The 72,089-nt window shown below is 35.2% G+C and overlaps 1 protein-coding gene, 1 long non-coding RNA gene and 1 pseudogene across 3 annotated transcripts; 2 read left to right on the forward strand and 1 right to left on the reverse strand.

The window, feature by feature from the left end:
* The first annotated feature begins 24,236 nt into the window (after positions 1-24,236).
* On the forward strand, positions 24,237-32,788 carry LOC139844033 (uncharacterized). Of its 2 annotated transcripts, none has more exons than XR_011757796.1 (3): positions 24,237-24,456; positions 32,142-32,249; positions 32,518-32,788. It is a non-coding gene; the product is annotated as an uncharacterized lncRNA (long non-coding RNA). The 2 variants fall into 2 exon arrangements; XR_011757797.1 differs by having other exon boundaries at positions 24,237-24,444.
* Positions 32,789-37,743: 4,955 nt separating this feature from the next.
* On the forward strand, positions 37,744-39,204 carry LOC139839992 (UDP-glucose 6-dehydrogenase 5-like). Its single transcript, XM_071830213.1, has one exon. The coding sequence runs from the start codon at positions 37,751-37,753 to the stop codon at positions 39,158-39,160; it is 1,410 nt and encodes a 469-aa protein (XP_071686314.1). The 5' UTR covers positions 37,744-37,750; the 3' UTR covers positions 39,161-39,204.
* A 10,671-nt stretch (positions 39,205-49,875) lies between these two features.
* Positions 49,876-52,816, reverse strand: LOC139840577 (zinc finger CCCH domain-containing protein 17-like; annotated as a pseudogene).
* Positions 52,817-72,089: the final 19,273 nt, after the last annotated feature.

Raw genomic sequence — 72,089 nt, forward strand, 5'->3', positions numbered from 1 at the left:
TAGGAAAAGCAAAACAACCCCCATTAATCAAACTTAACAATTATCCAAACTTCCAAAAACCCACAAGACTTTGCTATCATCTTCTATTTCTACTATCATTAGAACAACTTCGCTACTACAACTACATCTATCAAATTCCGAGTTAAAAACTTGAACCCTTATTAATCTATTTACTTCTGTTCGATCGAGATCACTAAACCAACACTTTTCGGCTTAGTTTAATGGCCGCTATTAACAAACGAGATGTACACCACCATCTCTATCTCTCTTCCTCTCTCACTTCTGGTTCCTGTTTCTATTTTCGTTCGAAGAGCAAACCTTACAGCTGCTATTACTCGAGCTCGTTGCTATTTATACTTTCTGTGTCCGTTTTAATGTCGACTACAACTGCTATGACGCTATTTATTTTTGATGCTGTTAACCGTCGCTAACCACCACCAAATAACCATCATCTTCAACCATAAAACCACCTCAACCGCCACCATCATTGCGTTCGTCGTTGCTGCTACCATTACTGTTTCTGTGCAGCTGCAAAACCACCAAGAAACATCATCTTCCACCTGCTTCATACTCATTAAAGTAGTGTTGTTGTTACTGTTTTGATTTAAAACGCGAAGTAAAGAAGATGATGGTGATATACGATGAATATGATGATGATACTTGATGGTGACGATGGAAAATAATGATGATGATACAATCATTCATTCGTTGTTTTCTGTTTCTAATCTAATTATGATAATACGTGAAAATATACAGCGATGATGATGATTACGGTTAGGGTGTGTGATGATGATGGGGGTTGTGAGGAAAGATGATGATGAATTACAAATGATAATGATGATGATTATGATGTCCATGATAAGTAGATGATATGTTTATGATGATGATGTGATGTTAAAAGGATAACGATGATGTTGGTGTGGATGCAGCTCAATTCCAAGAACCCCACATTTTTTCCTTTTAGGTACAATTTATATTATAATTATTATCAATTATTATTATTAATTATTATTATATATTTACTAGTATTTATCAATATTATTATTAATTATTAATTGATTATGATTATGATCAGATTAGATTAATGATAATAATTAGCTTAAGATGATGAAAATGATTCTTAGTATGTTAATGGTTTAATAATAATGATAATTGGGTTTGGAAGAAGAGGAAGAAATAGCAAAAACATAAATTCGAATTATATAGATTTAAGTTAAGACTAATTTTAGAAAAACATGTTAGCTCATATGGTTAGGTGTGCTTGGGTGTAACGAGAGGTCAAAGGTTCAATCCCTACCTGCAACATTTTTTATTTGAACTTCAACAACTTGGGGCTGATAAAAGGGTTTTGGGCTTGTGGTGAACTAGAGTCTGGGCCGTACATATTCGAGGGTTAAAAGAATTTTCGTAAGATGTAAAATTAAGAAAACAGTAAGCAGATTGATGGTTAGAAGTGTTTGTCATGAACGTGAGGTCGCGGGTTCGAGTCTCTTCCGAGACAATTCTTTTTTAGACAAAGTTTCTAAAGGGTATACACATTTACTTCTAGTTCTATTATCATTATTATTATTAATTATTATGATTATTATTATTGTTATTATCTATTGATAGTATTACTTGTAATTATAATTATCATTGTTATTATACTTACTAACATAAGATTTAGTTATCAATTATTATTAATATCATCACAATTATGATTATTATTATTATTATTGTTACTACAAATATTGTATCATTAATAGTATTATTAGTAATTAGTATTATTATTAAAATCATCATTAGTAATAAGATTATTATTATTATTATTATTATTATTATTATTATTATTATTAAGTATTAAGTAGTATTATCATTATCACTATTATCACTAGTAGTAAAATTATTAAAGTTATTATTATTATTATTATTATTATTATTATTATTATTATTATTATTATTATTATTATTATTATTATTATTACCCTTATTACTAAAAATAACATTATTTTCAAACCTGTCGTTTTTGCTAAAATTAATAGTATCATTAAAAGTAACATTTTTACTATCATTATTAGTATTGTTATTATTAAAATTACTACTATCATTACTAACATTTTTGCTAAAATTATTATTTAGATATCACTAAAACTATTATTGTTATTGTTATCAATATCATTAGGTAGTTACTAAAATCATTATCATAACTATCATTTACGGTAAAATTAATTTTTACAAGTATAATTATTAATAATATCATGGTTATTACCAAAAATTGGAATTTTTATTAAACATAAGTGTATCATTAATGTTATTATCATTATTTTTACTAATATTAAATTAGTGTAATTAGAACTACTGTTTCGATAAATAAATGAAGTACATACATAAACATATATATATTTTACACACATAACATAACAAAATTAATACTTTATGTACGAAATGAACATATAAAACATATATATATTATTAACCTAAAAATGATATAACTAATACATTTATTTATATATATATATATATATATATATATATATATATATATATATATATATATATATATATATATATATATATATATATATATATATATATATATATATATATATGTGATCAATTACAACTATGAATATTAATAAATATACAAATGATATAGGTTCGTGAATCCGAGGCCAACCCTATACTTGTTCAATGTCGTTCTATGTATTTTTACTACAAAATACATTAGGTGAGTTTCATTTGTCTTTTTACCCTTTATATTTTTTTTGGGCTGAGAATACATGCGCAATTTTTATAAATGCTTTACGAAATAGACACAAGTGATCGAAACTACATTCTATGGTTGGATTATTAAACCGAATGTGCCCCTTTTTAGTCTGGTAATCTAAGAATTAGGGAACAGACACCCTAATTAACGCGAATCCTAAAGATAGATCTATCAGACCCAACAAGCCCCATCCAAAGTACCGGATGCTTTAGTACTTCGAAATTTATATCATGTCCGAAGGAGGATCCCGGAATGATGGGGATATTCTTATATGTATATTGTGAATGTCGGTTACCAGGTGTTCAATCCATATGAATGATATTTTTGTCTCTATGCATGGGACGTATGTTTATGAGAAATGGAAATATGAAATCTTGTGGTCTATTAAAATTATGAAATGATTATTTATGTTAAACTAATGAACTCACCAACCTTTTGGTTGACACTTTAAAGCATGTTTATTCTCAGGTACGAAAGAAATCTTCCGCTGTGCTTTTGCTCATCTTAGAGATATTAATTGGAGTCATTCATGACATATTTCAAAAGACGTTGCATTCGAGTCGTTGAGTTCATCAAGATTATTATTAAATTAATTATAGTAAGATATGTTATGAAATGGTATGCATGTCGTCAACTTTAGATGTAATGAAAGATTGTCTTTTCAAAACGAATGCAATATTTGTAAAATGTATCATATAGAGGTCAAGTACCTCGCGATGTAATTAACTATTGTGAATTGTTTATAATCGATATGGACTTCGTCCGGATGGATTAGGACGGGTCTTTACAAATGAGGCTTGAAGAGCCTTGGATCAGTTTTGATGATCCCAAACCGACCCCAAAGTGAAAAGACCAAAACACCCCAAAAATATACCCTTTAAAAACATTAAAATATCACAGCTGGCCCGTCAGGCCATTTGGACGGCGTCCAAAATGGCCGGACGGCGTCCAAACCAACTGAGACTGAAACTTGTTTTGGTCGTAACTTTCAAACCGTAACTCCGTTTTCGATGAATCAAATATCGTTGGAAACGTAGTGAGATTTACTATCCAATGGTAAGGTTTTGGAACATCAACTCAAACTTTATTTGGGATCCAAATATACGCTTACACGCTTCGTAATTCGAATGACGTCCAAAATAACGCGTAACTGAAAAACGGGGTGTTACAACTCTCCCCCACTTAAATTGGATCACGTCCTCGTGATCCACACCAACACTAGAAGTTAAGCACTTCTCCCTCGGACATTTTCGCTTCCAACGCAGAGTCACACTACACGCATCCGAATTCTCACTTCGTACACTAACTCAACATTTAACAACATCTGTAACCGTTGTTCCTACGCCGAGTATCCAAACTCGTACTATACATTTCACAATCGTCCTAAAAGTAGAACAATTCACCGACAATCATCGTCGTCGCACCTCACGATCCTATGAAACACAACCAAGCCCGACATCCATAACATCTTCCGTGAATTTTAAGAATCTCACCACACGCTAATAATCACTAGCGTGCACTACCGCAACAAGCGATATCTCATACACTCGACATCCAGAATTCCCATTTAAGAAATACGAAAAACACCACATACCCCTTCAAGTTCTCTCGGCTACAACTCGCAAAAAGCTACATCCATAACCATAACATCCAACGCGATCTACTAAAACCACTACGTCGTGAACCATGTCTTGCATTAATCCGAATCAAGAATGATTCATGCTTCCTTAAACTCCGTACTCCATCAGTTAACAAACGTACTACTCAACCGGTCATTCATAAACATTCTCTGGACCGAGAACCAACTTCCTCCAGCTCCACAACTGGGTCATTCATTTAACGAAGAAATTTCGGTAACCCCAAAATAATCACTTAGGAGCACCACTTTCCCATCAATCGAGCCGCACACGACCATCCGTCACTGGATTAATCCAGGACGACAGTAATACACCACGAGTTAGACGAAACATCAACACTTTGTCACAGGGTTTCTCTCCTAAACCTTACAACACATTCATACAATACGGCTTCCTAGTACTAGCATGAAGACTATTCGTATACTAGAATCCCGTCAACGGCGAATTATCATGACAAAATTCCGCAATTCGCCACACGACCTACAAAAATATTCACCAACGCCGGGTGAACCTTCCTACCTAGACCATCCGTTAAGGATGGTCTCGACTTTTCAATGCAACTAACGGTCGCATCACTAGGGATCACACTCTCGTAAACAAACAACATCCGCGTACCTCGATGTGAGACAATCAGAATCGACACTCCCCGCTTCACAATCATCCGTAAAGTGGAATAATCCACTGACAATTTCCAAGATCATATTTCCCGACAGAGAAAATACAGTATTCACCATGATATCGAACTCGTTCCCATTCAATAATCCTATCCGGGGTTCACGACAACCCAAATTTTCACTACGAGAGCACCCGCAACGACAGCTTCATTTTCTCACTTTCGTGGTCTCAAACTGCATACTTGGTCTCATATCGCACTTTGGTACCACCCGACCACCTTACATAAAAAGACTTACACTTCCTTTCACCCCATCATCAGAATCTTCACGGATAACATTCCGGAATTGCAACTCACAATCGTAATGAACGATCTTGAGTCGACATCAATGACCCGTCACTCTTCCTCGTTAGGAACTCTGAATACCTATCGAGGCTTAGCACGGTATACTCCGACATTTCACTATACATAACACCACCGGAGTTTTTCTCGGGCGGCAGTAAAAACTCCCCCGCTTAGGATTTAGCTCCACATTCTCACCTCTAAGATGATAACATCCCGCGGAATTACCATTCCACAACACACATGATCATTCTCATCATTGATCTTAAACACCAATTCACCGTAATTCGCTATAGGCTCTCAAAGCCTTCATACACAATCACTAGAGATGTCGTACACGCGAAGACATCACACCTTCATACCACAAATCACAACTAACAGCCCTTCATCGTTTGCAAAGCAAACCCCACCAAATCCTACGTACGCCTCTAAGCCTAGGCATATGCCACTCCGCTTGATCAGTCGTGCATCACAAACGAGATCGCCCGACCTTTCACCCAACGAACCTTTATCAACAATTGCTCACTCTCATGGAGAAGAGTGATCAATCCGACACAATAATAGCGTCAAATGCAATATCAACACTTCATCATGACCTTCGGCCTAACCGACCATTAAGTACATCACCGGCTCGTCGGTCATCATTACCCAGCCATCACTTAAGAGCAACGAGGTTTGCTCATTCATTAATTCATAAGAAGTATTCACCGCAATGCTCTTAAACTTCGACTTTCGCAACCATCGAATTACTATCACCCGTTGATCAATATTGCAATCGACGCTACTTTCAAGGATATCTCACGGACACCTTAAGCACAAAGTGATCACACCATCACTGGAGTTGAACATTACACTAGCAGGTATAAGAAGGCACCTGTCGCAGTATCATGCATACTCCCGCCACAACCTACCGAATTTGGAAACTCGATCTTTGGGTTCCATACACCCGATGTCACCCATCTCTCAACAATAATGACCCGAAGTCATACCTACCCGACAAATCTTACGATTTATTGTCTTATCGAAAGTTCCTAGCGATCACACGCTATCCACAATTTCCACAAGGCCCAACGATATAGCCTCACGAAACCTTTCATCTAACACTAAAGAGATGCTTGGAAACACCAACTCTTACACCCTTCCGCTCATCGACACAACCACATCAACATGAGGTATTCCGTTAGGAATGTTACCCTATAATCCACAACACACTAACGCAACCATTGTCATATGGGTCCCACTCTCATGAGTTTAATGACCCAAAGACTCCTCAGTTCGCCAATTCTAAGACTACTCATAACTAGAATCCTTATGCGATTCTCTAACCACACTCGACAGAGTGTAACTCAATTCTACAATCATTAGACTTGCTACGTCCCATTACGGGATTCAAGTGCTCGTCGTACATACATACACACTAATCGGTTATTCTAGTTACGATGGGTAACTTTAACCAAATGACAATCTCAATAGTGCACCTACTACCTAGGGTGACTAAGTACACGCCGAACTCGTGAGTTTGCTCACTCGTCTTAGCTAACCGAATCCAACGTAACAATTTCCGACTCACAACAAATCCAATGTGACAACAAGCACATCACCCGAAACCACTATATCCTAGGAACCAATAAAAGATTCCTACTCGTCCCGATTCTACCCCAACCATGCCACGTTTTCTCCACTCGGTACTCGTCATGTCATGCTTGGTGCCAAGATACACGTGTAACGACCCGGAAATTTCCGACCAAATTTAAACCTTATTCTTTATATGTTTCCGACACGATAAGCAAAATCTTTAATGTTGAGTCTAGAAAGTTTGAAACTATATTTATGTAACCAGTTACCCTTTGACCAAGCCTGACGATTCACGCACCATTATATAAACAGATATGTATATATGTATATGTATATATCTAAATATAAATGTATGTGTATAAATAATGTTATGAAATAATAAAATACAATTTAATCATTGGAATTAAATATGTAAAAATAATATATAGAATAAATAAGTTGTATTTTAAAATAAATATATATATATATGAGTTCAATATATAATTATTATTATATTGTAAGGTATGAAGATTAAATAATCAGTATATGTTATTATATATTACGTAACAGATAACATGTAATATTAATATGATAAGTTGGTTTATAAGTTAAAATATAATTATTATGCTAATAACGTTATTATTACTTTAATTAAAATAAGTATTAATATTTTTATCAAAATCTATTGTAATATTATTTTGTTAGATACAAAAATTTAATATATATAATTTGTTGTATTAATGATATTACTATTATCATTATTAAAAAGAAATAATAATACAATTATTATCATTAATAATATTATTATTTTTATAAATATCATTATCATTAAGTATTATTACATTTTTATCATTTACAATATCATTTTTTTTATATTGATTATTATTATTATTATAATAGTTGTTAATATTATTATTAATCATTATTACTATTATTATTTATATAACTATTATTAATATATTTACCTATTTGTTAATACTGATTTTTTTATAATGGAGAGAATCAGTTAAATGAATGGAATCAATTTACGTAGCTATCAAACTGTGTTGGAATTTGTTTGTGTCCTTAAATCCATCTTTATATCTAGATCATTGGTACCATTCTGTTGAAAATCACAATCCCACTTTTATTTTATGTGTTGGGCGAATATCATCCTGTCTCAAATCCTTTTATTTTTATTTTATCTGCAAGTGTCGATCAATGGTTTTATAAAACAGGCGAATTATTCTGTGTATCAGTAAACACTCTCGGATCACTCTTTATCCTTATCAATTATCAGTAAAATCGTTTTTTTTATCAATTTCATCTTAAACAGACACTAGCAAGGACTCGATGATCTGTTCTTTACCTATTTTACAAAAACCTTGATTTCTAATGAATTTGCAAAAACTATTAATATAGATGTGATAGGATTAATACGTTAAAACTATCTGCAAAACTTCAAACATCAATTCTTTTTATCTTGTTCGAATTTTGAAGTTAAAGATTGAATTTTAAAAAGTCAAAAGGTGTGTTCATCAGAAAATTTGAAATTTGTTTTAATGTTTCTTGGTCAATTGACGATTCAGAAAGATTTTATGGTGGATTTACAACATATTTCATGTTGAATTCGTAGTCTAAAACGTTCCCAAAATCAAGATTGAGGTTTGAGTTCACGTTATTAAATAAAACGCTGTAAGTTTTTTTTTTTTTTTTTTTTTTTAATAATAATACCTTCAGTGTTTTGATTCAAACATAGTTACGAGAGTTCGGTTTCATCTTAGGACCTAAGTTAAATGGATGTTAGTTGTTTGGGATTAAGATTGATCTATTCGATTCTGTTGGAAGAAGAAGAAGGTTAATGATAACAGACAGTTACAGTATAAATAAATAATAGACAGCTATAATTCCAGAAAAGTATGGTAGAGGGATTGGTTGGGTGTTAGTCTGCTAAACGTGAGGTCGGGGGTTCGAGCCCCGGCCTGGGTATTTTTTTTAAAAGGCCTGTTTATATGAGGTAGCTATTTACTTATTATTATTACTTTTAATTTTATTATTAGAATTATTATTAGTATTGTTATTATTAAATATCACATTTAAAAAAAAAAAACTATCAATATTATTATTATAATTAACAATATTAATATTATTAAAATAAACCATGACTATGAAAATGAAAGTTTTATTAATATTGTTAAAATTATAAGTATAAGTATTAGTATCATTATTAGTAGTATTATTATCATTAAAATTATTAACAAAAATATTAGTATTATTATCTTTATTAAAATTTTCATTCTTAAAGTTAACATATTTATATTAATATCACTATTATTACTATTATTATTATTATTATTATTATTATTATTATCCTTAGTCTAGTATTATTACAATTATTAATTTAATAAATAAATAATCTTTATATAAAATATATATAACTTAATTATATTACTATTTTTATTTATTTAAAATATTTAAAATGAACATATTTAATTAAATAATGCAACCTATAAGTTATTAATATAAAAATGTTAACACTAATATATATATATATATATATATGAATTTGTTCGATTATGAATATATGTGTTAATATATATATGAATAATATAGGTTCGTGAATCCGAGGCCAACCCTACACTTGTTCAATGATGTTATATGTATTTTTACTACAAAATACATTAGGTGAGTATATAGTCCCTTTTTGAACTTTAAATATTTTGGGCTGAGAATACATGCGCCGTTTTTATAAATGATTTACGTTATGGACACAAGTGATCAAAAATATAAATTCTACGTTGAGTTGTACCATGGCATATCTCTTTATACTTGGTAGCTAATATTTACGTGAGGAGCGTAAACGCGAATCCTGTTGATAGATCTATCGGGCCTGACAACCCCAACCGGGCTGGACGACCAGTTTTAAACGGTTGCACAGTACTTCGTTTCGTTATTACACTTGGTACGGTGTAGGGTTTATTTAAGAATATGCTGCTGTGATTTAAATGTTAAGTATGGTTACCAAGTGCTCAACGACTTTTCATACACGAGGAGTGTATTATGTATAAACATGAAATCTTGTGGTCCATAGTTATAACGCTGCTAGCATCAAACCTATATATCTCACCAACTTTATGTTGACGTTTTTAAGCATGTTATTCTCAGGTACGAATTAAGTCTTCCACTGTGCATTTGCTCATGTTAAGGACATTACTTGGAGTCGATCATCGCAATGGGACCAAATGTTGATGACTTCGTCCAGGGGGTCTTGGACGGGGTTTGACAACACGGTTGTAATAATGGTGATCGGTCACTATTATAATAGCGTACCTTACCATTTTCGCATGGTCACGTAAAGTACTTTACCCGGACTGACGCGACATTCACACAAAATAATACGCGATAACTCCTAGTACCCGAATGACCAAAGTCTTTACCGTAAACTTGATCACCCAAACCGTCAAACATGCGAATCTCTCCAATAGATTCGTCTCTAGGACACCGCACCAATAGATATCTGTATATATATACACACCAATATACAATATAATAATAAACGTACACGAGTACACCACAACAACAAGTCAACCTACAACCTAGGTGACTATCACTAAAACAACGTCCAAGTTTGCCTACCTACGTTAGGCACTAGCTATCTAAGGCACTAATTTACATGCGAAATAAGGCCCCACATAATCACAATTTGGACAATAAGCAAGTCCTAGTTAGTCACCTACTCTAAGGCACTAATAAATCTCAATCCGACCCGTATTCCTACAAGTCCCGCAAATCATGCATAACCGCAAATAAGTCTAAGACTAGGCACCCATTCCAAGGTCACCTAATTCCCTTAGACTATGATCTGATACCACTTGTAACAACCCAACCTCGTTTTACCAAGAACACGCCTTTAAAAAAAATCTTTTAATAGTTCAGTTCATTTGGACGACTTCTAGTTATCTGGACGGCGTCCAGTTTCAAAGGCCAGGATGGCGTCCCAAATATTGGACGGCGTCCAGTTGTTCTAAAAAGCTCTGTGACAAAAACTCACCCAGCCCGGTTGAAATGTCCCGTTCTTATTGATTAAAAACGTTCCATATTAATTGATTTCGTTGCGAGATTTTGACCTCTATATGAGACGTTTTTCAAAGACTGCATTCATTTTTAAAACAAACCATAACCTTTATTTCATAAATAAAGGTTTAAAAAGCTTTACGTAGATTATCAAATAATGATAATCTAAAATATCCTGTTTACACACGACCATTACATAATGGTTTACAATACAAATATGTTACATCGAAATCAGTTTCTTGAATGCAGTTTTTACACAATATCATACAAACATGGACTCCAAATCTTGTCCTTATTTTAGTATGCAACAGCGGAAGCTCTTAATATTCACCTGAGAATAAACATGCTTTAAACGTCAACAAAAATGTTGGTGAGTTATAGGTTTAACCTATATATATCAAATCGTAACAATAGACCACAAGATTTCATATTTCAATACACATCCCATACATAGAGATAAAAATCATTCATATGGTGAACACCTGGTAACCGACATTAACAAGATGCATATATAAGAATATCCCCATCATTCCGGGACACCCTTCGGATATGATATAAATTTCGAAGTACTAAAGCATCCGGTACTTTGGATGGGGTTTGTTAGGCCCAATAGATCTATCTTTAGGATTCGCGTCAATTAGGGTGTCTGTTCCTTAATTCTTATATTACCAGACTTAATAAAAAGGGGCATATTCGATTTCGATAATTCAACCATAGAATGTAGTTTCACGTACTTGTGTCTATTTTGTAAATCATTTATAAAACCTGCATGTATTCTCATCCCAAAAATATTAGATTTTAAAAGTGGGACTATAACTCACTTTCACAGATTTTTACTTCGTCGAGAAGTAAGACTTGGCCACTGTTGATTCACGAACCTATAACAATATATACATATATATTAAAGTATGTTCAAAATATATTTACAACACTTTTAATATATTTTGATGTTTTAAGTTTATTAAGTCAGCTGTCCTCGTTAGTAACCTACAACTAGTTGTCCACAGTTAGATGTACAGAAATAAATCGATAAATATTATCTTGAATCAATCCACGACCCAGTGTATACGTATCTCAGTATTGATCACAACTCAAACTATATATATTTTGGAATCAACCTCAACCCTGTATAGCTAACTCCAACATTCACATATAGAGTGTCTATGGTTGTTCCGAAATATATATAGATGTGTCGAAATGATAGGTCGAAACATTGTATACGTGTCTATGGTATCTCAAGATTACATAATATACAATACAAGTTGATTAAGTTATGGTTGGAATAGATTTGTTACCAATTTTCACGTAGCTAAAATGAGAAAAATTATCCAATCTTGTTTTACCCATAACTTCTTCATTTTAAATCCGTTTTGAGTGAATCAAATTGCTATGGTTTCATATTGAACTCTATTTTATGAATCTAAACAGAAAAAGTATAGGTTTATAGTCGGAAAAATAAGTTACAAGTTGTTTTTGTAAAGGTAGTCATTTCAGTCGAAAGAACGACGTCTAGATGACCATTTTAGAAAACATACTTCCACTTTGAGTTTAACCATAATTTTTGGATATAGTTTCATGTTCGTAATAAAAATCATTTTCTCAGAATAACAACTTTTAAATCAAAGTTTATCATAGTTTTTAATTAACTAACCCAAAACAGCCCGCGGTGTTACTACGACGGCGTAAATCCGGTTTTACGGTGTTTTTCGTGTTTCCAGGTTTTAAATCATTAAGTTAGCATATCATATAGATATAGAACATGTGTTTAGTTAATTTTAAAAGTCAAGTTAGAAGGATTAACTTTTGTTTGCGAACAAGTTTAGAATTAACTAAACTATGTTCTAGTGATTACGAGTTTAAACCTCCGAATAAGATAGTTTTATATATATGAATCGAATGATGTTATGAACATCATTACTACCTCAAGTTTAGTAGGTAAACCTACTGGAAGTGACAATAAATGATCTAGCTTCAAAGGATCTTGGATGGCTTGAAAGTTCTTGAAGTAGGATCATGACACAAAAACAAGTTCAAGTAAGATTTTTACTCGAATTAAGATAGTTTATAGTTATAGAAATTGAATCAAAGTTTGAATATGAATATTACCTTGAATAAGAAAGATAACCTACTGTATATAACAAAGGTTTCTTGATCTTAGATGATTACTTGGAATGGATTAGAAAGCTTGGAAGTAAATTAGTAAACTTGAAGGAATTTTTGAAGTGTTCTTGAAGTGTTCTTCCTATGATGATTATAGCTTGATTCTTGAAGTGATTTTTGATGAAGATGATGATTAACTACTGGAAAAATACGTTCATAATAGTGTGTGTGTGTTGAGAGAGAATTAGAAAGAGAATTGGAAGTGAAATGGAGTGAATGATGAGTGGTAATTGGTGAGTGGTGAGTGGGGTTAAAAGGAGTTCTAGTTAGTTGAATAGCTCATGGTAGAAGTTAAAATTGATTAGTCATACATGACATAATCAAGAGTGGAATCCCATGCTAGTTCCTATTGGTATATACCCATAGTAAGTACGTTTTGAAGCTGTGTATAATACGGGTAAGAATACGACTAGAATTCTTGATGAAAGAAAAGAATGGGAAAGTAACTGTAACCATTTTCGTTAAGTATGAGTGTTTTGATATATGTCTTGAAGTCTTCCAAAATTATTTTAATACATCTAAATACACTACATGTATATACATTTTAACTGAGTCGTTAAGTCATCGTTAGTCGTTACATGTAAGTGTTGTTTTGAAACCTTTAAGTTAACGATCTCAATTAATGTTGTTAACCCATTGTTTATTATATCTAATGAGATGTTAAATTATTATATTATCATGATATTATGATATATTAATATATCTTAATATGATATATATTAAATGTCGTTACAACGATAATCGTTACATATATGTCTCGTTTCGAAATCCTTAAGTTAGTAGTCTTGTTTATATGTATATAACTCATTCTTAATATACTTATGGAGATACTTACTTATCATAATCTCATGTTAACCATATGTATATCCATATATATATCGTCATGTCGTTTTTATAAGTTTTAACGTTCGTGAATCGCCGGTCAACTTGGGTGGTCAATTGTCTATATGAAACATATTTCAATTAATCAAGTCTTAACAAGTTTGATTGCTTAACATGTTGGAAACATTTAATCATGTAAATATCAATCTCAATTAATATATATAAACATGGAAAAGTTCGGGTCACTACACCGGTTATACTGGACGGCGTCCAAGAAGCTTGGACGGCGTCCAACACACCTAATTAGTCCCCTTTCATTTCAAAACATGTTTTAACACTTCAAATCCACACCCGAACGCTTTGTAACATCCAAATCAAGTTTTACATCACAAACGTTAAATAAAAGTGTTTACATCACAATATACGGGTTGAGACTCAATAACCCAACCCTATACCAAGAGCATAATCCTGAGGATCTACCAAATCCCCAATCCACGTCCAATATCCAATAGCTACCCCATCGAGTCCAAGTGCTCCTACGCATCTAGTCTAACAACTAGATAGCTTCATAACACAATACCTGTAAAAAAGGTAAACAAAGAGAGGGGTAAGCTTACGCTTAGTGAGTGCAATAAGTATACACATGCATATATAATATACCTACTTGCAACCACCTACTCACATACCTCAAACATGCTAGCAATATAATATTAGCATACGAACTCCAAGTATAAAGCTAATAACCTCCATTACCGCAACTAGCATAAACAATAGCATATACTCCAAAATATAATATGCTACACAACAATACATACACAAACTATATGGTTAACCATACACACGTCATGGTGCTACCGGCTCCGTGGTTCACACCATACGTAATGTTATGGCGCTACCGGCTCCGTGGTTCACGTCACTACGCATTCGAGTCATACTCTTTTATAGTGCTACCGGCTCCGTGGTTCACACTTCGGTGCTACCGGCTTCGTGGTTCACACCTAATTTTATAGTGCTACCGGCTCCGTGGTTCATACTTTGATGCTACCGGCTCCGTGGTTCACATCACAACACGTGCACCATGATCCTACCGGCTCCATGGTTCACATCATAGCACACTCGCACACACTATGGCACTCCCGGCTCCATGGGTCATACCATAGCATACAAATAAATATACTATATACATACATGCATAAATATTCCACTCACCTTGGAAAGCCCGCACAAGTCACGTATGTAAATCGCCTCCAAACGCCACCGAGCAAACCTTTACCTATTGTACGCATATAGGTATACACATAATCAACATACATTCTCTACAAGAGAATTCGACGCCAACACCCTTAATCAATGGTTTATACCTACCTCCACAATCCGCTCATTTAGACACCTAAAGTGGACTTCACCAATTACCACTACGGGTGGTAATTCCGACCCATTCCAATGAGTACAACTAACTGATGTTTATGCGAGGTGTATATAAAATAGCTTAAATTTTACTAGGAAATACTATTAAATACGATACAATTTTACACAAGATATTTATTTATTTAGAGAATGGATATACTTAAACCTTGCTACAATACTTATAGGCAGTGTACCTAATCGTACAGTAGTGTAGTTTTTAGTAAGTCCGGTTCGTTCCACAGGGAAAATCTTTTAATCAAAGCTTAACGCTATATTAGTTTAATTTATAAAAATACAAATATATATTTAAGTAATATTATTATTATAAAGGGGGGTTTTTACCGTTTAATGACCGGTTTGTCGATTTTGAAACTTTAGTCGCAGTTAAAACCAAATGTAAAATATTAAATAAATAAAAGACTTAATTTAAAGCGTAAAGTAAATAACGATAATGAAATTGCGAATAATAAAAGTGCGATAAAATAAATTTGCGATAATTAAAATGTACGATAATTAAAAGTGCAATTAAATACAATAACAATAAATAAAAATGTGATAATTAGAAGTGCAATTAAATATAAAATAAAGGAAATTAAATATGAAATAAAAGAATTATGCTTATTTAAACTTCCGTAATCATGATGTTTGACGTGTTGATTTTAGTTTTATGCCCATGGGTTAATTGTCCTTTGTCCTGGATTATTTAATATGTCCATACGGATTTATCCATAATAGTCCATCAGTCATAAATATAAAGAGCGAAAGCCTTCTTCAAATTATTCTTATTCCCGAAGTCAAATATTCCAACTAATTGGGGATTCGAATTGTAACAAGGTTTTAATACTTGGTTTAATGAATACACCAGGTTATCGACTGCGTGTAAACCAAGGTTTTATTACTTTGTTAACAATTACACCAATTACCCTTGAATGTAATTCACCCCTGTTTCAACAAGTCTATTAACTATTAATCCAGTTCCGTGTCCGGTAAAATGAATAATTATTGGTATTTATAGATATCCCGCCCACCGTACCCAGTCAAGCGTATGTGGTTATATATAAATACGTCGAATTATAAGTTTGTATATTAAATTAACAAGGTATTGTTTAGTTAATATAAAACCCATTAATAGCCCATAGTCTAATTCCACAAGTGTCGTTCTTTTATCCAAACCCCAATTATGGTACAAAGCCCAATTACCCAATTTTAGTAATTAGCCCAACATCATGATTACTTCGGATTAAATAAGCATAATAATAACTTAGCTACGAGACATTAAATTAAAAAGGTTGAACATAACTTACAATGATTAAAAATAGCGTAGCGTTACACGGACAGAATTTCGACTTACACCCTTACAACATTCGCTAACATACCCTTATTATTAGAATTAAAATTAAAATTAAAATTAAAATATAAATATAAATATATACTACGTATATAGATAGAGAGATTGATATATTATGGATAAAAATGATCAGAATTCGTTTGCTTTTATAGGGATTTGAGTCCAGGGAAGCTCCGCGACTCGCGGCATTTTTGCTCTTCAAACTCCGCGAGTCGCGGAGTTTGAAATTCCAGCTCACTCCAATTTGGATCTTAGTCTGCCGACGGTTTATTATATAAATATAATATATATATAATTTATATAATTAATTATATATTATATTATATTTATATACATAGTTAACTTGTAATTTTTAGTCCGTTGCGTCGAGCGTTGAGAGTTGACTCTAGTCCCGGTTCCGGATTTTTGAACGTCCTTGCGTACAATTTAATATCTTGTACTTTGCATTTTGAATCTTGTACTCTTGTAATTTTAAGACGTTTCTCATCAATAATTGGAACCTTTTTGATTGTATTTTGTACTTTTGAGCTTTTTGGTCGTTTGCGTCTTCAATTCGTCGAATCTGTCTTTTGTCTTCACCTTTTATCATTTAAACAAATATATATATATATAATCCACCACTTCTCCGTTCATTTCCAATACTGATCGTGAAACACCATGAGTATCACTAACCCAATTTATACACGATACCAATTAGACCAACCGAGGTCTAAGCACTAAATTACTACTTAGGTAGTAATTATTTTAAACGCCACTTACACCCAAAAACCCCAACACGTGTAATATTTACCCATTTTGCGTTGACCACGTTTGACTTATGTTAAAATATCATTTTAACCCAAAATTACTTCTCACGAGTAATTACATCCAAACATAATTTAACACTTAACAAAAGCGTTTAACACCCATTTAATCCAAATTAGTGTCATCATCAATTTTGACCCAAACAAAGTCAACCCATTTTGACATAAGTCCCAAAAACGCCCAAAATCACTAACGACTAGCGAATTTATTTCCAAAACACCATTTAACACATGGATGAAGGATTTACATACTTGATTCGTCAAATCTTGACTCAAAACTTAGTTCGATAACAATTCGAGGTTAGCACCCATTTTGACCATCTACCATGTTCTTATGAACATCTAAATCACCAACACACTTACAACCTAGTGGTTAACACCCAACCCATGACAAATCTAGTCAATTTCATCATTAAACCCTAAACCCACAATAATCGAGTTTACATACACAATACATACAACAAAACTCCCAATTTCATGAGAAATGGGGTTTATAACCCATCACTAGCTCAAACCTTAACCTTCTATCAAAATCAAAGTAAAGAAAATCGGGGTTAGAACTTACCACCACTACCAAAACGTAGTTAAGAATGCAAGGAACAACTTTAACACTCGAACCTTCACCCGATTCAAGCTTCTTCTTCTCCAATCGAAACTTTCTCTCTCTAAAACTCACCCTCTATCTCTAAATAAGATGAGAGTGTTTGTGTGGGTGAAAATGAGGCTTGAAAGAGCCTTGGATCAGTTTTGATGATCTCAAACCGACCCCAAAGTGAAAAGACCAAAACACCCCAAAATATACCCTTTAAAAAGATTAAAATATCACAGCTGACCCGTCAGGCCATTTGGACGGCGTCCAAAATGGCCGGACGGCGTCCAAACCAACTGAGACTTAAACTGAATCTTGTTTTGGTCGTAACTTTCAAACCGTAACTCCGTTTTCGATGAATCAAATATCGTTGGAAACGTAATGAGATTTACTATCCAATGGTAAGGTTTTGGAACATCAACTCAAACTTTATTTGGAATCCAAATATACGCTTACACGCCTCGTAATTCGAATGACATCCAAAATAACGCGTAACTGAAAAACGGGGTGTTACAATTATTATTATTATTATTATTATTATTATTATTATTATTATTATTATTATTATTATTATTATTATTATTATTATTATTATTATTATATTTGTTTGTGCTTAGATTGCGAACATGGCGCAAAAGGTGGTATCTTTTGCAACTGGTGGTGCATCTTTGTTCCTGAATCTTACAACTCGTGATCTTTTTGGACTTCCCTTAATTTATCAGTAAGGTTTGAACTTAACAACCCCACACCACCGGCCGACTTTTGCCGACCACTACCACCACCAACTGCAGCCACTTTTATTCTCATCTGTAACACCCCGTCAAAAATCCCTTTGACAGAATGTTAACTCTGGTCCCAGTGCTTGGCTTGACTTCTACGTAACAGCAATATTCTACAGCGGAAGCGATTAATACCTGAGAATAAAACACGTAAAATGGATCAACGATAATGTTGAGTGAATCTACAGGTTTTAGGTAAACAATACAGTATGTTTAAGAAATAACATTTCGAAAACGTATATTAGTGGAAGACCACCAAGGTTTAACGTTAAAAGTTTGTAGACAACACTGTGTCCCGTTTCAAAAGCTTGTTGACACTATCATATCAAGTTTCAAATATTTGTAGACAATACTGTAGTAACCCGAACTAATCCATCCGGACGGAGTCTTCAACAGTTGGTTCCATTGCGATGATCGACTCCAAGTAATATCTTTAGTATGAGCTAATGCACAGCGGAAGACTTAATTCATACCTGAGAATAAACATGCTTTAAAATGTCAACATAAAGTTGGTGAGATATATAGGTTTGATGCTAGCAGCGTTATAACTATGGACCACAAGATTTCATATATAAAAATATAATACACTCGCAAGTGTATAAAATCATTCTGCTTATGTTGAGGCCTCAGTAACCAACCTTAACAATAATATAATAAGTCATCTTCGCAAAGATGGATATGTACACTCGCAAGTGTATAAATAATCCTCGAAGTACTAAACATCCGCCCACTAGTTCTTATGTCTAGTGCAGCCTACTGGATGGGGGTGTTAAACCCGATAGATCTATCTTTAGGATTCGCGCTTACATGCTATTATAACATATAACTAAATTACCTAGCACATCAATCCGCAGAATATCATTTTTAATCACTTGTGTCCATAACGTAAATCATTTATAAAAAAACAGCGCATGTATTCTCAGCCCAAAAATATTTAGAATTTAAAAGGGACTATATACTCACCGTACTGTATTTTGTAGTAAAAATACATATAACATCATCGAACAAGTATAGGGTTGGCCTCGGATTCACGAACCTATAGCAGGTATATATATTAATAATAATACTAATCATTATAAAGTGATACTAATATTAATTTTTATGAAAATTCTAATAAATTTTATTATTTTCATAATAATGATAATATGTTATTCATAGTAATATTAATACTTATACTAGTAATTAAATGATAACCTATTTTTAAATGATGACAATATTATTAGTAGTAACAATGATAATAATAATATTGCTAATAATAATAATTATATTTGTATTTCTAATTATGATAATAATAATTGATAACTAATACATATTTTGGTAATATTAATAATAATAATAATACTTGTAATAATAACACTAAATAATAATTATAACAATAATAATAATAATAATAAGGTTAAAAATAAAAGAAGTAGGCTACCTTCAAGAAAATCGCCCAAAAAGAATTTACTGCCTCACCAGAGACTCGAACCCATGATCCTCCCACTAAACTAACACGCACCCTAACCATTGATCTGTTTCCATTTTTCTGATATAGTATAGGTTAATTTAAATATAAACCCGTTTCTCATTAGCATCCACAAATGGGTCTCGGCCCATCCAAAATTAATTAGAAGCCCAGTAATTAAATCAAATCCCACGGCCCAAAATTAAACCTAGTGTTCCCTTTTTAATACCGAAAAAAAATACGTCCAAGATGTTTTTGAAAATTAACAGCTGGAGAATATCAATTATTTGTGGGGTTCGACTTTTAGAAAAGGAACAAAAGGATAACAACAAAATATTCAATCGCTTTTTTATCACTAATCAATATCATCCTCATCATTCATTATCATTAACGTCATCGATCATCATCCTTCTATTATCATTAAGGTTATAACCGAAAAGAGCAGTAGCAGCTGCTGTTCTAATGGTGATTCATGGTGGTTTGGGTGTCGGCGACAGAAACAGGAAAGAGAGGAAGAAGAGAGAGGGTATTTCGTGGCGGTTGTTTGGGTGGTGTTTAGACAGGAGACCGTCACCATATCTGTAAAACGATTAACAAACAATGAGATGTTTGGTCATCTTGGGTTCACGAGTTAATAGAGAGAGATGGAGGTGATTTTCGATAGTGGTGGTTTGAATTGATGGGTTCTATTGTTGGTGTGTTGCTTACGCGTTCAAACAGAAAAAGAGTTGGATAGCAGCAAGGTTCTAACACAAAATAAAGATGGAACAAGTGGGTTTTGTTTGGGTGAATTCACGAAAGAAACAAGTAGAAGTCATCGTGCAGAATAGATGGATGCAACAGCGAGCAGGAGCAGTTAACGAATGGTTTTGGTTTGTAAACATAGCAGTAGCAGTCGGGTTTACATGGGATTGGTAAATCGAAACATGAAAACAAATAACAAACAAAAGGTTCAATGGTGGTTTGGTGTTCTAGCGTTCACGATGGTGTTGATCAAGATGTACCAAAGATGGTGGATTAGGGTGATCGTAGTGTGTTGGTGGTTATGGTGAAGATGGCGAGGGTGGTGAGTTGATGGTATTGTAGTGGGGTGTTTACAAGTAAAGACGGTTAGCCGGTAGTTCATGGTGATGAACCGAGGGTATGGTTGATGGTCATGAGACGTGTTGGTTGTCGAGTTAGAAGATGGCGAATATAATGGCTCGTTTGGTTGTACAGTAAAGGTTGGTCGAATATTTGCAAACAAAAGGGACTTGTGTAATAGTGTTAGGAGGAATAAATCAAGATGATGGATTTGTGGTAAAATCATGTAATGTGCACGTATATGTATACCTATATATAGAAAAAGAAAATGGGGTGATGGGTCTTGTGGTTTGGGTTGGTGTTAATCTCCAAAACATATTGTGTATGTATATATTTATATACACTTACATATGAGTGATAATAATTTGTTAAAGAAGTCAAAGGAACCACAGTTTATGATCCGTGAATTGTATGTGTGTGATTCTCATTTGTACATATATTATATTTAGGTAAAGTAGATAGATAGTTTGGTGATTGATCAATTACTTCCGAGAGTGAAAACAATATTGACAGTAATTGGGGAAAGATAGTTTGTCCATATATCATCTAGCTATATGTATCATTATATAACTAATAACTAATATAATAATAATAAGTAATATCAATATAATACTTCATATTGTATTTCGAATTATTATCTATCTATCTATATATATATATATATATATATATATATATATATATATATATATATATATATATATATATATATATATATATATATATATATACACATATCTATTTACAAATAATCGTTCGTGAATCGTCAGATCTGGTCAAAGGGTAACTGATTATCTGAACATAAATTTCAAACTTTCTAGACTCAACATTACAGATTTTTGCTTATCGTGTCGGAAACATATAGAGTTTAAGGTTTAAATTTGATCGGAAATTTCCGGGTCGTTACAAATACCATGTCAAGTTTTATCTCAATTGCTCGTAAATCCCAGTTTTACATAACGTTGTATAGTATCTGAAAACAGTTATCAGAAAATAGTTTAAGTTCCTTGACCACGAGATTTTACAAGTACAACTCCAAGTTGCGAAAAAGTTTGCATAATCTGAGCACCTGAATACTAGCAATGACCCGAGTATAGAAGCCACTATACCCGCCTTTACCTCATAAAATGTTATACACTTGTTCGAGTGTATTTAATGTTCAAAGTAAATGCATCACAGTTAATATTGTAGGGTGAGGTTGTCAACCTAACGGATCCGTCCATCTAAATTGTGCTTACACCGATGGTATTAAAAGTATTCAAGCTAGAGGCTTTGTGAACAAACTCAATATGCATATATATATATATATATATATATATATATATATATATATATATATATATATATATATATATATATATATATATATATATATATATATAGTACTCGTGTCAATACAAAAGCTTTCGAAAATGTAAATATAACAGCGTGTATTCTCATCCCCGAAAACATATAAAAAGCGGGACGGTAGACTCACCTTTGAATAAAGCTCGGATTGAAAGACAAAACTTGTACGGATTATAGCCGAGTAATATTATACCCTAATTCGAGCAGTAGCTTCTTGACTAGCCTCCAGAAGTTTCGCAATTTCACGTCGCATCTGCTTTATATGAATCTCTTTACGATTCCTCAGCAATTTTATCCGTGGAATCGTCAATTTCAAAAGTGTTTTACTGTTGAATTCAAAAAATGAAGCTTCTAGGTCATACTAAACAATACAATAACAAAAATTCCTAAACAATTCCATCACATATAACCTTGATCGTCTGATTAAACAATCACAACAGATTAAGATGATCAATTTAAGATGCGATTTATGTTTGATAACTGATAATTGTTTGTATTAAGTATAAACACACCTACTCCAATATCAACAAATTACTTTACGCGTTTATATATATTGAAAAAATGGAGTGTTAGATTACGTGGAATAAGAATTAAATTACTTAAGATGGAAGAATTGGTTGCTTCTTCGTAGATTCTGAAAACAAAAGCTTTGAGGGTAATTTGAGATTTAGGGATTTTGATAATACGTGGGATTTTGTTAATATATATGTTATGTTTAGGTTGAGCATATTGATCGGGAGTTGATATTTCCAAACATGTTTTTGATAAATTCACACAGATTTACTAAACTGCCCTTAATGAGATGTTCACAAGTTTTTTTGTTATAATTTATTGAAGGGGTATTATTGGAAAGTATCACCAAACTTGTGTGGATCTATCAAAAGATTGTTTGGAAATATCACTTCCCTGATTGAAATCTGAGCTTATTGGCTTTTCTTTATAGCGAGTAATTCATATTAACTTTAAGAAAAGAATAATATAAATGAATTCTATCTATAAATTTAATTGATTTTTTAAACTTTCACTAAAGCTGAAGAGAATCTTTGTTGCAATCTTTTATGAAACTTCAGGGATTAATCGTATATTTTTGACTAATGGTGAGTTTAACAAAAGTTAAGGCAGAGACTAATTTGGGACGGTTTTTGGGATTTAAGGATGATTTATACAATGTTGTTAACACAAGGACGATTTGAACATGACTGTTTGGACAATTTTGTCTAATATAATTACTCCGTATAATTTATAAGTCATACTACCCCCGTCTCATTCCAATATGCCATTATTCTATTTTGGGTTGTCCCATTTTGATAGTCCACTTCCATAAATAGAAAGAAAAGAAGATATTTCATTGGTGGATTTGGAGAGAGAAAATATTTCATTGGTGGAGAAATAAAGTTAGTGGGATTTCCTAAAACTGCGTATTTTTTGTCTGTGGACTATTGGAATGAGACGGATGTAGTATTTAACTACTGTATGATACGGAGTATAAATTTCCTACTAGTAACTATACGGCGATTTGATTCGTGGATCGAAAGGAAAACCTTGTGCAGAAAAACCTGATCAAAAAAGATGTCGTCGTCCTTCAGCGATCCACGTCAGCCGTCATCGGCGAAACCTTACAAACCTCAACCGATTCATCCTGACGATCTCCCTATCGATTACTCCGGTTTCATCGCCATCATCTTCGGCGTCGCCGGCGTTATGTTCCGCTTGAGTTATTCAATTCGTACCTATACATATTAAATATATACTCATATATAGAGATATATAAAGTAGCTTGAGTTCATCTTTAATTATTGTATGAAGCTTAATTAGTTACTGGTGACTTTAGATTTGTAGTACTGTAGTCCCGTAACTGTAATAATGTAGTGTGGGATCTGGAACCTATATATGATGATCAGTTGATCATGTTATTGGATCGTTATAGAATTATGCTCATTTAATCTGATATATTTTATGATAATTTTTGCTTATATGTTAGATCAATATGAAGGTTGAGTTTACAAATTAAGGCATACTTAGCAAATTATGGATTTATGAATGTTAGGACTTCATCCTATTCAAAATCGGAATCGGAGAAGAATTGGTTGACCAACTTAAAAAGTTAAAAATAATAATACATATGATATGATTGATTCTGTACAATGTACATGTTAGGTTACAATGAAGGTATAGCAAATTATTAGGGATTTAAGAAGGTTAATGAAATTAAGTCTTGTTATAGGAATCGTATTTGGAATCAGAATTGTAGTAGAATTAGATTAGATGGCATTTGCTATTACTTGTAATTTATTATATTATATTATATTATATTATACCTATATCTAGAAGACGCAGGGTAACGAATAGTGTCCAAGGGCATTTTTGACTTTTCATTTTTTTTAACTTAACTAAATTTCATTTGCACAAGAAAACTCCCCACACTTTCTCCAAAAAATCAAATTGACCCCTCATACAGGGATTAAAGTGTCAAATTAGCATTTTCATAAAAAAATCTTAAATAAACTCCACCCAAATATTCAACGGGTCATATCTTCTCCCTCGCAACGAGTCAAATTTTTCCGACACCATCGTTAAACTCGAAATAATTTTAGGAACACAATGTCACTAGCTATACGCAAAACGGACGCTTTTTTAAAAAACGCTAAATATTTGGGGTACTTTTCATACACGTTGATTTTGCGTCAAATTTTTAAAAGTCGACAATTCCATGCGAAACGCGGAGATGCACATATATTGTTAATTTAAAATAACATTTGAATCTTTCACGGGTTATACCTTTTAGTTCGACTCAAGTTGCGCTTCAACGACATCATCGTTAGCCACGAAATAATTTTACAAACTAAACGCAATAAAATACATTGAAAACCGAACCTCTGGCGCGAAGCGAGGGTTCGTACACTAGTTGTAACTATATAAGTAAAAAAAATTCTTATAGTAAAGATGACACACTACACATGTAGAGCAACCTCTGTTGATGAAGAGTAATTTCATTCTCAGAGAAGGCATAGAACTCTAAATCTTTTATAAATGTTTATAAATAATATGTAGTGATAATAACTATTAACTAGCAATGTTTACATGGTCATCATGTTTCATGGCATAATTAACCTGATACTTCTCTACTTAATGGTTTGCATCAGCTTGATACAGGGACATTATTTGACACCTTTTATTCATAATTAGATTAGATTAGTTAAACTACTGATTTTAATCTCCGCTTTTATAAGAGTTCAAATGGAAACTTATATCCTTCTTGTGCACCATGCACTCAAACAGCTTCTGAATGATCAATCAGATACTATCAGGCACACAAATTGTTTCTATTTTAGCTAGTTGCGAATTCATTTTGGTTTAAATGTGTTAGTAAGTTCATATCGAAATTCGTTTTTTTTAAACTGTTCATATCGAAATTCTAACTTCAAGGTCTGTCTAATTGTGTCAGAATTATACTCTTAACTGTTTAACATCCTTCTGAATCATAGACTCAGTATATTGGAATTGTGTTTTGGTTGCAATATTCGTTACCTTTCTAAATAAAGGTAGTGTTCAGTTTGTAAAAGGGTTTGGTAATGGGTCTAGGTTTGAAAGAAAATTATGAGGGATACTGTATCATTGCTTTTCAAAAATCTTATAGGATCCATAATTTGTTGGAAGCTTCGACGAGCCCAACACACCCACTATAGAGGATCTAGACTATACAAGACTCACTACACCAACACTTTGGCGTTGTTTAGCCTTTAATTTTATAAATCCTTAGTGCACAATGTACTTAGGCGACAATGTCGACCATATATCGTTCAGGCGGTATAACCGACCATGTATTACTTAGGCGGCAAAGCCGACCATATAATAGATACAACACAAGTGCACTAAGAACTTAAACACAAACTAAGGCTTAATCGGGAAACTTAACAAAAACACTTATATTAAATTACAATTACAATATTACTTACAAGCTTTCTCTTCTCTACTTTCGCTAACTCACACTCTTCTTCTCTTCTTCACAATTCACTTCTTATTTCACTCTTACTCACAACTCTCACAACTTACTTCACACCTTACTCCACAAATGAAACTCCTCACCCATATTTATACTTGTCCATGGAAGTTTCTACACACTAGATATTTTCATGGATAAATATCTAGATATTTATCACCTAAAATATCTATATTATCTAGATTTTTCTACATATAAATATCTAGATATTTCTTTTACATATTAATATCTAGATATTTTCTTATACATATTAATATCTAGATATTTTTCCATACATATTTACAAATTCCATATTATTCCAAATTTGCATTGTATTTTAACACTCCCCCTCAATGCAAATTTTCTTCCAACGATGACTTGCAGACCATTCCAAGTGCTTCTCTGAATTTTGTAAACTTTGGTTTACTTAGGCTCTTGGTGAATATATCTGCAACTTGTTCATCTGTCTTTGTTGACACCATCTTGATCTCCCCTTCAAGGACCTTCTCGCGAACATAATGATAGTGCACTTCTATATGTTTTGTTCTTGCATGAAAGACTGGATTCTCTGCTAGACGAATAGCTGATAAGTTATCGCAGAAAAGCTTTACTTGATAATCCGTTGATTGATGAAGATCTTCCATTAGTTGCTTCAACCACATAATTTCTTGTGCTGCTGATGCTGCCGATCGATATTCTGCTTCAGTGCTTGACAAGGATACTGTTGGTTGTCTTTTGCTGCACCATGATATTACTCCTGATCCAAGACTAAACATGTATCCAGTTGTTGACCGTCGTGTATCATAGTCTCCAGCGTAATCAGCGTCACAATATCCAGTCACGTGACATTCTTTTGTTTTCTTGTACAAAATACCAAAGTTAATAGTGCCTTTAACATACCTTAAGATGCGTCGTACAACATCAAGGTGAGGCTTCTTCGGATTGCTCATGTCTCGACTAACCACTCCAACTGCATAAGATATGTCTGGCCGGCTTAGTGTGAGATAAATAAGACTTCCGACCATCTTTCGATACATGGTAACATCTTGAAGACTTTTTCCTTCATCTGCCCGTAGTTTTGTATTCGGATCCATCGGAGTTGAGATAGGTTTGCAATTAAGCATTCCGTACTTTTGTAAAAGACCTCGCGCATATTTCTGTTGTCCCAGAAATAATCCTTCTCTTTTCTGCTCTATTTCGAGTCCAAGAAAATGTTTGAGTTCTCCAAGCTCCTTCATATGAAATCTGATAGACAGATTCTCTCTTGTTCTTTGGATCTCCTCATAGTGATCTCCCGTGATGATTAAGTCATCCACATATTCTAACACTATGGCTAGTTTTCCTTGATCTTGTTTCACAAATAAACTAGAATCTGAAGGAGCAACTGTAAAACCACTTTGTACCAAGAACTCACCAATTTTCCCGTACCAAGCTCTTGGAGCCTGCTTCAATCCGTATAGTGCTTTCTTTAATTTGCAGACATGGTCAGGATGGAACTTGTTCTCAAAGCCTCTTGGTTGCTCCATATAAATGTCTTTGTCAAGTTCTCCATGTAAGAAAGCGTTCTTGACATCCATCTGCCACAACTTCCAAGATTTGATAGTGGCTAAAGCTAGTAGAGCTCGAATTGTTGTGATCTTCGCCACTGGACTAAACGTTTCTTCATAATTCAGCCCATATTGTTGAGAAAAACCTCTAGCAACAAGTCGAGCTTTATACCTTTCAATGGAGCTATCTGATCGAGTCTTCACCTTGTAAACCCATTTACAAGATATTGGTTTTACATCTTTTGGCTTTGGAACTAAACTCCATGTCTGGTTTTCTTTTAGTGCATTAATTTCTTCTTCCATCGCTTTCTTCCATTCTTGACTTTGTGCTGCTTCTTCATAAGTGGAAGGCTCAATAGGTATTGATTCATCCACATGAGCAGCATTGGCATACCTCGGATTAGGTTGCCTCGGCCTTGTTGATCTCCGTAATTCTTGCACATGCTCCTCGGCATCCATTTGGCTTGGACGAACCTCTTCGGATGTAGATTGATGTACCCCAGTTTTCCATGGACTCGTTTCTTTAGAGTACGATCCATCTCCTTCTTTAATTAGATCCGATATCTGCTCTTTAGGTTCTTCTTTTTCTTCTGGACCTTCTTCTAATCCATGAGATTCTGGAAGCTCTATCTTTTGAGGTGACCACCATGAAGACGCTTCATCAAATACCACATTTTTTGAAGTATGGCACTTTCCGGTATTTGGATCACAACATCTCCATCCTTTTCTTGATTCATCATAACCGACAAAAATGCACCGAATTGCCTTCTTATCAAATTTGCTTCGTAGATGATCTGGTACGAAGACGTAACATACACATCCAAAAACCTTGAGATGGTTGACGGTTGGCTTGATCTTCCATAATTTTTCATAAGGTGAAATATACCCCAACTTTGTTTGTGGGAGTCTGTTAATCACGTACGATGCCGTCCTCATACATTCGGCCCAAAATCTACCTGGTACATTCTTACCATGAAGCATACTTCGACAAGTTTCGGCAAGGTGACGATTCTTGCGTTCAGCCACTCCATTCTGTTGTGGAGTATTGGGGCAAGTTAATTGCCTTCTGATCTTGTACTTCTCAAGATACATATTGAACTCGGTTGATAAATATTCTCTTCCATTATCTGTGCGTAAGCACCGGATCTTAGTATTGAGCTCACTTTCTACCTTGTTCTTGAACTCTTTAAACTTTAGAAAAGTCTCCGACTTCTCCTTCATGAAGTAAACCCACACATACCTTGAGAAGTCATCAATGAATGTCACCATATACTTCATGCCTCCAAGTGATGTTTGTTTCACTGGGCCGAAGACATCTGAGTGTATGAGCTCTAGTGGTGTCTTGGACTGATGCACTGACTCCTTGAATGACAATTGGTGAGCTTTGCTAAATTGACATCCAGCACATATTGTATCTGTTCGGATATCAATTTGAGGAAGCCCATTTACTATGCGTTTCACCATCATCTCCTTTAACTTATTGTAGCCCACATGCCCAAGACGTTCATGCCACAGATCAGCCGTCTCATTCTTTCGAGTCTTATCCACGTAAGCTGTTTCAGCAGATAGTACATAGACCGACTCTATTCTTCTTCCTTGCATAATTGGATTGCCAACCACCTTCACTCTCTTGAATACGGACACATCTTCTGGTCCAAAGAGCACATAATTCCCTTCTGCTGTCAATTGTGGTACTGATAGTAAATTCTTCTTTAGGCCAGGGACAAGATACACCTTCTCGAGTTGAAGCTTATGAGATCCACCTTCACTTGGAATTATTGTCTTTCCATTGTGAGAAATAGACAACCTTGAATTGTCGGCTGTCAACATGACTCTCTTTCCTTTGTAATCATAAATTTCTTGCAGCTTCGTCTCATCATTGGTCATATGATTTGGGCACCCAGAATCGATGATCCAATCATCTTTGTAGTTTATTGTTGACTTTAAGGTTGCTGCAAGAGCTTGATCATCCATGTCAGCTTCAACAGAGAGTCCAGCTTCTGCATCCCATGTTTCCTCATTAATGGTTGCTTCGAATGTGACCTCTTTCTTCTCATCTCTTGCGGCGGCCACATTTCCTTCGAAAGTTCGCCTTCTGGGGAATCTACATTCTCGAGCAAAATGACCCTTCTTGCCACAATTGAAGCATTCACCATTCTTTCTCTTATCATTTTCCCCGTATTGTTGGCGATCTCTTCTTCCTTGTTGAGCTCCCCCCTGAAGCGTTGCCTTTTGATTTTGGGTGACCCTTCCACCCATATGTCTTACTTTCTTTCATCGGCTCTTGTCTTCGAGATGTTGCTTTCTTCTTATTGGTGAAGAGTGCATCTTCTCCGTCTTTTATGGTTACTTCATTCATCTGCTTGGCCAATGCCTCTTGATTAGCCAATAAATTCTCCAGCTCTATTAATGATGGTTGAGTAGGCCATCCTCTCACAGCGGCTATAAATCCATTATACTCGGATCTTAAGCCATGGATGATAATTCTCTTCATCCTTGCATCACTCACTTTCTCTTCAGGAGCAAGTTGAGATATCTCACGACAAATAGATTTCACCTTGGTAAAATACTGAGAAATAGATAGACTTCCTTGTGAGATACCTGTGAGCTCATTTTCCAAGAGCTGGAGGCGTGCTTCATTCTTCTTTGAAAATAATTTTTCAAAAGTTTCCCAAGCTGCCTTTGGTGTTTTATCGTCACGGATGTGCTCCAATAGATCCTCCTCGATTGTAGTCTTCAATATAAATAAAGCCTTCCCGGCCTTGATGTTCCATTTTCTTAAGGCTTCAGCATTTTCTTTCGGTGGAGGCGTTGTGTCACTGCCAGCAACTATTTCCCATAAATCCTGTCCTTGTAGGTAGGATTCTATACAAGTCCGCCAATAACCATAGTTGTGGTTATTGAGACTCTTGATTCCACTGCTCGTACTTGCAAGATCTGCCATCATGACGTCCAACGTCCAATAAGCTTGGTCCCAGACCAATGAGCTTTCACAGTTCCTAACTGTGCTCTGACAGAATTTCCCTTAGGGATTTGGTGTTAACAAGACGATGTAAACGTCCAACGTTTACCGATGAGTACCTCCACTAGCAATGGTCCCGAACGACCCGCTCTGATACCAATTGTTGGAAGCTTCGACGAGCCCAACACACCCACTATAGAGGATCTAGACTATACAAGACTCACTACACCAACACTTTGGCGTTGTTTAGCCTTTAATTTTATAAATCCTTAGTGCACAATGTACTTAGGCGACAATGTCGACCATATATCGTTCAGGCGGTATAACCGACCATGTATTACTTAGGCGGCAAAGCCGACCATATAATAGATACAACACAAGTGCACTAAGAACTTAAACACAAACTAAGGCTTGATCGGGAAACTTAACAAAAACACTTATATTAAATTACAATTACAATATTACTTACAAGCTTTCTCTTCTCTACTTTCGCTAACTCACACTCTTCTTCTCTTCTTCACAACTCACTTCTTATTTCACTCTTACTCACAACTCTCACAACTTACTTCACACCTTACTCCACAAATGAAACTCCTCACCCATATTTATACTTGTCCATGGAAGTTTCTACACACTAGATATTTCCATGGATAAATATCTAGATATTTATCACCTAAAATATCTATATTATCTAGATTTTTCTACATATAAATATCTAGATATTTCTTTTACATATTAATATCTAGATATTTTCTTATACATATTAATATCTAGATATTTTTTCATACATATTTACGAATTTCATATTATTCCAAATTTGCATTGTATTTTAACACAATTGGTATCACTACCCTAGTTATCTTAAGATCCATGTGTGTAGCCTGATAGATTAATAACTTGATATTTGTTTTACATATAAGCAGTACAAGCTCGGTTCGTGGCTTGCTCTCCTATTCTGTGCCCGATCGCTTGCTAAATGCTAACATGAAGAATATAGAGACTGATTTAAAGCAAATCTCTACAGGATTTATGTAAGTTACACTGAAACCAATGATCTTATCTTCTCTGAACTAGTATATATATAATTATAAGTTAATCTTATAGCTAAATCTGATGATTGTTACTGCAAACGAAAGGTGAATCATAACTTGAATTACCAACACCAATTAGACAGTTAACGTAATAAGGTTGTGGTTAAAAGTAGCTGGTACTTTATCTTAAGGGAGAACTTTCATTATGAAACTTTTGTCTGTATTTTGTTTGAATTTTTTAATTCTAAGACGTTTGATATATGTTCAGGTTTGCTGTTATGGGAATGGTGACAAATTACCTGAGCCCTACTAAAAATGCAGGAGTGAAGACTTGAGTTGTGGACTCTTATCTTATTTAGTAACTCGGATTTTTCTTTCGCTTGTAATTTGATGGTTCTAACTTTTAGGTTTATTAGACCTCAAATTAAGTATACTTTTAGTAAACACTTGAAAAGTTCTGTCTTTTATTGTTTAGTATTGAATATTGATATTGACTTCCATAAATCCTGTTACGGTACTAAAGTTCTACCAGAAACAAAATTAACCGAAATCTTTAAGGTGGCCCACTGTTCTTCATTTGCTTCTTTTTTGTAACTCAAGAATGTATCTATACTTGCAGAGTTACAGCAAGTATAATGGAAGATAGTGTTGTGATTACAAGTGAAGTTTTGGTATAGGTAGATTATATGCCGATGCACTTTTAAGTGGTGCTAAATTTATAAGGTCAAACTAATTAACTAGCCTAAAACGAGCTCCCTAACTAAAGAAGCATAAAAAAACTGGAAACTATGAACCCTAAACGTCTACATCCATTTATTCTAACAGAAAATAATAACACGTCTCATTTGCACACCCAATTTGATTTTGATACGGAGGAATTCCGTAAGCCTAAATACTTCTCACAGGCCAAAGAAAATCAAATTTGTTTCTTAAAGTAGCAACCAAAACACATTGAAAAATAGAAGATTGATAAAGTAGTTAAAGTAGATATTTTATACAAGCCAGTTGAGTTAATCAGCTGGTTATTGGCTTTTGTCAATCATTTATACATAAAACACTACACATGAACTCAAAGATCCACATTATATAAGGCAGTCAGCGAGCTCCTATAAAGCTGTCTTTGACCTTGGTCCAGACGCGCCACACAAGCCCTTTGGAACGCGGTGAGTCTTCTATCTTTGCACATAAGGCTCTATTTTTCGTATTTGATCCGCATATGAGTCTGACCTGCTTTGAGTAAAAAGGAGTTGCGGGTTTAAGATAGGTAGAGTAAGGAGATAAAGGGCTGTTGGAGCCTTTGATTGCACGGTTAATCTGTTTCGTCATGGCTCTGAACTCACAGGAGTCATAGAGGTTGCTAACCGGGGTGGTCGGGCTCATGATGGTGCGGGTGATCGCAGTGGATGCAGGTGGGTGTTTTGGTTCTGATTTTTCCATATTTGGAGGATGTGTTTTTTTTGGTATAATTTGTCAAACATTTGAACGTCATGTAATTGTGCTTTGCAAGTAAGGTGGAGTTTTCTTGAGTTGTTATCAAGGAGAACATAGATATCTACGTTTCTTATGTTGACATTTTCTTGTATCTTAACGAAAGATTTAAAATTACAAATATTTTTATTCAACTCATTAAAATAATCATACATTCAATATTACTCATGAAGAATAATGCAAGTAACCAAATTTTTTTTATGGTTATCTTACCTTTGCATTGATAAAATTGGAATTTTATTCCTATTTCTATAATTGAAATTTCAACTTTAGTTGTAGACAACATTGACCGTGGAATTAAATTAGGTTACTCTTATTATTATTAAGACCATGTTTCATAAAACGTATGAAAAAACGTTAGATGATTCAAAATCTAATTCAAATGTTCTTATTGCACTTGATCATGAATAAGAATAACATGTTTTTGAAACTATTTCAAATGGATACTTTGAATGTTAAACGATTCCCTATTTAGTGGTGAGTTATTCATTTAAGAGTTATCAAAATACAATTACAGCCTAACTTACAATCCTTAGTTCCTGACTACAAACAAAAGTAACTAACTAATAACCCAATAAGCAATGTAGTGTGATACATTTATGTTGGATATAGCACGAGAAATTATATTCTCTCACATATATAAACGTTAGAGGATTTTAATTCATGAACAACCTGTTGAGCAGTATGTATGATAATAATTAGAGGTGAACAAATGAGTCAGGCTCGAGATACTACTCATGGGCTAATTTTAAGGCTGAGAAGCCTCTAAAATCATTTAACCCAATCATTGTTTAAGGCCCAAGTTCCAATAAACGTAACACTAGTAGTCTAGTAACATTAACATTAACATTTAACATATATAACATAACATTCATTCATATTCATATAGCATAACATAACACTAGTGATCAAATAAAACTTGCTACGATAAATCAAAATCACTTTCACTTTGCTTATCTAATTAAGTTCATGCAATCGAGCCTTTGACTGAGTGATATGGGAAACTGAACTTTGAGAATTCTCTCCTGGGTTCGAATTCTAGAGTAGGCGAACTTTGAGGATATTACTTCCCGGGTTCAAATCTTCTTGGGGGTTTTCATCGATTTCGGTTGCCTAACGGGACGAACTAGTTTCCTTCGGAGCACGAGTGTTTTGAATATGACCGTGTAGGTGATTTCTATCCCGTCAGTGATTCAAAAATCACCGTTAAAAAAAAAAAAATAAGTGCATGCAAATATGAAGAATGTTTTTAATTTAATATACTATATATAGTTTTGGCAACTAATAATTACTACAAAATCACTTCCGGTTCATTGCTAACTATATAAATTGACAACCCATTAAACTAAACAATAATTATTGTACATCTACCCACCATTTGGCCTTTAATTTCTCAAGGAGTAGATTATAAGGTTCATTACCACCGAACGAAGTACCTGGTTAATTCCATTTTATCATGTATCAACACGTTTTAATCTTCATAAAGACACTCTTGGCTATGTGTTACTTTCAAATCAAGTTCTCTTTAATCATGACTTTTTTCATTAGTTTTTGTTTTTATATCATTCCTTGAATCTTACTTAACTCCAAGTGTGTTTCCTTTTACATTATTTTTTTGCGTCATCATATCATTCATGCTTTCTTTTTTGATTCATAAAGCATTCTTTTTTCACATGATTTGACCTGAAATTTTTAACAAAAGTTCATTTTTTTGGGTACTTTTACAACATGGGTTATGTTCAAGATCCATTTGTCACCTGCTTATTTTGTAACCGAAAAAGAACCCCATGCAACTTTTTAGCATAGGTGTATAATTTTCACATTAAAAAAAGGGACCAAGATCTATTTATATGTGCTTTATGAACATGATTTCCGCTTAAAGTCTTTAGTGAAATTAGTCTTCAACAATTATCATTTGAAACAACAATGCACAATCCCACGAACGTGGAGTATGAGGGAGGTGGAGTGTAGACAATCATTCCTCGAGCTCTAAAGTAGAAGGAAGTCCCTACTCCACCCGCGGGTATAGAACCCGTGACTAGATAAGATCATCCCTCCCTCTACTCGAGAGCCAAGAGAGTGCTTCCTAAAGGACCTCCGGCCAGGAATGCTCCTCAAAACGAAATAGCGCGGGCATACGTACCTGCAAGAGTTATGTGCACCTAGAAAGATGCAACCAAACAAAGTAGCCATAAAAGAAAACACATATAGCAGTAATGCACAACAATAAGACAGATAACATGGCTAATATAATGCGCAGAAATATGTAAATCAAAGTAGACATGCAAACAATCAAAAAGCACAATCATACAACCACACGCGCGCACACACACACTCTCACACCCACACACCAACACACACACACACACACTCATATATATATATATATATATATATATATATATATATATATATATATATACACACACACACACTCTCTCTCTCTCTCTCTCACACACATAAGCATGAATAAATACCTATACCTAAACATGTATACATAAAGAGACATTCATAGGTATATATACCTAAGTATAGATACAAGCATACATATATACACATAGATACATACATACATAAACAGATACAAACATATACACGGAAACCTATATATAACCTAAATAATACCCATAGATACAGAGGCATATACGTATACATATAAACATCGGTACAAAAACCTATACGTGTATATATATATATATATATATATATATATATATATATATATATATATATATATATATATATATATATATATATATATAAATGGTTGTAAAATAAATATATATGGCTCTAGCGCCTATATTATAGTTCTAATAAGCCGAAAAAAGATTCCTACTCAATTACACTAATTCTACTCCTCCACAAGTTCCTATAAGAAGTCATGTCCTCCGTCAGGTTCCTATCATTTGAAAGTAAATATCAAAGATCATATAAACAAATTCAACTTTTTTTAATTGTTAATTATGTGAAATGTTAAAATTGGAAAATTACCGGATCACTCTTGTTTAATTAGTTTTTCTTGAAAACGTTATTTTTTTTCTATGTAAACATAAACAAATTAGAATAAGATCAACTTTCTTATTTAATTATAAGTTTAATAAGAAATAAAAGGAGATAAAAATATATAACGAAGATGTCAGATTAAATTCCCTTGTTAACTACTGAAAGGTACGGTTTGTAAACGTGTTGAATGTTCTAAATCTCACTTTTGGCACTTTGCTTATTTTTTGAGTGTCCAAAAAATTCAGATCTTAAGTTACTAGTTTATTATATGAGTATTTAAAGACATCTCCCCAGTCTTCACTTCAACAGAAAACTTCTTTTCTAGTTTCTTTCTTTCTTTCTGCAACTCTTCAACAAAAAAAGGTACAAACTTTAATCCCAGTTCTTAACATTCTTTGTTTCAAATGCTGTTAGTCATTTATCAGATTTCATAATTTGTGCAGTTTCTTGATCAAACATGTATTTTGATGCTAATCTTACATTAGATTGCACAAACTCTGCATTGTTTTTTTTTTGTGGTTCGACTTTATGTTTTTTGACCTTGTTATGAAGGTGTTTTAAGAAAAAAATGTGCTTTTCCACTAATTATGCTGTTTCTTGGAACACTTTTTGCCTTGGTTTTATAACAAACAAAAAAACTGTGTTGATGCAAATTTAAGTTTTCTCTCATTTCCATGCTCATTGTATTTTGTGGATTAGATTCTTCTTGATATGAACCCTGCTTTTTGACTCTGATACAAATGTGTTCCTAAATCCAATTAGTTATTTATGGTATGACATATGCTTTAAGTTCCAAGAAATGCTAATTTTGAGTTCAAACTTGTTTGTATACTCATGGTTTTGTCTGCAAATGGTATCATATTTTCAAGAAGCCTTATACAGTAATAACTAAAAATCAGATTTTTTTTATTATATTTTGGATTTTGATGCATACCCTATATGAAATATTAGTTGGGTTCTAACAAACTCTTATCTTTTTTTTTTATATTTGTATACTAGTTTGGTTCAAAATGGTGAAGATTTGTTGCATTGGAGCTGGTTATGTTGGTGGTCCAACAATGGCAGTTATTGCCCTCAAGTGTCCTGATATTGAGGTAGCCGTGGTTGATATCTCGGTCCCTCGAATTGCAGCCTGGAACAGTGACCAGCTCCCAATTTACGAGCCAGGGCTCGATGATGTTGTGAAGTCATGTAGAGGCAAGAATCTGTTCTTTAGCACTGATGTTGAGAAGCATGTTGCTGAGGCTGACATCATCTTTGTTTCGGTTAATACACCAACTAAGACTCGAGGTCTTGGTGCTGGGAAAGCCGCCGATCTCACATACTGGGAAAGTGCAGCTCGTATGATTGCTGACGTGTCAAAATCCGACAAGATTGTTGTTGAAAAGTCAACTGTCCCAGTCAAAACAGCTGAGGCTATTGAAAAGATCTTGACTCATAACAGCAAAGGTGTGAACTACCAAATTTTGTCGAACCCCGAGTTTCTTGCTGAAGGAACTGCGATAGAAGACCTTTTTGCCCCTGATCGTGTTTTAATCGGAGGTCGAGAAACCCCAGAAGGTCAAAAGGCGATACGGGCGTTAAAAGCTGTTTACGCGCATTGGGTGCCCGAGGAGAGGATCCTATGCACTAATCTTTGGTCAGCTGAGTTGTCCGAGGAGAGGATCCTCTACATGTCAGCGTTGTGTGAAGCCACTGGCGCTGACGTGGCAGAGGTGTCCCACGCAGTGGGTAAAGACACTAGAATCGGACACAAGTTTTTAAACGCGAGTGTTGGATTCGGTGGATCTTGTTTCCAAAAGGATATTCTCAATTTGGTTTACATTTGTGAATGCAATGGTTTATCTGAAGTGGCTAATTATTGGAAACAAGTGATTAAGGTCAACGATTATCAAAAGAATCGTTTTGTCAACAGGATCGTTTCGTCAATGTTTAATACTGTTTCGGGGAAAAAGATTGCGGTTTTGGGATTCGCTTTTAAAAAAGATACGGGTGACACTAGGGAAACACCGGCGATCGATGTATGCAAAGGTTTGTTAGGAGATAATGCTCAATTGAGTATTTATGATCCACAAGTGACTGAAGAACAGATTCAGAGGGATCTTTCGATGAAGAAGTTTGACTGGGACCACCCGACGCACCTGCAGCCCATGAGCCCGAGCTGTGTGAAGCAAGTGAGTGTGGTCTGGGATGCGTATGAGGCGGCTAAGGGTGCACATGGGCTATGTATCTTGACCGAGTGGGATGAGTTCAAGAATCTTGATTTCAAGAAGATTTATGATAACATGCCGAAGCCGGCGTTTGTGTTTGATGGAAGAAATGTGGTGGACCCACATAAGTTGAGGGAGATTGGGTTCATTGTGTACTCAATTGGGAAGCCATTGGACTCATGGTTGAAGGATATGCCTGCTGTGGCATAAAAACTCTGTTTTGTTTATGATCATTTCATATGAGGATTCAAACTATTGGGATTTATTTTCTTAATAAAGATATGTCTTTTTTGTTAGCAATGGGTCATATATGTACTTAATAATTTCTTTACTTCATGTTTATTATAATGTTAATGTTTATGTTGTACGCTTAATTTTTTCTATGAAAAACACACGAATAATAATTATGGACTCAAAACTTAATCGAAAATCGAATTAAAACTAGTAATTGATTATTAATATATCAAATTGTTAAAATTTATATTGGTAAACATACATTGCTAATGTACAATTAGCAATACGATGAATATTTTAACATATTCAATTTATTCTAGTCTGCAAATTTTTTAACTACAACATTGATTTTAGTCTGCAAATATTATAACTTCAACAATTAGCAATAAGATGAATATTATAACTAAACACATCTCAACTCACCTGAACCTTTATTATTGGTTGAACAATAAACTAATGGAAAACACAGAATAGTAACTGGACAATTATAATAACTAGAGAAAATTCGACCGCGCGTTGCTGCGGTTGTATTCGACGCGCGGTCGAATTTGGATATACGTTGTTTGGTACCTAGTTTGTTGGACGTGTATGTATATGTATGTAAAGCTTTTTTAACGATGTCCGTTTCGCGTATAGTTAGTCGCGTTGTGTTCGTAAAATTATTTCGAGTTGAACGGTGGTCTCGGAAAAATTTAACTCGCACCGAGCGAGAATATAGGGTCCGTTATTTAGTGTTTTTTTAACGATGTCCGTTTCGCGTGTAGTTAGTCCCGGTGGGTTCTTGAGATTTTTTAGAGCTGAACGGTGGTCACGAAAAAATTTAATTCGAACCGAGCGGGAAGATATGCCTCTATGGAAAATCGGGTGGAGTTTATTAATTAAAATAAGGATTTGACATTTTATACCCCTGTTTTGAGGGGTTAAGTTGCATATTGTTTAAACTTAGGGGGGTAAAGTTGTTTTTTTTCATATGTTTTTTTATGTGACGTTTGTTTTTGGTTCTGGGCACAAATCGACAAAAACAGCATGGCTGTTAGTATATATGATAATAATTATAAATATGAGATTAGGAGTAACAACTTTACCATAATATTTTGATATATCTTAATCAGAAGCAAAGATGCAGGAGGAATTACTCCATGGAAAATTAGATTAGATACAAGCTAAAAATGTAACATCCCGCCTTTTTTCATTTACTTTTCCGTTATACTAATATAAAGTCCGTTATATGTTTATAACATCTCCCGTTGATACGCGTTTTAAATTATCTCGTTTAGGTAATTCACGCACCCGAACGAAAGTTGAGGGACTAAACTTGACAAGGGATCAAACCCTTGACTAGGTCAAAGGGTCAAACCCCTTTCACCCATTCATTATCATCTCCATCTCTCTCTCTTTCTCTCTAGCAAGAACACACACACCATTACCAAATTCATTCAATCATCATCTAAATCCGATCTAGGAGGCTTACAACAAAATAAATTACATATTCGTAATCCTCTCTTCATCCTCTTCATTTTGGTACCAACTTCATCTCGTTCGGGTAACATTTCTAAAACTCTAGATTTCTCTAAATTCGTGTTTTTGACTTGAAATGGTGTTAGTTAGTGTCTATGGCTCATTGTGATGTCGTGTGTGTAATTTATATGCTCGATCTCGTTGTTTTAGTGTAACTAGCATGAACTTGAATTTTGGTGTGTTGTTCTTGAATTTTGGATGATCATATGTTGTTAGATGTTAAAAGTTCATGTTCTAATTGTGTTCCTAGTATCACTAGCTTCAATTTGATGTGTAGGTTGCTTTAGAAAAGTTCATGAACTTGATTTATGATTTTGGTGAATTTGGGTTAGGGTTGATGAACTTGAAATGGACTTTTGATGCATTGAATGCCATGGATTATTATTGGTAAGTGTTTAGTTGGATTGTATGCTTGATTACCTTCGAAACGGCATATCATTCATGTAAATTGGTTGCCCGAATCATTGAATTGCATTTATGAACTTGTATGCGGTTAATGTTAAGCATTAGATGCGGTTTTGGTTGTTGTAATAGGTAGATTGATTGATGAAATGTGTTTAGTTGTTTTCCTCGTCAAATTACCTTCCCAACGGTATAAGATACTTGTCTTGATTGTTTGCGGATCATAAATGGTGATTGTTTGAAGTTAGGTTCGTGCATAAAACTTAAAAACTGCCAGAATTCTCTGCACAGGTAATGGCGCGGCGCGCCATATACCCGCGCGGCGCGCCAAAGTGGTCTGTCCAACTTTGTCAATTTTCGAATAATGTTTGCTATGCTACGCACCTCCGATTCACATGTAACTTGTTCTAACATGCTCATACATGATTAAAAACCTCAGAAAAATAGTTCGGGACCCGACCCGAACGTGTTGACTTTTTCGTTGACTTTGACCGACCAAAGTTTGACTTTTTGTCAAACTTAACCAAATGATTATGCAACCTTCCTAACTTGTTTATATACTTGTACCTTGCATGAAACTTGACAATTTGATTTCACATGCTACATAATCGAGTCGTAACGAGCCATAGGACTAATTGAACATCTTTGACCTATCGTGTTTACCGTTATTGATACGACCTATTTGTTTAGGTCAAGACTAGCACTATCCTTCGCACACGTTATTTTGTGAAGTACTTTTCGTACGTGCACTCAAGGTGAGATCATAGTCCCACTTTTACTCTTTTGCACTTACATTTGGGATGAGAAAAATATAAACGTTTCTTTTTACTAAGTGAACACAAGTACAGGAAAACAAACATTCTACATACGAGTTTGAACAAAAATCCTCAATTCGATTATCATTAGTTACACTTGCCGGGTGTAAGCGAGAACTTATGTTATATGGCCATATGGGTTTGACAAACCCTCATTCAAACGGTTCGCTACCGTTTACGAATGAAATGTATTTTCGAGAAACAGTGTATGTTCTAACACTATTGTGATGGGGTTCTATGGAAGGAATGTTAAGCATTGATAATTGGGTGCTCGTGAAACAAACTTTTGGAATGTATTACTATTATCTCATGGTTGCAAATCTTATGGTTCACTTGTACTTACTTACTTAAACCTATGATTTCACCAACATTTTCGTTGACAGATTTCTATGTTTTTCTCAGGTCCTTGAACGATACATGATACATGCTTTCGCTCATTATTTTGATACTTGCATTGGATGTCGAGTATATATGCATACATGGAGCGTCTTTTGGCTACTTTTAAATTGTGTCGCATAAGTTTCATTTGTACTTAAAACTTTGTATCGTAACTTGTGGTGGAACTATTCTTGTAAACTTTGAACAATCTTTACATTTGAAATGAATGCGACATATCTTTAGGTCAAACGTTGTTTTAAAGACTTATGACCACGTAACGGGACCTAAGTAGACGGCGCCGTCAAACATGATTTGGTCGGGTCACTACAGATGGTATCAGAGCGTTGGTTGTAGGGATTTAGAGTTCATTGGTGTCAACCTCGAATCATAGGGTACATTGGTGAGTCTAGACTACAACCGGCATATAGACTTGAAGTAGGAATTACTTGACTACTTGTGCATTTATACTCGAACGCTTCTACTCATATCTACTCTTAGTTCATCTTAATCTCACGTTGTTTAATTTGATTGACGCGCCACCTTGACTATATGAAATGATGTGGAATGCACATATGAATCAGGGTAATATAATTTCCGGGATTATATTACGGTGACTCATATGAACGTTCTGACATTATGGCATAAAGAATTTAAGGCGAGTCGAGGAAAAACTTCTCTTTATCTTTATTCTATATCACGGTTAGTATTATTGAGAATACTAATCAATGATATTCTTGTGTCTTGAAGGAACAATGGCTCCTCGTCGTGTACGCCGCAATGAAACTCCCGAACAAGCTCTCGAACGGATGATAGCTACCGCCGTAGATGCGGCCATGGCCGGTCACTCATCCAACAACAACAACAATAATAACAACAACCACAACAACAACAACAATGGAGCCGGTAACTCAAACGAGGGATGCTCCTATAAAGCTTTCATGGGGTGCAAACCTCACACTTTCGATGGAACCGGGGGACCGGTCGTGCTCACCCGATGGTTTGAGCAAACGGAAGCCGTCTTTAGCATAAGCGGTTGTCGGGACCAAGACAAGGTCAAATACTCCACTCACACCTTCGCCGGTGTCGCTCTTACATGGTGGAATACTTATGTACAATCGGTGGGTACCGATGAAGCTCACGCCCTCTCTTGGGCCGACTTGAGGGAAAAGATGATTGTCGAATATTTCCCTCGTGAAGAAACCCGAAGGCTCGAACAAGAGCTAAGAACTTTAAAGGCGATCGGAAATGATCTCAAGGCTTACAATCAACGATTTTCCGAACTAGCCTTGATGTGCCCAAATCTTGTGAACCCCGAAGCTTTAAGGGTTGAACTTTACATGGATGGTCTTCCAAAGAGTATCAAACACGGAGTAATGTCATCCAAACCCACTAATCATCAAGAAGCTTTGAACATGGCCCGCAAATTGATAGAAACGGTTGACGAAATCGTAGTTCCGGCACCTAAGGCCGAGGATAAATCGGGCGACAACAAAAGAAAGTGGGAACCCTCCCAATCAAACAACAACAACTTTGCTAAGAAGCCTTACACCTCCGACGGCAAGAAGGGTTATGCCGGGAACCTACCTCTTTGCAACAGATGCAACAAACATCACTTTGGCGAATGTAGTAAGTTAATTTGCCACCGGTGCCAAGGAGTTGGTCATAAGGCCAACGATTGTAAAAGTGCCACTCCCGTCGCTCGAAAGTGGCCCAATGCACCAAAGACAGGCACTTGTTATGAATGTGGCCAAACGGGCCATTATAGAAATGCATGCCCGAAGAGGAAAGATAACACCAATACGCGCGGCCGAGCTTTCAACATCAACACCGAGGAAGCCCGAGATGATAATGAATTAGTCACGGGTACGTTTCTTCTCAACAATTCTTATGTCTCTTGCTTATTCGATTCGTGTGCCGATAAATGCTTTGTATCCAAGACTTTGACTCATTCTTTTAGCACTCCACCTCTTCCATTAGATACCACTTATACCATTGAAGTGGCTAACGGGAAACTATTAAGTGCCGACACATATTACCGGGGGTGTACGTTAAACATTTTGGGTAAGGAATTTGAAATTGACTTGATACCCATGGAACTAGGAAGCTTTGATGTAATAATCGGTATGAATTGGTTAGTCAAAACGAAATCTCACATCCTTTGTGATCTTAACGCAATCCGAATTCCTATCGAGAATGGTGAACCTTTGATTGTTTATGGCAATAAGAGTTGCACCAGACTCAACCTCGTTTCGTGCCTTAAAGTTAGAAAACTACTCCGTAAGGGTTGTTTTGCGATCCTTGCCCACGTTAAGAAAGTCGAGTCCGAAGAGAAGCATATCGATGATGTGCCAATTGTTAGTGACTTTTCCGATGTATTTCCCGACGAATTTCCGGGTCTTCCACCTCATCGACCGGTTGAATTCCAAATCGATCTTATTCCGGGAGCCGCACCCGTAGCACGTGCACCATATAGACTCGCTCCATCCGAAATGCAAGAATTGCAAAGTCAAATCCAAGAACTACTTGATCGTGGTTTTATCCAACCTAGCCATTCACCATGGGGCGCTCCGATTTTGTTTGTTAAAAAGAAAGACGGATCCCTACGAATGTGCATTGACTATCGTGAACTAAACAAATTGACGGTTAAGAACCGATATCCTCTTCCTCGCATCGATGACCTCTTTGATCAACTACAAGGGTCTTGTGTATATTCGAAAATCGATCTCCGCTCGGGTTATCATCAATTGAGGGTTAAGGGGGAAGATGTCTCCAAAACCGCTTTCCGAACTCGTTATGGTAGTTATGAATTCCTTGTCATGCCATTTGGTCTCACTAACGCACCGGCGGTGTTCATGGATCTTATGAACCGCGTGTGCAAACCGTATCTCGATAAATTCGTTATTGTGTTCATCGATGACATATTGATCTATTCTAAAAATGAAGAAGAGCACAAACAACATCTCCGACTTGTGCTTGAACTCTTGAGACAAGAACGACTTTATGCCAAATTCTCCAAGTGTGAATTTTGGTTAAAGGAAGTTCAATTTCTTGGTCATGTTGTAAGTGATCAAGGTATTAAAGTCGATCCCACGAAAATCGAAGCCATTAGTAAATGGGAGACTCCTACTACTCCTACTCACATTCGTCAATTCTTGGGTCTCGCCGGGTACTATCGTAGATTCATCGAAAACTTCTCTTTGGTTGCTCGTCCTCTAACCACGTTAACTCATAAGGGAAGAAAATTCGTTTGGGCAACCGAACATGAATCCGCATTCCAAATCTTGAAAACGAAGCTAACCACCGCTCCTATCTTGTCACTTCCCGAAGGCAATGATGACTTTGTTGTATATTGCGATGCCTCGAGACATGGTTTTGGGTGTGTATTGATGCAACGAACGAAAGTCATTGCTTGTGCTTCTCGACAACTAAAAATTCATGAACGGAATTACACGACTCATGATCTCGAACTCGGAGCAGTTGTCTTTGCACTTAAAATGTGGAGACACTATCTTTATGGAACCAAGAGTACTATCTTTACCGACCACAAAAGTCTCCAACACATTTTCGATCAAAAGCAACTAAACATGAGACAACGAAGGTGGATTGAAACCTTAAACGATTACGATTGCGAGCTTCGTTACCATCCCGGGAAGGCAAATGTAGTAGCCGATGCCTTAAGTCGAAAAGAAAGAGCGGTGCCTCTTCGTGTCCTAGCCTTAAACATCACCATCCACACAAACCTTAATAGCCAAATTCGGGTAGCCCAAGATGAGGCTCTCAAGGATGAAAACCTTTCACACGAGCTCTTGAACATTCTCGTCTCTCGATTCGAAATTAGGGAGACCGGACTCCGATATTACGCCAGAAGGATTTGGGTGCCTAGTTATGGGGACCTACGAAGCCTTATTTTAGATGAAGCCCATAAGTCACGATACTCGATTCACCCCGGTGCGAATAAGATGTACCACGACCTTAAACAACTATATTGGTGGCCGAACATCAAAAGGGACGTAGCTACTTATGTTTCCAAGTGTTTGACATGTTCCAAAGTCAAAGCCGAACACCAAAGACCGTCCGGACTACTTCAACAACCCGAGATCCCGCAATGGAAGTGGGAAAGGATAACGATGGATTTTATCACCAAGCTACCAAAAACGACGGGCGGTTATGATACCATTTGGGTTATTGTTGACCGTCTCACCAAATCCGCACACTTCCTTGCCATGAAAGAAACGGACAAAATGGAGAAACTTGCACAACTTTACCTTAAGGAGATCGTAGCCCGACACGGTGTACCTTTATCGATTATCTCCGACCGAGATGGCCGTTTCGTTTCTAGATTTTGGCGTACATTGCAAGAAGCGTTGGGAACGCGTTTAGACATGAGCACCGCATATCATCCTCAAACCGATGGACAAAGCGAACGTACAATTCAAACCTTAGAGGACATGTTACGAGCTTGCGTGGTTGATTTCGGAAAAGCTTGGGACAAGCACTTACCTCTCGCCGAGTTCTCTTACAACAATAGTTATCACGCGAGTATAGAGGCCGCACCTTTTGAAGCGCTATATGGCCGAAAATGTCGTTCACCTCTTTGTTGGGCCGAGGTAGGCGAAGTGCAAATCACCGGACCCGAACTCATTCACGAAACCACCGAGAAAATCGTTCAAATCCGAGATAGGCTTAGGACGGCCCGAAGTCGTCAAAAGTGCTATACCGACAAAAGACGCAACGACCTTGAATTTCAAGTCGGTGACCGAGTAATGTTAAAAGTCGCACCTTGGAAAGGTGTAATCCGTTTTGGGAAACGCGGGAAGCTAAATCCGCGGTATATCGGTCCTTTCGAAATCTTGGAGCGTATTGGAACTGTTGCTTATCGTTTAGATCTTCCGCCTTAATTGAACTCCGTTCATCCTACCTTCCATGTATCTAACTTGAAAAAGTGTCTTGCCGAACCCGATATCGTCATCCCTCTCGAGGAACTTACTATTGATGACAAACTTCATTTTGTGGAGGAACCGGTTGAAATTGTGGACACCTCCGTCAAGACATTGAAACAAAGCCGAATCCCGATTGTTAAAGTCCGTTGGAACGCCAAAAGGGGACCCGAGTTTACTTGGGAAAGACAAGATCAAATGCAAAGGAAGTATCCTCATCTATTCGTGAATTCGGAAACGCAAGATTTCGAGGAAGAAACAACGACTACTATGCCTACTTAAATTTCGGGACGAAATTTCTTTTAAGGAGTAGGTAATGTAACATCCCGCCTTTTTCCATTTACTTTTCCGTTATACTAATATAAAGTCCGTTATATGTTTATAACATCTCCCGTTGATACGCGTTTTAAATTATCTCGTTTAGGTAATTCACGCACCCGAACGAAAGTTGAGGGACTAAACTTGACAAGGGATCAAACCCTTGACTAGGTCAAAGGGTCAAACCCCTTTCACCCATTCATTATCATCTCCATCTCTCTCTCTTTCTCTCTAGCAAGAACACACACCATTACCAAATTCATTCAATCATCATCTAAATCCGATCTAGGAGGCTTACAACAAAATAAATTACATATTCGTAATCCTCTCTTCATCCTCTTCATTTTGGTACCAACTTCATCTCGTTCGGGTAACATTTCTAAAACTCTAGATTTCTCTAAATTCGTGTTTTTGACTTGAAATGGTGTTAGTTAGTGTCTATGGCTCATTGTGATGTCGTGTGTGTAATTTATATGCTCGATCTCGTTGTTTTAGTGTAACTAGCATGAACTTGAATTTTGGTGTGTTGTTCTTGAATTTTGGATGATCATATGTTGTTAGATGTTAAAAGTTCATGTTCTAATTGTGTTCCTAGTATCACTAGCTTCAATTTGATGTGTAGGTTGCTTTAGAAAAGTTCATGAACTTGATTTATGATTTTGGTGAATTTGGGTTAGGGTTGATGAACTTGAAATGGACTTTTGATGCATTGAATGCCATGGATTATTATTGGTAAGTGTTTAGTTGGATTGTATGCTTGATTACCTTCGAAACGGCATATCATTCATGTAAATTGGTTGCCCGAATCATTGAATTGCATTTATGAACTTGTATGCGGTTAATGTTAAGCATTAGATGCGGTTTTGGTTGTTGTAATAGGTAGATTGATTGATGAAATGTGTTTAGTTGTTTTCCTCGTCAAATTACCTTCCCAACGGTATAAGATACTTGTCTTGATTGTTTGCGGATCATAAATGGTGATTGTTTGAAGTTAGGTTCGTGCATAAAACTTAAAAACTGCCAGAATTCTCTGCACAGGTAATGGCGCGGCGCGCCATATACCCGCGCGGCGCGCCAAAGTGGTCTGTCCAACTTTGTCAATTTTCGAATAATGTTTGCTATGCTACGCACCTCCGATTCACATGTAACTTGTTCTAACATGCTCATACATGATTAAAAACCTCAGAAAAATAGTTCGGGACCCGACCCGAACGTGTTGACTTTTTCGTTGACTTTGACCGACCAAAGTTTGACTTTTTGTCAAACTTAACCAAATGATTATGCAACCTTCCTAACTTGTTTATATACTTGTACCTTGCATGAAACTTGACAATTTGATTTCACATGCTACATAATCGAGTCGTAACGAGCCATAGGACTAATTGAACATCTTTGACCTATCGTGTTTACCGTTATTGATACGACCTATTTGTTTAGGTCAAGACTAGCACTATCCTTCACACACGTTATTTTGTGAAGTACTTTTCGTACGTGCACTCAAGGTGAGATCATAGTCCCACTTTTACTCTTTTGCACTTACATTTGGGATGAGAAAAATATAAACGTTTCTTTTTACTAAGTGAACACAAGTACAGGAAAACAAACATTCTACATACGAGTTTGAACAAAAATCCTCAATTCGATTATCATTAGTTACACTTGCCGGGTGTAAGCGAGAACTTATGTTATATGGCCATATGGGTTTGACAAACCCTCATTCAAACGGTTCGCTACCGTTTACGAATGAAATGTATTTTCGAGAAACAGTGTATGTTCTAACACTATTGTGATGGAGTTCTATGGAAGGAATGTTAAGCATTGATAATTGGGTGCTCGTGAAACAAACTTTTGGAATGTATTACTATTATCTCATGGTTGCAAATCTTGTGGTTCACTTGTACTTACTTACTTAAACCTATGATTTCACCAACGTTTTCGTTGACAGATTTCTATGTTTTTCTCAGGTCCTTGAACGATACATGATACATGCTTCCGCTCATTATTTTGATACTTGCATTGGATGTCGAGTATATATGCATACATGGAGCGTCTTTTGGCTACTTTTAAATTGTGTCGCATAAGTTTCATTTGTACTTAAAACTTTGTATCGTAACTTGTGGTGGAACTATTCTTGTAAACTTTGAACAATCTTTACATTTGAAATGAATGCGACATATCTTTAGGTCAAACGTTGTTTTAAAGACTTATGACCACGTAACGGGACCTAAGTAGACGGCGCCGTCAAACATGATTTGGTCGGGTCGCTACAAAAAACTTCATAAAAAAAAACACAGTTTTTAGGATAATCCCACTACTACCTACTACTGATACTACAAACTACAAACTACAAACTAAAATCAGCAAGTTTTGTTATCAAAAAAATATAAAAATCCACAAAAAAAAATTCAAAAGCAAAGCTCATAAGATCATCTAAGACTACATTGCATTTTCTTTCTTTGCAATCTCATCTCCTTCCTCTTTGTACATATATTCTTCACCTCCTTCTAAGTTGTACTCTTCTTCCCCATCATAATAGTAATCTGTCTCCATCTCCATGATCACCACCTTCAACGTCCTTTCTATTATCAACATCGTCATTCAAAGAAGCTTGACCACCGTCTATTGACTTCCCATTTGTATCCTTTTGATTATCTTCTTTCAATTTATTATCTTCATCTTCTCTATTCACAACACAAATCACAGATCCTCTTTTACGTTTAAGAATCTCACTAAGAGGCTTCGGCCCTTCAAACGACACGTTGACTTCAGAATCTTGTCTTTCTGTCCTTGGGTATTTCCTCTTCCCCAAAGATTGACCATCATCTGTTTGTTGACTTTTTAACTCTCGAGATCTTCTATGTCCAGTGAAGAACTCGTTATCATTATAAGACCCTCGAGAACCCCTATAATTTCGTCTCTCATAATCATAATCATTACCCTTTATTCTATCTCTAACTCGGCTATGGTTTGATGACACATGAACATGCCTTCCAGGTGAATATCTGGACCCACGTTGCATCCCCATCTCAAATTCCCTTTCTACCCTCGACTCAGTTGACCTTCTCGGAATCTTTATTCTCCCTCTAAGTCGGCTACTAATTGAACACGGCTCCAAGTGGCAGTCTTGATAATCTTGGTGGCGGTCCCGCCTTGGCATCCGGGCCGTGTGATTATCACGGGGATGTTCACGGCTGATAACCGACTTTAGACCACCACCAGCATTATCACCTCTTCGTTGTTTCAAAATCCGGTGGCGTAAGTCTGACTGGTCAAACTGATCCGGGCTATCATCTCTACTACACCATTTCCTCCCAAAATCAGAAGACTCTGTATACGCATAATCACGTTGATCAGGATACATATCTCGGTCAACAACATAGTCAACAGACCGACCCATATCAAATTGTTCTTATTTAGGATAATATTCAGAATCTGCAGCCTCTGTGTCCACAAGAACATCAAAACCAGGAGTAGGCTCTCTTGAATATTCATCAGCATCTTTCCCATCAACTCCACCGTTTTCTGAAACATGGTTGGACCTGCTAATCGTGAATTCAGTCGTGATAGGTGGCAATACATCATTGGCTGGTCTGTAAGTAGGTAGTTCCTCAGGTGGGGGTGCTACCTTTTTCTCCATCACACCATCACCGCCACCATTTCTTGCTTGCATTTCAGGAGCATATTTAGGCAGAAACTTTACAGGCTTTTGGATACTTTCCTGTTGTGTTGAGTTCTGTTCTTGAATCGACTTCACTGGGGACACATGAGCTGTCTTAGTAGGCTTGGTGATAGAGTTAGGTGGTATTGGTTGCACCAGTTTGTTATTGACTACGGTTGGTGGGCCATGCAGGAAGGGGCAAAAGTGTCCTTTTAAGCAGAAGCCATTTTGAAAGAATATGCAGGCAACACCTTGTTTTGCAGGCGTTAATGGAACCTGAGGTATAGAATGTGCTACAGTAGTGGGAACTTCGGCTCCTAACAATCCATCTAGAGGCTACAAGCAACAAAAAATAATAATCAATAATTCAAAATAATAATATAATAATAAAATAGTAAAAACGGGTAACAATGATACTTACAGGATGACGGAAAGCACATTTTGGATTTAGGCAATTTCCATTTAACCAGTACCAGCAATCTCTGGGATTGACCCGTGCAATGTCACTATGGCGGAACTCACACTCAATTCCCTGTTAGCAACAAACGGAAGCAAAAATCATTTAATATTTATTATTTATTATTTAGCAAGAAAATGTGCTAAAATACTACATTTGAAAAAACGGATACTTGACCATAGACACAATGGTACTAATGAATCTATAGCGTTTGTAATAAATATGAACATAATATAAACTAGTATCACTCTGTGTGCTTCTTCCTAATTTGATTTGTGATGTCTTACTGATCATGTATTATCTTATTTAGTAATTAGTAATTGTAGACATGTATAACTAACTTGATTTTCAAATCACAAAAGCAAAACATATAAAGTATTCCATTGGTGTCTAGCAAGATAGATGCGCAGAACAATCATAAATCACAAAACAAAACAGGGAATGTTATCATAAAGCCGACAAAGAGAATACACGAAGATACGAGAAATTAATCAAGCAGTAATTGCAAAGTGGAGTTCAAAACGGTATAATGCATACGCTTTCAAACTTAATGCTCCTACGTCATGATCATTTATTTTTATTAAAATCTTAAATCGTAAAAGAATAAACGCACATTTTCTACAAAGAAACAAAAACGAGCAAAGCTACTTGAACACTCATTATATATCTTTGTCCTAACAACCATTATTTGACATCTAAATTTACAAAGCTACTTAACCTGATCAAAAATCATATGACTATTATATAGAACACAAGTTTAGAGATGCAAATTAACAAAATACTATATATACTATCAATCTTGAGCATATAGTATTCAAATTGAATAACAAAATTATCTAATTTACCATATTTATACAAATTACAATACATGCCATTACAAACACAATGTAGCAACCTCAAACAGTAATTGAAAAGAAAAAGAAAAAAAACTGATGATTAAAAAATCGCACACACAACAACAATCTTTTACGTCAAAATACATAAAATGTAGTACCTTTTTGCATGTTAAAGGAGAGGCAAGAAAATAAACACAATCCGTGTTAATTTCAAAAACTCATCACCCTCCATCGTAGCGGTGACGGATGGTGGTGGTGGTGGTGGCGCCTGAGAAGCCAATTGTGACGGTTGATTGGTAGCACCGCCAACCATGGTTGGGCGAGGCCTAGGGTTAGATTATGAAACCCTTTAATCGATGAAATTAAATCATCTATTATATTATATTATATATATGTCTATAAATAAATGTATATAATGTATGATAGAATCGTTGGATCTAGGCCAATGGGGCTTTACCTCATTGGTCACCATGTTAACATGGTGTTCGAGGAGACCAGGGTTCGAGTCTCGGGGGGGGGATTTTCGTGAATTAACTTCGTGTGCTAACCACTAACATTGCCTTTCAAAAAAAAAAAAAAAAAAAAAAAAAAAAAAAAAAAAAAGAATCGTTGGATCTAGGGTTTGTGAGGGGGCTTGAGAGGGATGTTGGAGATGAGTCTTATTAATATTGGGAAGAAATACGGAGTATAAAACAGGAATTTAATTTATTTAGTTTAATAATTTGTGAATGTGCTTATCACCTTTTTGCCCCTTTTTTTACTCCTTTCTGAGCTGGAAACTTTTTTTTTTTTTTAAGAATTTGCCCGCGCAAGACGCAAGGATCATTAGACCTTGCGACCTTGCGACTTGCGCCCTTGCGTCCTAGTGTTAATAAATTAGGTCAAGGCGCAAGGTTTATGACTTGCGTCCTTGCGGCTTTGCGCCTTGCGTCTTATCAGAATGGATTTTTCCTGATTTTTGGATAAGATTTTGTTAGATTTTTTATACCTTTACGGATAAGATTATGTACCTGTGTATTTATTGAGGCTAGAACTCCAGATTAATCATTTCATTTCACTTCATTTCCAAAAAGATCATGTCATTAGAGCATCGTTAAGGTACCAACTTTTATCTATTTTTTCACTAATTTGTGTCTTAATGAGCTGTAGTAATGATGAAGCATTTGTTGTTCATGTATGTTGTGGGGGTAATTTTGAATTTGTTAACAACATACCTATGTATCTGCCTCTTGATTGTTTTAGAACCAGATTAAAACTACCGCTTGCTCCACAAAAACCAATAAATCGAAGAGTATTGTTAAGAAAAATTCTTAAAAAATTGAATTGCCACCTAATGCACCTGTTTCGCTAAGATATATTGATAATAATCATATTTTTGATATTACTGATGATCATGAAGATTTTTTTGAGTTTTTAAAACACGTTGTCACAAACGAGCCTGTTGATATTTATGTTGTCGACAAAGTTAGAATGCTTCAACCCGGACAAAATCCACAAACACACCATCTCCAACAAAACCTAGAAACACTCCAGCCCCAACAAAATCCACAAACACACCATCTCCAACAAAACCTCTGAATACTAGAGTCTCAACCAAACAAACAAACTCACCATCTCCAAAAAGAACATGATGAAATACACAATTCTGAACCAAACCTCGAAACACACCATTTGGAACAACAGCTGGCTGAAATACCACCTCCAAACACAGAAGAATTTGACTTCTTCAACCATGGCGCCGAGAACTTGTGTAAAATAACAAAAATAGAGAACCCGTTTATACCTGTTGTTGCGTCTAGTGAATCGGATGAAGCAAGTGACGAGGAAGATGAAGATGAAGAAGATGAAGAAAAACAAGATTTATTCTGGAATATGCCAACTCTACACAGTCAGCAAGATGAAGAAAACCCAGAATTTACGACCCCAATTCCAACCACGTATCAGGTATCTGATTTGGTCAAAGTTCGTCAAACGTTTTCGAACAAGGAAGAATTCCTAAACCAGCTATTTACAAAATGCCTTGAAGAAAACTTTCAAATAAAGCCTGTAAAGTCAGACAAATCTCGATACACCGCTAAATGTGTGTTGCAAAATTGTGAGTGGAAATGTAGTGCATACAAAATAAGACACACTGAAAACTTTATGATTAAGAAGTTGCATGACGTACACACATGCTCACGCACACAAATTATGGAAAACAATAAACATGCTACTAAAAAGGTGTTGGGTAGTATTCTTACGGATTCGTTCAAGGCTGCTAATCGAGAGTATAAACCAAAAGATATACGTGATGATGTAGCCAATCGGTTTAGAGTGAGCATATCATATAATCAAGCATGGAGGGCCAAGTGTCAAGCAATAGAGATGTTACGTGGCAGTAGTGATGACTCCTTTAGAATGCTTCCAATTTACCTTCATAACCTTAAGATCCACAACCCGGGGACCATCACCAATTTGGTTACCGACAAAGAAAATAAATTTGTGATGTGTTACATGTCCATTGGCGTAGTTGTAAGTAAATATATATGAAAGGACCCGTCCTTATCCACCTGGACGAAGTCATCAACATTTGGTCCCATTGCGATGATCGACTCTAAGTAATGTCCTTAAATTGAGCAAATGCACAACGGAAGACTTATTTCGTACCTGAGAATAAACATGCTTTAAAGTGTCAACCAAAAGGTTGGTGAGTTCATAGGTTTATCATAACAATCATTTCAATATATTAATAGACCACAAGATTTCGTAATTATAAACATAATACACTCGCAAGTGTATGTAAAGCATTCTAAGTGGTTGAGCACTTGGTAACCATACTTAACATTTAATCAACGTCGCATATTCCCTTTATTATGAAATCTCCCTACACTGTACCAAGTGTAGTAACAAAACGAAGTACTGTGCAACCGTTGAATACTGGTCGTCCAGTCCGGTTGGGGTTGTCAGGCCCGATAGATCTATCAACAGGATTCGCGTTTACAATACCGCATGTAAATGGTAGTTACCAAGCTACAGGGAAGTATGCCAGTGGTACAACTCAACGTAGAATATATTTTAAGTACTTGTGTCTATTTCGTAAATATTTATAAAAGCAGCGCATGTATTCTCAGCCCAAAAATATATTGCAAAAGCAATTAAAAAGGGAGCAAATAAAACTCACCTAATGTATTTTGTAGTAAAAATACATATGATGTCATTAAACAAGTGTAGGGTTGAGCTCGGATTCACGAACCTATATCATTCATATATATATTAAAATATATACTTGTAATCGAACAAATATATATATTATTATTTAATTTTTATTTTATTAATTTTATATTTAATAACTTAATTAGATATATTTTTTTATATACTTTAAATAGTTAAATAATATTTATTACAAAAATATTATTATAGTTATGTTTTATGTCATAAATATATTTTATATAGAAAATCTTTATTTGATATATTAATAATTTATAATACTAATTATAATAATGATAAAAATAATACTAATGATAAAAATAATGAAAATTCTAATATAAATGTTAAAATTTAATAGAAATGATAATTTTAATAATAATACTAACTTATAATAATAAATGATAATAATGATGATTTTAATGACACTAATAATAATAGTGATAATAATAATAATATTAGTATTTCATTTAAATTGTAACTTAATGTAACTTTTATCATTTTCGTATTAATATCCTTATTTATAGTCTATATATTTATATTCATAGTAATAATAATACTTACAATAATAATGATAGTAATAATAATGTTAGTGATAATAATAACAATAATCTTATTAATCATTTTAACACTAATGATAATAATAATAATAATATTAATAATAATATTTAATGTGAGTAAACTACCTTCAAGCTTTTCTAAAAAGAAAACACCCCAGACAGGCCTTGAACTCAAGACCTCTTGCTAACACATAAACATCCCAAACCATCCTTCTGTCTTTGCTTTTCTAATTAAAACTGTATACCATATATATTTAACCAGTTTTCTTCGGCCCAAATATAATGGCAGTCCAACCACAACATAAATATAACTCAGCCCAATACGTTATTCTTAGCCCAACAGCAAAAACCTATCTTGTAAATCCATTGAATTATCTACGGCCCAACTAGGAGACTTTGGCCCAAAACAAAATACATGATAGTTTATGTACGGGAAAAATTAGAATCCAAGGAGAAATATCCCCTAGCCGACCCCCCACTCCTTTATTTAATCGTATATACAGCATCACCATTCAATCATGTTCTTTACTTTAATCCTATTATTGAATTGATTTCATCAACCCATCATCTTCTTCTTTTATTTTATCGAATATAAACATAAAAAATATCACAGCGGCTGTAGCAAAGGTTCGATGATTGGGTGATCTTGTTCGTTGGCTAAAACTGATTACAAATTAGCAATAGCATAATCATATGATGAGCTGTTGAATGTTGTTGGTATTTTGGTGGTCTGAACAGCAACCGGAGCACTTTTAGACGACAAGCTGCAGCAGTAGCTGCAGCTGTAATGTTCGATCGGTGGGGTGGCGGTGTTGATGGTTTATTGGGTATTTTCGATGGAAATAGAAGAGAAGGATAAAGTGGTAGTAGCTGCAGCAACGTATCAGTATGAAAGGTGTTTACCTTGGTTATAATTCAAGCTGGAAAAAAAAAATAACAACAGTGATGTGCTACAATTAGAACGAGTAGCAGGTTACTTCTCGGGTGGTTTATGGGTTTAAAGTTGAATAAACACAAAAAGAGCTACAGTGGTGAGGTAGTAGCTGCACAGAAAACACGCAAACATGGCAATAACAATGGTGGTTCACGGTGGATTGGTGATAGTGGCGATTGTTTGATCAAAAGAAGAAACAGAAATAAAATGGCAGCGGTGGTTGGTTCTTGGTGAAATAAAATCGAATATGGTAATGGTGTAGTTCAACACGAAGGTATGGATGTGGGTTTCAAGGTTCATAAAACGAATTTGTAGAGAGAGAGAGATGTGGATGGTTTAGGGTGATTGTGGATGGTGGAACCATGGCGGTAGGTTCGATGGCTGGACAATCAGAAGGGTAATAATAGTAGGGTTCCATATTGGTGATGATAGCGATTGTAGTATGCATGATCCCTAAATGGTGGTAACAAAATTAAGAGGTGGCGGTTTGGTTATAAACCGTGAGGAAACAGAAATCCGGTTAATGGAACGTTCTGTGGTGTTATTTTGATGGTTGTTTCGTTGATGGTTTGGTAGTAATACAATAATAATAGTATTCACAAGTGTGGTCTTGGGTCTAGTCAATAATGGTTGTTATAAGGTGGTGATCGGAATAGTAAGTAGTAGCAAGAAATCAAATAGTTCAAAGGTGATTAAGAAGGTGACGGTTGCCAGTGTTCTTGAAGAAGGAGAAGGAAAATAGAGAGATTGGTTGTGGTGTTAAACTACTCATAGATATATATTACACATGTATATAGAAATAGATGGAATATAGATATAGATGGTGGAGACATATTACATCAACTTTATAATATATTTCAACACTCGTGAATATCAATTGGATATATATTACCGACAGTTTACACAGTGTAATTCGTTCCCCGTTGTTAAACAGTGGCGGATAAAAGTCTCTAGAAAAGTCCTAAATTTTTACAGTAATTAACTTTCTTTATTTCGCTCATTATGATATAAAATTCGAGCATTAATAATTAAATAATAATTACATTAATTATTCACTCCCAACCTCAAGTAAAATATAAAAGTTCTAAAATTCAACGAATAGTCCCTAAATGCATTTTTAATAAGCCTATAATTTGTAAAACTCATTTTCGGCTAACCGTTTATTTTAAAATCACATAAGTTTCTTTTTAACTCGTTTGCTATCACTCAAATGACAATTGAATGTTACTTTCGTTCACTAAATAACTTCGAAATTACAAAATATATATTCTATATACTTTATTTATAAATATATACTCTTTAAATAATAATTATTATATATTATTATTATTTTACAACATTAATTATAACAATTACAATATATAATATTTCATATTATTATATATATTTGATATATGCATATCTATTTACAATTAATCGTATCGTGAGTCGTCGGGAATAGTCAAGGTCAAATGATTTCATGAAACAGTTCAAAATTTTTGAGATTCAACATAACAAACTTTGCTTATCGTGTAGAAAATACGAAATCGTATCGAGAGTTTCGTTTAAAATTAGTCGAAATTTTCCGGGTCGTGACAATATATTAGCAAAAAACAATTTTAATATGTACACCATACGCAAGGACGCAAGATACATCTTGCGCCTACAAGTACGCAAGGACGCAAGTCACACCTTGCGACTGGCAGTAAAGACGCAAGGACGCAAGACTTCACTTGCGCTTCGTAGGCGCAAGACAGAAGAGTGTGTCTTGCGCCTTGCGCCTGGTGTATAAGGCATCATGGATAATATTTGATTTACTGTGAAAATTTCATGCAGATTCGATCATTTGTGCAACATGTCCGCCCGATAATCATCGTCGATCATTTGTGGAACATGTCCGCCCGATAATCATTGTAATGTTTGCATTATCTTTATGTTTTGGGAAACAACGTCGTCTAATCGGTGGTGTTTCTACATCATAACTTCTTGGAATGTAATGTGCCATGTCCGTGCGACGACTAAACCTAAACCCCGTGATGAGACAAAATTCCCGCCTACTAAATCTAATTTTGAAATTCGGACGAAAACTAAACCATATTTCCTCATCATCAGCTGGGTACTTTTCGTCTATTCCTATCGGCCGCTCACTCTTTCTTTGGAGCATTGCATGTACAAGGCCCGGATCATTGCCCGTGTAAGAAAGATCTAGCCAAGGACCAAAACAAGTTCCCCTAAAAAAATTTTGTTGATTTTCAGTCATTAATGCCTTTAGTTGAGGTATAACATTCAACATATTCTTCATCGTCAACTTCGCCTCAACATATCCCTAAAACAGACAGTTTTTCAGCAAAAAAGTACAGGCGCAAGGACGCAAGTAATACCTTGCGTCTGGTTTATAACACAGGCGCAAGAACGCAAGACGTGCCTTGCGCCAGCTACTTCGGACAAGCGCAAGGATGCAAGATGTTCCTTGAGCCTATACCAGATTCTAGTTTTATGCCCCTTAAACAATCGTGTTCCAGTTTTTATAATATGTTAGTTTTCAAAGACTGTAACTTTAACAAATCTTGCAACAGTTTAAGTGAGTTTTGCATCACCAAGCTCGTTGAAGCATTACATCGAACACTTGGTGTGCAACAAAACTTATAAATCAATTTCGACATAATAAATGAGTAATCGAACGAGAATAGTTAAAAGGATACACTTACCTGTTCTTGTGACATCTTGATGGAGTTTTTTGTCGGTTTTTTTTTCTCTTCCTTTTTCTCAATACGCCAATCGTGGTGCTGATGGTGATGGTGGCAGAGAAGATGTACTGATGGTGGTGGTGCTGGTGATGGTGGTGGTGGTGGTGGTGATGTAGTGGTGATTCTCAGAAGAAGGGTCGCAAGGGTAGACGGGTCGCAAGGGGGTCGCAAGTGCAAGGTTCTTCGTAATCGTCGTCGGTCGCAAAGGATCGCAAGATCTCAGTCTGTCGGGGTGTGTGTGTGTATGTGGTGTATGTTTTCTTTATTTGACCTAATTTATTAACACTAAGACGCAAGGCGCAAGGACGCAAATCGCAAGGTCGCAAGGTCTCTTGCGCCTTGCGCGGGCAATTTGTCAATTTTTTTTTTTTTTTTTTTTTTGGTTCCAGCTCAGAAAGGGGTAAAAAAATGGGTAAATAGGTGATTGCCCCGTTGTGAATTGGGGTTTGTTTAGACTTCAGATAGGTGAACCCTGAAGAAGAGAAACAAGAGGCAGACCCATTAACAGGCCAAACAAGACAAGATCCACTTATGAACTCACAAGTCATGAGTCATGGGTTAGGTCATAAATATCAATTTTTTACACGGTCTAATTGAGTTAGTCTGCAATTGTTGTTTTCGAATCTTACTTTAATCGTCTCATAATATGCTCGAAGAGCACCTTTTAATGAAACTAACTGTTAGTGATTTTAGTGTGATCAAATGAATCATTTTGATGTATTGGATTTGCTAGACTGAGAGTGAAAGAACGGATTTGGAGAGTACGTTCGTTAAAGGGTTAAAGAGATGGCTTGAATAGGGATTAGTTTGTAAGTGTCAAAACTTGAAGGTTGCTGATAATATGCCCCTGATATATAATAATATGCGCCTCATATTTGTAACTTTAAGAAATATGCGCCACATATTAAAGCGTAAAGGGACCATTTCGTTTACAAGGAATTATATGTGCCACATACATCAATAATATGCGCCGCATATTTATGCTGTTTCTGCAGAAAGTGGCAACTTTTGTCCAAACATTTTACAACGTTTCATAAACGGTTGCATGGTATTCCCGGACATTTTGGAACATGTTTAAGGGCTTTATTAGGATACTAATTGTAGTGACCCGAAATTTTCCATGATTATATATTATATGAGATTAATATTTACATGAATAAATGTTTCCAACATGATAAGCAATCAAACTTGTTAAGACTTAATTAACTGAAACGGATTTTGTGTTAACGTTTGACCACCCAGTTTGTCCGATGATTCACGAAAGTTATAACATGTATATGACATGATATTATATATATATGAACATACATATATGTTTAACATGATGAAATGATAATTAAGTATCTCATTATGTATATTAACAATGAACCTTATACACAAAACAAGACTACTAACTTAAGAAATTCAAAACGATATCTATACATAACGATTATCATTGTAATAACGTCTTAATATTTATATATCATATTAAGATATATTAGTACATCATGTTATCATTATAATGTAATAATTTAACATCTCATTAGATGTAGTGACCCAAACTTTTCCATGTTTATATATATATTAAATGAAATTGTTATTTACATGATTAAGTGTTTCCAACATGTTAAGCAATCAAACTTGTTAAGACTTGATTAATTGAAATAGGTTTCATATAGACAATTGACCACCCAAGTTGACCGGTGATTCACGAACGTTAAAACTTGTAAAAACTATATGATGAAATATATATGGATATATATATAGTTAACATGATATTATGATAAGTAAACATATCATTAAGTATATTAACATTGAACTACATATGTAAAAACAAGACTACTAACTTAATGATTTTGAAACGAGACATATATGTAACGATTATCGTTGTAATGACATTTAATGTATATATATCATATTAAGATACATTAATACATCATTATATCATGATAATGTAATAATTTAACATCTCATTTGATTTAATAAACAATGGGTTAACAACATTTAACAAGATCGTTAACCTAAAGGTTTCAAATCAACATTTACATGTAACGACTAACGATGACTTAACGACTCAGTTAAAATGTATATACATGTAGTGTTTTAATATGTATTCATACACTTTTGAAAGACTTCAAGACACTTATAAAAATACTTCTACTTAACAAAAATGCTTACAATTACATCCTCGTTCAGTTTCATCAATAATTCTACTCATATGCACCCGTATTCGTACTCGTACAATACACAGCTTTTAGATGTATGTACTATTGGTATATACACTCCAATGATCAGCTATTAGCAGCCCATGTGAGTCACCTAATACATGTGGGAACCATCATTTGGCAACTAGCATGAAATATCTCATAAAATTACAAAAATATGAGTAATCATTCATGACTTATTTACATGTAAACAAAATTACACATCCTTTATATCTAATCCATATACCAACGACCAAAAACACCTACAAACACTTTAATTCTTTAATTTTCTTCATCTAATTGATCTCTCTCAAGTTCTATCTTCAAGTTCTAAGTGTTCTTCATAAATTCTACAAGTTCTAGTTTCATAAAATCAAGAATACTTCCAAGTTTGCTAGCTTACTTCCAATCTTGTAGAGTGATCATCCAAACTCAAGAAATCTTTCTTATTTACAGTAAGATATCTTTCTAATACAAGGTAATACTCATATTCAAACTTTGATTCAATTTCTATAACTATAACAATCTTATTTCGAGTGGAAATCTTACTTGAACATGTTTTCGTGTCATGATTCTACTTCAAGAACTTTCAAGCCATCCAAGATCCTTTGAAGCTAGATCCTTTTGTATCTTTTCCAGTAGGTTTATCCACAAAACTTGAGGTAGTAATGATGTTCATAACATCATTCGATTCATACATATAAAGCTATCTTATTCGAAGGTTTAAACTTGAAATCACTAGAACATAGTTTAGTTAATTCTAAACTTGTTCGCAAACAAAAGTTAATCCTTCTAACTTGACTTTTAAAATCAACTAAACACATGTTATATATCTATATAATATGCTAACTTAATGATTTAAAACCTGGAAACACGAAAAACACCGTAAAACCTGACATACGCCGTCGTAGTAACACCGCGGGCTGTTTTGGGTTTGATAATTAAAAACAATGATAAACTTTGATTTAAAAGTTGTTCTTCTGGGAAAATGATTTTTCTTATGAACATGAAACTATATCCAAAAATCATGGTTAAACTCAAAGTGGAAGTATGTTTTTCAAAATGGTCATCAAGACGTCGTTCTTTCGACTGAAATGACTACCTCTTACAAAAATGACTTGTAACTTATATTTCCGACTATAAACCTATACTTTTTCTGTTTAGATTCATAAAATAGAGTTCAATATGAAACCATAGCAATTTGATTCACTCAAAACAGATTTAAAATGAAGAAGTTATGGGTAAAACAAGATTGGATATTTTTTTGATTTTCGTAGCTACGGGAAATATTAACAATTCTATACAAATCATATCCTAGCTAACTTATATTGTAGTATACATGTATTCTAATATATTATGTAATCTTGGGATACCATAGACACGTATGCAAATGTTTTGACATATCATATCGACCCATGTATATATATTATTTGGAACAACCATAAGCACTCTATATGCAGTAATGTTGGAGTTAGCTATACAGGGTTGAGGTTGATTCCAAAAATATATATACTTTGAGTTGTGATCTAGCCTGGGACGTGTATACACTGGATCGTGGATTGATTCAAGATAATATACATCGATTTATTTCTGTACATCTAACTGTGGACAACTAGTTGTAGGTTACTAACGAGGACAGCTGACTTAATAAACTTAAAACATCAAAATGTATTAAAAGTGTTGTAAATATATTTTGAACATACTTTGATATATATGTACATATTTGTTATAGGTTCGTGAATCGACCAGTGGCCAAGTCTTACTTCCCGACGAAGTAAAAAATCTGTGAAAGTGACTTATAGTCCCACTTTTAAAATCTAATATTTTGGAATGAGAATACATGCAGTTTTATAAATGTTTTACGAAATAGACACAAGTAATTGAAACTACATTATATGGGTGAATGATCGAAGCCGAATACGCCCCTTTTGCTTGGTAACCTAAGAATTAGTAAATCGATCTACTAATTGACGCGAATCCTAAAGATAGATCTATTGGGCCTAACGAACCCCATCCAAAGTACCGGATGCTTTAGTACTTCGAATTCGTTTTTATCATGTCCGAAGGATTTCCCTGAATGATAGGGGATATTCTTATATGCATCTTGTTAATGTCGGTTACCAGGTGTTCACCATATGAATGAATTTTATCTCTATGTATGGGATGTATATTGAAATATGAAATCTTGTGGTCTATTATTATGATTTGATAATATATAGGTTAAACCTATAACTCACCAACATTTTTGTTGACGTTTTAAGCATGTTTATTCTCAGGTGATTATTAAGAGCTTCCGCTGTTGCATACTAAGATAAGGACAAGATTTGGAGTCCATGCTTGTATGATATTATAAAGAAACTTATTTTTGATGTAATATGTTCTTATTGTAAACCATTATGTAATGGTCGTGTGTAAACGGTATATTTTAGATTATCATTATTTGATAATCTACGTAATGCTTTTTAAACCTTTATCGATAAAATAAAGGTTATGGTTGTTTTAAAAATGAATGCAGTCTTTGAAAAACGTCTCATATAGAGGTCAAAACCTCGCGACGAAATCAATTAATATGGAACGTTTATAATCAATATGAACGGGACATTTCACTTAGTATCCGAGCGTTGGTCTTAGAGAACCAGAAAATTGCATTAGTGTGTCTTACCGAGTTTGTTAGGATGCATTAGTGAGTCTGGACTTCGACCGTGTTTTTCTTCAAAAAAAAATAAAAAATAAAAAAAACGATTGCTTAACATTTTTTTGTTGGAAACTATATATTATTAACATGTAAATATTATGTGATATATTAATCTCTTAACATGTTTGATATTGTGTGATAGATGTCTACCTCTAGTACAAATCCCATTGATTCACCTAATAATAATGAAGAGTCGAATATATTTTGGGAAGATTCACAAATTCCCGAAGAGGAACCGGAAGAAGAGGAACCGGAAGAGGAGGAACCGGAAGAGGAGGAACCGGAAGAGGAGGAACCAGAAGAAGAAGAGGTTCCGGAGGAAGAAATATTGATACCTATAGTAAATCGATTAAATAAAAGAAAATCCTCAACCAACGGACCAAAGTTAATAATGGTCAATGGTGTTTCCGCCGAGGAAGCAAAATATTGAGAAGATTACCAATTTTCCGATGAATCGGATCCCGATGAGGATTCCGATGATGTTATAGAAATTACCTCGACCCAATTTAATAAAGCGAAAGAAAATAATAAGGGAAAAGGTATAAAAATAGAGAAACCCGATTCCAACCCCGATGAACTTTATATGTATCGACAACATCCGTATTTTCTACAATGTAACAATGACCAGGGAACCTCTAAACCACCAGGTTTTTCTAAACCATTATATAAAACGACGGTTCGTATTAGAGGAACACCATATATTCCTAGAAAATTAGGAAAACGAACCAAGTCCGAAGAAGAAGAAACCAGTGATTCAGATTAGAGGGTTGTAATCATGGTGTGTATTATATGTATTGTAGTGTGCTTGTATTTTTTTTGTTCTATGTAAAAATTGCTTGTATTGTTTGTTAATTATCTTTTACGAATCTAATTCTTGTCTATTTTACAGTATAAAAACAAAATGGACGTTAAGGGTAGACAACCGAATATTTTAGAAGACCTACCAGATGATATGATTGAGGAAATCTTGTCTAGAGTCGGTCAGAATTTATCAGCACATTTAGTTATGGCGAAATTAACTTGTCAAACATTTGAAACACTTTTCAGAAATGCCTTAGTTTATAAAAGGCTTTCCTTTGATAGGTGGGGTATATCACATTGGGGAGACCGTAAGTTACGCCGTGTTTTCTTTAAAGCGTTAAATGCGGGGAACCCAAATGCAATTTTACGCTATGGGTTAAGAACCTATTTTGACTCAACATATCCCAACATAGGATTTCGTGAATTAGAAAGAGCTTCTAACATGCAACATAAAGAAGCATGTTATACTTACGGGTTAGTGATGTTCGCTTCTTACCAAAGTGAGAAAAAGAATATCGGATTGCAACTTTTAAATAAAACCTTCCTACAAGTGACGGATTCAGTAGTTGGGGTGAGAAACAAGGTTTTTAGATTATTACGGGGCTGTTGGACATAACGAAACCCTCGTCCTTTTGACGACGTTACAACATGCTGTCTTATCAACGGTCACAACGGTTATGTTCCACAAGACCAAGGATGGGAAGTAGTCTTAATAAAACCAGAATGCATGACTTGTTTCTGGACTTATGAATTACGTGTCTTTATTTCCTTTGCTGAACAACTTGCGTATTAACTAGATTTATCTTCAAAACTGTCCTGTATCATAGTGTACTATATTTCATGTTATATGTAATATAGCAAAGTTGTAAGTTTGAAGAATATTTGTATGTGATATATTATTATAATCAGTTTTTTCATATGGAATTGTAGTAGTTGAATTGTATATTAGCTACTAAGTATGAACTTAACGGGTAGGTAGTACTCGAATTTAAACTTATAAAACGCTAATATGAAGAAAAAGCTTTTATAAATGAGTTCATATTATGCTACGAAATACTATTGACTACTCTTAATATTCTGTATGATTAACTCGATTCAGTTGTCTATTTTGAAGGAAATGGCACCGACTACTCGACACACCATGAATATGAACGAAGAGGAATTTCGTACCTTTCTTGCTGCAAACATAGCCGCAGTACAGGCTGCGCTACATACCAACAATAACGCTGAATCTAGCAATGCAGCTAACGGCGCAAGAAATCGTGTAAGATGCTCCTACAAAGAATTCACTGCCTACAAACCTTTGGAATTTGATAGAACCAAAGGACCAATTGGATTGAAACGGCGGACCGAAAAAGTCGAATCTGTGTTTGCCATAAGTAAGTGTACTGAAGAGGACAAAGTTAAGTACGCTATGCATACCTTCACAGGTACTGCGTTAACGTGGTGGAACACCTATCTTGAACAGGTAGGACAAAATGCTGCTTACGCACTACCGTGGTCGGCATTCAAGAAATTGATGAACGAGCAGTACCGTCCTAGAAACGAAGTCAATAAACTCAAGGCAGAACTTAGAGAGTTACGAACACAAGAGTTCGACGTTACTACATATGAACGACGATTCACAGAGTTGTACCTATTGTGTCCGAGAGCATTCGAAGATGAAGAAGAGAAGATCGACGCGTTTGTAAAAGGGTTACCAGTAAGGATTCAAGAAGATGTGAGTTCACATGAGCCCGCTTCTATACAGAAGGCAAGTCGAATGGCTCATAAACTCATAAATCAGATTGAGGGAAGAATTAAAGAGCAGGCAGCTGAAGAACAACAACAACTATTCCAACAACCGCAACAACAATCGCAAAAATAACCGCAATCCTAGCAATAACTACAACAAACATCCCAACAACAACAACAACAACAACCGTTTCAACAACAATAACAATTCCAACAACAACCTCAATAACAACAACGGCAACAAAAACCAAAAACAGCCATGTCATAGGTGTGAAGAAAATCACCAGGGGTTTTGCACGACATTTTGCAATAGGTGTAAAAGAAATGGTCATAGCGCGACAAAGTGTGAGGTCTACGGACCAAAGTTTAACAGAACTAAGGGAGCAAATAATGTCGGAACAAGTAATGCCGAAACGAATAGTGTCGGAGCAAGTAATACCAACGCTGTTTGTTATAAATGTGGAAAACCGGGCCACATTATTAGAAATTGCCTGAATCAGGGGAATACTAATGGGCAGGGCCGTGGAAGAGTTTTCAATATTAATGCGGCAGAAGCACAGGAAGACCCGGAGCTTGTTACGGGTACGTTTCTTATTGACGATAAATCTGCTTATGTTTTATTTGATTCGGGTGCGGATAGAAGCTATATGAGTAGAGAATTTTGTGCTAAATTAAGTTGCCCATTGACGCCTTTGGATAGTAAATTTTTACTCGAATTAGCAAACGGTAAATTAATTTCAGCAGATAATATATGTCGGGATCGAGAAATTAAACTGGTTAGCGAAACATTTAAGATTGAGTTGATACCAGTAGAGTTAGGGAGTTTTGATGTGATAATCGGTATGGACTAGTTGAAAGAAGTGAAAGCAGAGATCATTTATTACAAAAATGCAATTCGCATTATACGAGAAAAAGGAAAACCCTTAATGGTGTACGGAGAAAAGAGCAACGTGAAGTTAAATCTTATTAGTAACCTGAAGGCACAAAAACTAATAAGAAAAGGTTGCTATGCTGTGCTAGCATACGTCGAGAAAGTCAATTCCGAAGAAAAGAACATCAATGATATTTCCGTCCCAAAAGAATTTCTCGATGTATTTCCGAAAGAATTACCGGAACTACCTCCACACCGATCCGTTGAATTTCAAATAGACCTTGTACCGGGAGCTGCACCAATAGATCGTGCTCCATACAGACTCGCACCTAGCGAAATGAAGGAACTTCAGAGCCAATTACAAGAACTTTTAGAGCGTGGTTTCATTCGACCAAGCACATCACCGTGGGGAGCTCCTATTTTGTTTGTCAAGAAGAAAGATGGTACATTCAGGTTGTGTATCGACTACCGAGAGTTGAACAAACTTACCATCAAGAACCGCTACCCACTACTGAGAATCGACGACTTATTTGATCAACTACAAGGCTCGTCTGTTTATTCGAAGATCGATTTACGTTCTGGATATCATCAAATGCGGGTGAAGGAGGATGATATTCCAAAGACTGCTTTTAGGACGCGTTACGGTCATTACGAGTTTATGGTTATGCCATTTGGATTGACTAACGCACCAGCTGTGTTCATGGACCTCATGAACCGAGTGTGTGGGCCCTATCTTGACAAGTGTGTCATTGTTTTCATCGATGACATACTTATTTACTCGAAGAATGATCAAGAGCACGAAGAACACTTGAGAAAAGTGCTAGAGTTGTTAAGAAAAGAAAAACTGTACGCTAAGTTTTCAAAGTGTGCATTTTGGTTGGAAGAAGTTCAATTCCTCGGTCACATAGTGAACAAAGAAGGTATTCAGGTGGATCCAACAAAGATTGAAACCGTTGAAAAGTGGAAAACCCCAAAAACTCCGAAACACATACGCCAATTTTTAGGGCTAGCTGGTTATTACAGGAGATTCATCCAAGATTTTTCTAAAATAGCAAAACCCTTGACTGCATTAACGCATAAAGGGAGGAAACTTGAATGGAAGGATGAACAAGAAAAAGCGTTTCAATTGTTGAAGAAAAAGTTAACTACGGCACCTATATTGTCATTACCTGAAGGGAATGATGATTTTGTGATATATTTTGACGCCTCAAAGCAAGGTCTCGGTTGTGTATTAATGCAACGAACGAAGGTAATTGCTTATGCATCTAGACAATTGAAGATTCACGAGCAGAATTATACGACGCATGACTTGGAATTAGGCGCAGTTGTTTTTGCATTAAAGACTTAGAGGCACTACTTATATGGGGTCAAAAGTATTATATATACCGACCACAAAAGTCTTCAACACATATTTAATCAGAAAAACCTGAACATGAGGCAGCGTAGGTGGATTGAATTGTTGAATGATTATGACTTTGAGATTCATTACCACCCGGGGAAGGCAAATGTGGTAGCCGACGCCTTGAGCAGGAAGGACAGAGAACCCATTCGAGTAAAATCTATAAATATAATGATTCACAATAACCTTACTACTCAAATAAAGGAGGCGCAACAAGGAGTTTTAAAAGAGGAACATTTAAAGGATGAAATACCCAAAGGATCGGAGAAGCATCTTAATATTCGGGAAGACGGAACCCGGTATAGGGCTGAAAGGATTTGGGTACCAAAATTTGGAGATATGAGAGAAATGGTACTTAGAGAAGCTCATAAAACCAGATACTCAATACATCCTGGAACGGGGAAGATGTACAAGGATCTCAAGAAACATTTTTGGTGGCCGGGTATGAAAGCCGATGTTGCTAAATACGTAGGAGAATGTTTGACGTGTTCTAAGGTCAAAGCTGAGCATCAGAAACCATCAGGTCTACTTCAACAACCCGAAATCCTGTAATGGAAATGGAAAAACATTACCATGGATTTCATCACTAAATTGCCAAGGACTGCAAGTGGTTTGGATACTATTTGGGTAATAGTTGATCGTCTCACCAAATCAGCACACTTCCTGCCAATAAGAGAAGATGATAAAATGGAGAAGTTAGCACGACTGTATTTGAAGGAAGTCGTCTCCAGACATGGAATACCAATCTCTATTATCTCTGATAGGGATGGAAGATTTATTTTACGATTCTGGCAGACATTATAGCAACAACTATTCTAACAACCGCAACAACAATCGCAACAATAACCGCAATCCTAGCAATAACTATAACAAACATCCCAACAACAACAACAACAACAACAACAACCGTTTCAATAACAATAACAATTCCAACAACAACCTCAATAACAACAACGGCAACAAAAAACAAAAACGGCCATGTCATAGGTATGAAGAAAATCACCAGGGGTTTTGCACGACATTTTGCAATAGGTGTAAAAGAAATGGTCATAGCGCGACAAAGTGTGAGGTCTACGGACCAAAGTTTAACAGAACTAAGGGAGCAAATAATGTCGGAACAAGTAATGCCGAAACGAATAGTGTCGGAGCAAGTAATACCAACGCTGTTTGTTATAAATGTGGAAAACCGGGTCACATTATTAGAAATTGCCCGAATCAGGGGAATACTAATGGGCAGGGCCGTGGAAGAGTTTTCAATATTAATGCGGCAGAAGCACAGGAAGACCCGGAGCTTGTTACGGGTACGTTTCTTATTGACGATAAATCTGCTTATGTTTTATTTGATTCGGGTGCGGATAGAAGCTATATGAGTAGAGAATTTTGTGCTAAATTAAGTTGCCCATTGACGCCTTTGGATAGTAAATATTTACTCGAATTAGCAAACGGTAAATTAATTTCAGCAGATAATATATGTCGGGATCGAGAAATTAAACTGGTTAGTGAAACATTTAAGATTGAGTTGATACCAGTAGAGTTAGGGAGTTTTGATGTGATAATCGGTATGGACTGGTTGAAAGAAGTGAAAGCAGAGATCGTTTGTTACAAAAATGCAATTCGCATTATACGAGAAAAAGGAAAACCCTTAATGGTGTACGGAGAAAAGAGCAACGTGAAGTTAAATCTTATTAGTAACCTGAAGGCACAAAAACTAATAAGAAAAGGTTGCTATTTATGCTGTTTCTGCGCCGTATATTTATGCTGTTTCTGCAGAAAGTGGCAACTTTTGTCCAAATGTTTTACAACGTTTCATAAACGGTTGCATGGTATTCCCGGACATTTTGGAACATGTTTAAGGGCTTTATTAGGATACTAATTGTAGTGACCCGAAATTTTCCATGATTATATATTATATGAGATTAATATTTACATGAATAAATGTTTCCAACATGATAAGCAATCAAACTTGTTAAGACTTAATTAACTGAAACGGATTTTGTGTTAACGTTTGACCACCCAGTTTGTCCGATGATTCACGAACGTTATAACATGTATATGACATGATATTATATATATGAACATATATATGTTTAACATGATGAAATGATAATTATCTCATTATGTATATTAACAATGAACCTTATACATAGAACAAGACTACTAATTTAAGAAATTCAAAACGATATCTATACATAACGATTATCGTTGTAATAACGTCTTAATATTTATATATCATATTAAGATATATTAGTACATCATGTTATCATTATAATGTAATAATTTAACATCTCATTAGATGTAGTGGCCCAAACTTTTCCATGTTTATATATATATTAAATGAAATTGTTATTTACATGATTAAGTGTTTCCAACATGTTAAGCAATCAAACTTATTAAGACTTGATTAATTGAAATAGGTTTCATATAGACAATTGACCACCCAAGTTGACCGGTGATTCACGAACGTTAAAACTTGTAAAAACTATATGATGACATATATATG

Source organism: Rutidosis leptorrhynchoides, chromosome 4 (assembly GCF_046630445.1).
Source record: "Rutidosis leptorrhynchoides isolate AG116_Rl617_1_P2 chromosome 4, CSIRO_AGI_Rlap_v1, whole genome shotgun sequence".
Taxonomy (NCBI): Eukaryota; Viridiplantae; Streptophyta; class Magnoliopsida; order Asterales; family Asteraceae; genus Rutidosis; species Rutidosis leptorrhynchoides.

What these genes read in the sequence shown, in the direction of transcription:
- LOC139839992 (XM_071830213.1), top strand. Translation starts at nt 37,751, where the DNA reads ATGGTGAAGATTTGTTGCATTGGAGCTGGTTATGTTGGTGGTCCAACA.